This window comes from Vipera berus (assembly GCF_964194415.1).
Source record: "Vipera berus genome assembly, chromosome: 2".
Classification (NCBI taxonomy): Eukaryota; Metazoa; Chordata; class Lepidosauria; order Squamata; family Viperidae; genus Vipera; species Vipera berus.
In genome coordinates, this window is record NC_138203.1 from 36690639 (window position 1) to 36762727 (window position 72089).

Below are 72089 nucleotides of genomic sequence, written 5' to 3' on the forward strand. Positions count from 1 at the left end.
CTTTGGTCAACTAAAGCAGGCATTAGATTCTGTCTATGTTTTGCCCTGATCATTATGGTATAACCTCTGGTGTGTTTGAACAAGTGCATGGCATTTTTGCCCATTTGGAAAAATAACAGTTCCAAGCTTAATCCAGTTGCTGTCCTTTTTCATCTTGTCTCCATGCAGTTCAGGCTGGACCAATTCTCAACCTGTTAATGGATATGTGTTCTCTGTGCCTGTTGCTCATGTAGTGATGGCTGTACTATTGTTTTGCCTTGCTGTTGCCTCCCAGTGCCTGAACAGTTACAGTACTTTCTTGAAATCTCCAAATTTTATTATCATCCTTGTTTCTTCCCTTGATCCTTCCTCCTTACACATCTCCAATCATGGCTGTCTTCTTTCAATTGCTGAACTTTCTCCTTGCCATGTTATTAAAGAAATTCCCATTGCAAATGCTGATATTAAATTTTATAGCAATGGGTTTTCTTACACTCCCTGATGGAAACATGTTTCTAGATATGTAGAATTCTCCTTTGAATGTGTTGAATCTGGTTCTACACCACCTCCTCCTCTCTGTTCAAGTTGATAACATACCTGCTGCAACTCAAGCTTTTCTTTCAGCTTTTGGTTTTAAGAACCAATGTTGTTGTTACATGACAATGACCAAATTTGGCAAAACCATGGGTCTCTCAGTTCTCTGGTTCAGCCAGCTGACTTTATTTCTACGGTACTTTACTTGATGTTCTGCTCTTTGCATTTGATTTCATTAAAATAAAGGATCATTCTTGTTAATTTGGTAATGAATTCTTGCAGTTAACGTGCTGCTTTTTCTTCTTCCGAAATTTCTGTACAGGATGCTCTTTTACTTCCTCAATTTCATTGTCTGCTCAGAAGCTAAACCTAACTTAAAGGACTAGATTAATGCAAGATGCTTTCTTAGCTCCCATGGAGCTCTTTACTTGGTTGGTTCCTCTTTTTTCCCCTCTTTGCCTGCTGAGCCCATTTTAGTGGACATATTGGCAAAAGTATTGGTAGGCAACCAGGATACCTATGAAAGCCACTTTGTGCAAATTTATTTCACACCAAGTAACCAAATGAACTTGTCTGCAGTTAAGTAGTGTTAAGCACCACTCTCCTATCTTCTGTTGTCAAAACTAATCAGTACTGTCTAGCCAGGTCACTGGGTCTTCATGAAGACCCACCAGCAAAAATTACCCCAACTTTGGTGAAAAAGAACCTTCCAAATTCCTTTTCCTATAACCTCAGCAACAAGTTGCCACCCTGGATTCCTGAATCCACCAGACCCATGGCAAGTTAACTTGCAAACACTTTTAAAAGCTTCTATTGCAAACATGACCAGAATAATCACTACCACTTATCAAACAGGCCAAGATATTCCGTGCTGAGTTATAAGAAAGTAGAAGTGGTAGAATACAGGGACAAATAAAGACCCCTTTCCATTATCTCTGAATGACAAGTCACATTTAAGGAAACCCAAGTAATAAATTATATGAATATCAGCATATTCTAGGATGGGGAAGCAGTCTGTATGTTAAGACTGTAAGAGCACAAAATGCATCTGTATGTGCAAACTATGTAGTTTTATATAAGCACAATCATAAACCATTAAGAAATGGACACATTATGCTATTTCTAAGTATTGTAACCATCCAAATATTATCTGCTTCTATGTGAAAATCCAGTGGTTATTATTGAATAAAATGTTCAACTCATTGGATATGGGTTCATTATTCCAGAAATGAATAGAAGGTATGAACTTACTTTGTGTAAACTACACTTTTCTATTTCTTATTTTTATTACATTTACTCATTTCTTCTACTCTGTGAGCTGACCCCAAAGAGGAATAGAGAAAACTTTTGTCTTTGTGCCATCTTATGGTTGTCTAGATTTTTGCAATCAAAAAAGATATTTCAACTATTTCTCCTGTTATATAAAACAGGACTTTTCAACCTTTTCACCCATTGTACCACTTTTAGGATATGGCAACATCCGAGTACCACCAGTTGCCTAGCAAGGTGTCAAAAACTTGATGACTAAAAAAAAAAGTGATTAAGTACAGGTAGTCCTCGACTTACAACAATTCGCTTAGTGACTGTTCGAAATTACAATGGCACTGAAAAAAGTGCCCCCCAAGCCACAGCCGAGCAAGACACCTGCCTGCCTGCCCAGCGGCGCTCTTCTTCCTGTCAGAGGTTTTCATTGTTGTGAGTAGGGGGTGGGGTGGGGGCGTTAGCTTTTTATTCCCCCCGTCTGCTGGGTGGTTGCAGCAGGTTTTGGTCATTTCACATGACCCTGGGACACTGTGACCGTCATAAATATGAATCAGTTGCCAAGCATCTGAATGTAAATCACAAGACCCTGGAGATACTGCAACATTCCAGCTGATTGGCGCTTCTTCTGGGCACAGAAGTGCCAGGATCAGCGGCGAGCTCCAGCTGGAGCATGGCGCTGATCCTGGTGCTTCCGCTGAGCTGACAGCCTCGAAGAAGCACTGATCCTGGCGCTTCCGCTGAGCTCTGACAGCCCTGCAGCTCCAGCCATCTCTCGCTCAGGCTTGTGCCACTGGTTCAGCCCATTCCCCTCCCCTGCTACTTTTCTAGGATGGGCGAGTACCACCTGCCAGGTGCCAATGTACCACAGGTGGCACTGGTTGAAAAGCCCTGATCTAAAACTGTTTTGGATTTTGTTCCTGGTGAAACAAAGGATATGAAAAACTGTTTCATTTGCTTCTCCCAAAATATAATAATAATAATAAATAATAATAATAATAATAATAATAATAATAATAATAATAATAATAATAATAATAATAGTTGGAAGGGACCTTGCTCAGGCAGGAAACCTTATACCATTTCAGGCAAATGGCTGTCCAGTCTCTTCTTAAAAACCTCCAGTGTTGGAGCATTCACCACCTCTGGAGGCAGGTTGTTCCACTGGTTAATTGTTCTGTCAGGAATGTAATTGATCTATGATTTGACAGAATTTCTGGACACAATATTTTCTTTAATTTCTGAAATAAAACATATTTTGCATTTCACATATACCTCTTCTGCCCCACCCTAAAGCAAATGGCTGCCTATAGCTTCATTGGTCCTTCATGTATCCCTGCATCCATGTATACCTTTATGCTAGAGCTTAAATATCTTCCTATCACCAAATGAAAGAAATAAAAACCAACCACCACAGTCCTAACAAATGTAACCCTGAGACTAATAAAAACGATCCAACTTAAGAAAACTAGAATAAAATGTATTTCAAGCATATCTCATCAACCCTAAAATGATTGTTACATTTCTATCTTATTTTTCCTTCAGGAACTAAAGGTATTCCAAGCTCCAATTCCCATGACAACTCTTTGATACAGGTTAATTGTAAAATCATGACTGGCAAAAAAATCTCCGGTGAGCTTCCACGATTGCGATGGATTTGAACTAGGCCTTCTAGGTTATGATCAATGACTAATATACCACTCTGGTATTGTATACAAATCCAGATCCAATATGAAATTTTCCAGACCAACCTAATTATTATAAATATTAAGCCTGACATTTATGTAAAAGGCATGATGTCCAAACTACAAAATTAATCATAATAAAAGTGATGGCCATTTCTTAAGAGCAAACGGTTATTTATTATCTTAACAGCGAAATAAAATTTATGATCTGGGTCTCTCCTTTTTGCCTTTGTACAAGGCTAACAAGGAAACGTTTGCCACTTTGACAACCTTGAAACGAACTCCAGGAATGTCACCAACAGCATGTCCTTTTCGACCAAAGCCAGCAACCAGAACCTCATCGTTCTCCTAAAATTCAATGAACAATGAACAAATAACAGTTAATGTCATTCAATCAAAATTTAATAAACATATACACAACAACTTTTGAGTCTTTGAAGGCTCACTTTGCCAAACGAAATCTATTACTTCTTTTTAAAAGCTGAGAAGCAACACAGAAAAAGAACAGTAAAAAAGAAAACCCTAATTTCCTGAAATGTCTTTTTTTTCTTGAGAAAAATCTGAATACTAGGAAACCAAGTTCATGGTCCAAATTCATCTCCCAATAATTGACCACAATACAAACTTCCTGGACAATGTTTTATTGCAAGGGTCCATCATTCCCCTTCATATACAGGCAGCTAATGTTTTTTCTTCTGCTTGATTTTATCTTTATATGTATATATGTAGGTTGTATTGTAGGTTTGTGTGTGTATAAGAAAAAAGGGAGATTAGTTGATCCTTGTACTTTTATAGGTAGGACATTTTTTAGGTAAGCGCCTCCCTGCAATTTTTGAGAATTTTCTGTGCAAATATTCTCCTGCAAAATGATCGCATCTGAAATATTTTATAAAAAAAACTCAGTCATAATTATTGCAAAAACACATTACTATTCCCTACTGTTTTATAGAGCAAAGATTAATTATTCACCTCAATGAAGTTCAAGCAACCGTCATTGGGAACAAAAGCTGTTATTTTCTTCCCATTCTTGATGAGCTGGACTCGGACACACTTTCTAATAGCAGAATTTGGCTGCTTAGCCTCCACACCACTAAAATGAAAATAATGAATGTATGTTTAATTTTTTTACCACAAGCTACACATATTCTTGGCTAGGATAGAAAAACATTTTATTTAATAAAGGCATATTCCCACCACTTTCCACTAAGGAAAACCATTTTAGACATGGGTCAGATTCAGCTTCTCTTCCATTAGTGGGAACATTTCTTAAAGAGTTCAGAACCAATCCAGCTAGCTTAAAGGGAGACGATCTTTGCAGCTTTCTTTTCTTTATATCTTCCAATGTTCCAGATAGTTCCTCAAATTTTTGGGTCAAATTTTTAAGGAAGGAAAACACACAGAAGTGCAGCAGAAACCGCTATATTTTCCATTCCCTCCATGAGGTTTTCTGACAGATCAAAAGTATTCCCTAACTGAATGAAGATTTTCTATCTTTGTAAAACTGAGCTTAGCTCAAGTCCTCATATTGATGGGCTGCCTACAAAAAAACAAAACAAAACTGAAATTCACTGAGCTAAAAAATAACCAAAATGCCAATAATGAAAACTCACGTCTCACTTATGACACAAACAGCAAATTGCAAATCAGCCATAACAAGTCCATGGAACAAGTAATGCCTAATGTAATTTAAGTATTCAGCAAAAACTAATATCAAATTTCACTTTACTCAGAAGATCAGAAATTAAAGAAAAATTTCCAGTATTTGATGCTATTCGTATTAACAAAATACATTAATACTTTCAAAAATATGCTTCCTAAAATACTGCTATGATTACAAAACTCAAAGAGCAAATATCCCCAACATTTTCCTAAATGCTAGTAACAGGAATGTATTAGAAATGTTACTCAGCCACCCAACTGCACTTAATCCATTTATCAGTTCTGCTAAACAGTACAATACACCTTAAAAGAAACAGGGTGAATCTCTTCAGTCAAAATTAAGATTCAATGAATTCCTAGTGAAACTCACACTTTTTCCAGAACAATTCCTTTGGCATGAGAAGCTCCCCCAAAAGGGTTGGCTTTCAAAGCAGTGCCCAGATGGGCCTTCTTATATTGCTTGTCATGCCACTTCTGTTCACGACGGTGACTGCGCAGCTTCCTGGCTGTGCGAAGTCCACGACACTTGCCTAGAAAATGGTGTGATAAAAGTTATTAGGAATTACAATTAAGTCTGTAAAACTGGCCCTTCATCAACTTCCCCTATTTAAGTAGGATTTCTAAGATTCATTTTTTTTAATCTACTCAAAATTGCACTAATATTTTACAGTATTTTCTGATACTACATCCAGGATGTTTTTTTGCACAAATTTAAGCAACTGATTATACTGAAAATGAGGTACTCTATGCTAAAGCCTTATAAACAAAATTTGGAAGATCCAAAAAGATCTTGACTAACTCGAACAATGGGGCCTACCAACAAAATGTGTTTCAATTTGGAGAAAAGCAAAGTCCTGCACTTAGGCAGGAAAAACCAAAAGCACAAATACAGATTGGGTGAGACCCAGCTTAAAAGCAGTAACTGCGAGAGGGACCTTGGAGTCCTAGTGGATGATCACTTGAATATGAGCCAGCAGTGTGCAGCAGCAACCAAAAAAGCTAATACAATCCTGGGTTGTATAAACAGAGGCATAGAATCAAGAACATGCAAAGTATTAGTATTAGTACTGCTTTATAAAACCCTAGTAAGACCACACCTGGAGTACAATTTTGGTCACCATACCACAAAAAATATGTTAAGAGTTTAGAAAAAATTCAGAGAAGAGCAATTAAGATGATCAAAGGCCTGGAGACTAAAACATATGAAGAACGGCTGCGGGACTTGGGTTTGGCTTGCTTAAAGAAAAGAAATAGGGGAGACATGATAGTAGTTTCAGTATTTGAGGGGCAGAAGGGTTCAGGTTGTTCACCAGAGCACCAGAGGGAAGGACAAGAAACAGTGGTTGGAAACTGATCAAGGAGAGAAGCAAACTGGATTTAAGAAGAAACTTCCTGACAGTGAGATCAATCAACCAGTGGAACAGCTTACCCCCAGAAATCATCACTGGAGATCTTTAAGAAAAGGCTAGACAATCACCTGTCTGAGATGGTGTAGGTTCTCCTACTTAAGCAGGGGGCTGGACTAGAAGACCTCCAAGGTCCCTTCCAGCTCTATTCTATTATTGTTCCAAAGTCTTGTGTTCCCCTCTTTGTGTGTGTGCATACAAATGCACATTATATATATTACGATTTCTAAAGTTCCAATCTGGTTTCCTTTTTCATAGCACATTCCCAGTTTATTTTAATTTTTCCCCTATTTATAATACACCTAGTAACAGGACCCAGATTGTTGGGGGCAATTAAGCTGACTTTGTAATAATGCCGTTTGGGGGGGGGTGTATGAAAGCCCTAATAAGCAGGCATATACATAGAATGAAGGCTACTGCTAAGCTTGTAAGCCGCCCTGAGTCTTCGGAGAAGGGCGGGATATAAATGGAATTAAAAAAAAATAAAAAAAAATGGGAATTAATATCATTACTCATTGCAGAATAAATGGGAACGTAAACATTAGAGAAATCTGAGTTTTGTAAGTAAATCTCATTATGTAAACCAAATATGATGTAAAAAAAATCATTCAGGCACGCTGGCTGGGGAATTCTGGGATATTGTTTTAAATTTTTTCAAATTTTTTCAATACCTAGCAAATAATTTTGATTTTGCAGACCCTAAGAAAGTCTTGGGCAGGGGTCTTCAAACTTGGGTCCTTTTATGACTTGTGGACTTCAACTCCCAGAATTCTTCTTCCAGGCATGCTGGCTGAGGAATTCTGGGAGTGGAAATCCACAAGTCATAAAAGGGCCAAGTTTGACTTGGTATAGACCAGGGATCTTCAAACTTGGCCCTTTTATGACTTGTGGACTTCAACTCCCAGAATTCCTCAGCCAGCATGCCTGGAAGTTTGAAGACCCCTGCCCAAGACTTTCTTAGGGTCTGCAAAATCAAAATTATTTGCTAGGTATTGAAAAAATTTGAAAAAATTTAAAACAATATCACTCTTCACATAATTACATATACATATACATACACATACATACATACATATATATATAATTTGTGTAAATTACTAACAAAGAATTAAAGGAGAACTGAGATGAGATGCATTTCAGTCAGACTAAAGAGTCAGAAATGCATCTCAGTTCTCCTTTAATTCTTTGTTAGTAATTTACACAAATATATGAACTGTCCGGTGTGACTATAGCCTGTTCGATGGCCTTCAAGATAGGCTGAAAACAGGAAATAAAGATTTGCCCCATGTTTAATATGGTAAATATATAAATCAAACAAAACCTTTTTTGGGATTCTCTATAGACTTTTATTCCCAAAATACTCAAGAGTGGTCATGCCGGCTGTAGTCTCATCAACTTTACCACAGATGGCAAACACTGGCTCTAAAATGTATTTTCCATGTCATGCTCTTCAAGCCTGTTCAGTTTGAACTCCCCTATCCCCTAACGAGCACATCTCTGGCAAAGCTTGTCGGGGAAGATGGGATTTGGATTTCAGTGCATCCTTAGAAACTCAAGGTTAGGAAATGTACTCTTCAGTTTCCGAATAGGCAAATCCTGCTGGCCGATTTTTTAAATATACCATCGCTGTTATCTCGTATCAGGGAGCTCTATGAATTAATAACACGAGGAGGGACTAATTTTAGGAACCCACAAGGGGGTCCCTCGTGGCGCTTAAAAAATGGAGTAACGATTGCGCTGAGCGGACGGCGGCGGGGCGTGTGTGCTTTTTTCCCGCCCGCCAAGATCCCTCAGCCACAATGCGGTCCTTTTCACCCCTCCGTTCAGCCATAATGAGAAGCCCAGACCCGGAGCACCTCACCCATCGTGTCGTCCGCGGATCCCGAGGAGGAAAAAGAAAGACCCAGAATGCATCGGCCTCGAGGACCCTCCCGCAACGCACACTTTTCGGGGGGAAAAGCTGTCTAACTGAAAGCCTGCTGCAAGGAGGATAGTTGCGGCGCGGTGCATTGTGCGGAATTTATTTGGCAGCCGCTCCTTTTCTGACAGAGTCTCATTTGCTCAAGCCTAGAAACGGTAGACCTCCAGTTAGGCTGGCTTTCTTTGCGAAGATAGAAATCCAGATACTGCGGGAATGCGTTTTTTTGTGTTTATATCTTTGAGGCGTTTCTAATTTATTACGATCACACGTGAGCGGCCTTGTAATTTTTTCTTCTTCCCGCTCAGCCTCCCGCGCCCACGCTGGCATTCGCCCTTTTTTCCCCCCCTCTTAACAGAAGTGTAAAATAGTGTAAAATCCGGCGAGTCAGGCGGAGGCCACCACATGTACGCGGGGTCTTTGCCACTGTTACGTAAATCCGCCGCAAAGGTTTGTGGGTCTTTTTTGTCGTCTTCGGTTCGAGACGCGGCAGCGCAATGGGTGAGGGGAACCTGGAGCTTTTGTGACGGGCGGTATAAGCGGTCCTTATAAGTCTGGGTGTCTGCATAGGGGGGCCGGCATATATAATTGCAACTGTATTGTCTGCCTCGATGCTGCTGTCTTCGGTCAGATTTTCTTTTTTTAAAGCGCCAATTAGTTTGCGGAAGTCTCCTTCGAGTCCAGTTCGATTTCCCTGCACGCGCCTTTTCAGTCTCCTGGCAGGGCTCGGAGGGAGCTTTCTGTGGCTTTGGGTCGCTTTTTAAAACTTAAAATTTAATTTGCAATCTTGTTTCCCCCCCCCCCCTCGAGGAATCCTATCTTGTTAAGTAGATCTGACTGCAAGTAGCTTCTTTGTCACCACAGTAAATATCACCCAAATACCAAGAGTAGTCGATGGAACCAAGAATAAAAACAGCATGAAAGTTTAACAACAACAACAACAAAAATCAGTAGTAAGGCCTATTGCAGGGGTAGGCAACCTCGGCTCTTTTATGACTCATGGACTTCAACTCCCAGAATTCCTGAGTCAGCTATGCTGCCTCAGGAATTCTGGGAGTTGAAGTCCATGAATCAAAAAAGCCAAGATTGCCTAAAGGTAAAGGTAAAGGTTCCCCCGCACATGTGTGCTAGTCGTTTCTGACTCTAGGGGCCGGTGCTCATCTCCGTTTCAAAGCCGAAGAGCCAGCGCTTGTCCGAGGACGTCTCCGTGGTCATGGGGCCGGCATGACTAGACGCCAAAGGCGTTACCTTCCCACCGGAGTGGTCCCTATTTTTCTACTTGCATTTTTACGTGCTTTCAAACTGCTAGGTTGGCAGAAGAAGGTTGCCTACCCCTGGCCTATTGTAATGAGGTCCTTTGGATGAAATCCAGGGAAAATAATTCTTCTCATCTCTAAACTTCCTTTTCTAGGCAAGTGTCGTGGACTTCGTACAGCCAGGAAGCTGCGCAGTCACCGTCGTGAACAGAAGTGGCATGACAAACAATATAAGAAGGCCCATCTGGGCACTGCTTTGAAAGCCAACCCTTTTGGGGGAGCTTCCCATGCTAAGGGAATTGTCCTGGAAAAAGTGTAAGTGAGATCTCACCATTATTAACTAGAGTGTGGAATTATTTATAATTGAGCTATTGCTGTTAGAGGTGCTTGGGTATTCCCGATTCTCCGTATGAAATGCAGCCTTAGAGAGAGAATTTGTATTGATGGTTGGAATGGGAATGTTCTTGTACCTACAACTTCAAAAAGTCCATAATAAAACTTACAATCTGGAATTCTACCGGTAAGAGGAAGATCTTCAAGGTTGTTGTCTTAGCACAGCTCTGAATGATTTCTCTGTTCCAATTATTAAAATTAGAAATTAGTGTTTGATACAGAATAATAAGCATTTTGGTCTCGGGAACCTTTATATTCTTAAGAATGATTGAGGACTCCCAACAAGCTTTGGTTTATATCAGTTATTTCTGCATTTCATGTATTAGAAATTAAAATGAAATGATTTAAAAATATTTGACTTTGTCAACCTCCTGAAAAGGTCTCGGAGACCTCTCAGGGCCCCCAGACCACACTTTGAGAACTACTAGTTTACCTATAACCAACCTTAATCCGTCTTTTGCATCTTTTTAAATGTTGTTTCTTTTGTTTTTGTTTTATGAAGCATATAACAGCCAGTTATTTGCCTAAGGATACTGTTCTATATGTTTCTATTTACTTATAAACAAGCCCATGGAACTCAGACTTCAGTTTGTCTTGTTAAGTTCCGTGGGTTTTATCTGTGTGCTTATCTGTATTATTACTTACATAATTGTCCAGTTTTTTCTTACAATAGGTAAAATTAATATTCCAGCATTATACACACTTACTTGGAGTAAGATCCATGGAAAATAAAGAGATACAGAGATGCCTGGATTTTGCTGTGTTCTTAACATAAACAGGACTAGCTGTAAATTGTGCCTTAGTTCTGATTGTCATTTGCACACGGGAAGACAACCCCAAATATCATTTGGTTTTATGATCTTAAGATTATGAATTCAGAATATGAAGATTGTATAATTAGATGCTAAGCATTATTATTGTATTTTAGAAATGTATTATAACAGTGTCTGTATTGTTCAATTCATGTTTCAGTGGTGTAGAGGCTAAACAGCCGAATTCTGCCATTAGGAAGTGTGTTCGAGTTCAGCTTATCAAGAATGGCAAGAAGATTACAGCTTTTGTTCCCAATGATGGCTGTTTGAATTTTATTGAGGTAAATGCATTGATGGCTATAATATGGCACCTGATTGAAGGTGGAAAATTATTAATTGAATGAAACTAAATCATTTTTTTCTTAGAACTAAAAATTGTAAAAGTATGATCATGCTTTTGTCATCAAACATTAATTGTTGTCTTGTTTTAAACTAGGAGAATGATGAAGTCCTGGTTGCTGGCTTTGGTCGGAAGGGTCATGCTGTTGGTGACATTCCTGGAGTTCGCTTCAAAGTTGTTAAAGTCGCCAATGTTTCTCTACTAGCCTTGTACAAAGGCAAGAAGGAGAGACCCAGATCATAATTCCTGTGATGCTGTGAATGGATCTAATAAACATTTTTGCTTTAATAAGGTTTCCCTGATGAGTCTTTCATAAAGTGACCCAGAATGTGTGTCTGTAAATTTTTTATGATGCTTTTGACTTTATTCTTACATAATATCCCAGAGTTGCTTTGCTTGTAAGAAAATCCTGCCGAGTTCAGGAGATTTTCATTACTTTGCATCAATGTGGGTACAGCTTCTATTCTAAATAGGGTCCATTTTGAATCAAGAAAATGAAATTTTTAAAAGTTTATTTAGTAATACTGATTGCTAAGAAAAGTATATTTTCTTTGATGTAGTAATGTAACAAGGGACATGCAAGGGTAAACAGAACAAACCATTTATTTAAGTAAATAAAATCGTGTCTATTTTAAACTTATCCATAGCAGTTTCCAGAGGCTTGTATACCCTGTTGGACATCTTTGCATGTGAGCAAAAAAAGTTTTTTTTAAAATATTAGACAAAAGACATAGTTGGAATTAATTAAAGTTAGAATTTAAAGGAAAATTGGTAGCCTTTGACCTCATAAGTGCCATTCTAACTTCAAAATGGTCATAACTGAAAGACTACCCATATAGCCTTGTCTCAATTTTTTTGTTACATTAGATTATTTTATCCCATGTCTATTGTATATTACAAGATGGCAAACGCATCTGATACTCCTTCCTCCTATTTCCCCCACCCAACTACCCTGTGAGGTTGTTGGGGTAAGACTGACTGGCCAAACCTGTAGCCAGGCTATTTTGTCATATCTATACTGTGGTTTCCTGTCTTGTAGATGGATTTTGTACAAGATGTTTTGGGATTCCTGTTTTCCCAAGGACATTCCACAGCTAGACTCAACACAATCAAAGGCTTTTCTATAACCAATAAGGCATATATTGACTTCCTTTTAGTATTCTTTGGCTTTCTCACCCACCTTGCATCAGCAAAAATGTAACTTGTTTCTTGGCCTTTTTTAAAAAGAGGTTGAATATCTTTTCTCATGTAGGGTACAGTCTGTGTTGGAGATCCTATGTATTATTTTGCTAGTATGTGGATATTGTATGATAGTGTCAGGCTCCAAAAACCAGGAAAGGCATGCAGAGTTACATCTAAGTAGTTTCCTTTATTTTTCCTCACTATAGACAGAAATCTTGTCAAACTAAAGTAACTATTTGCATAATTAAAGATGTACTCTGAGTACTAATAGGGAGGAGCTATCTTGACTCCCAACCAAACTATCTAAACTTAGCTGTTTCTTGGTTCTTTGGAATGCAGCCTGTCCCTCCTGGGAATCTGTAAGGTAAAAGGTAAAGGTTCCCCCGCACATGCGTGCTAGTCGTTTCCAACTCTAGGGGCCGGTGCTTATCTCCGTTTCAAAGCCGAAGAGCCAGCGCTTGTCCGAGGACGTCTCTGTGGTCATGTGGCCGGCATGAGTAGACGCCAAAGGTGCACAGAATGCTGTTACCTTCCCACCGTAGTGGTCCCTACTTTTCTACTTGCATTTTTACGTGCTTTCGAACTGCTAGGTTGGCAGAAGCTGGGACGAGTAACGAGTAAATATTTCACCACAACTTTCTTTCTTTCTTTCTTTCTTTCTTTCTTTCTTTCTTTCTTTCTTTCTTTCTTTCTTTCTTTCTTTCTTTCTTTCTTTCTTTCTTTCTTTCTTTCTTTCTTTCCATTGGCATTCTTTAGTATATCACTTTAAGCTGGAACCTCCTTATTTCTGTGTTCTTTTGGAAGACTTGTTTTTCCCAAGTCTTGTTTCCATCTTCAGTGTTATAATGTGATACTGTTTGTTTATTCTAGCAACTCTGAAATTCTTTGTCATGTTCCTTTACTTTTCTAAACTTTAGCTTCTCTTCCCTTTATGCAATTTCCATCATCTGTTCTGAAATCCAGTGTACTTGCTTTCTTGGTCTTTCACAGTCTGTTTTCACATTCATCTTCTATGCTCATGATAGTTTTCTCCTGGAAAATATTTGGGTTTTTACTTCCATTTTAACTTAATTTGGAATTTGCATAAGGCAGCAGTTCTCAATCTGCTTTCTACAGTATAATCCACATGACTTCCTTGGAATTTCAAGGAGGTTATTAAATATGACTGGATTAATGACTTAATGTCAAAAAAATGACATTTTGATAAGTATTTTTCTATTCAATTGGCAATAAAATGCACGTTTTCTAAATACAACATATTTGGGCAAAAGAGAAAGGAAAGGGGAAAGAAAGGAAGGAAGGAAAATGAATTTATAGTTTGGCCCCAATATTGCTAGTATTTCATATCTTACTTAAAGGGTAACTGCCTATCTCAACAGAGATTAAATTATTAAACCATAACCAATGGTTCTGAGGTGATACGAGCCTTCCAAAGCCTCCAAAATATTTTTAAAATATTAAAAAATCTTCAGTTGGATTTGACGTCTGATGGTATCAATTATTTTCCCAGTAGTCATTTAGAAGCATTCTAGAATTATCCAATCGTCATTGTGCCAAAATAATAATGAAGGCAGCCTTTTTATTATTTCAGTGTTGATGGGTGTTATGTGTTCTGTGAAAGCAATATAAATCACCAGAGGGACAATGACAGTATTATGAAATCATTAGACCTATGACAGTGAAAATTTAGATTTCATCATGTCTTATTGTCTTACAAAGGCAAAATGTTTCTTGAGTGCTTCATAATGCAGATAGGTGTAAAAACAACAAATGAAAGACAACATCTGGCACAGTCTTCCCAAATTTCTATGAACAAGGCAGGTTTATTCTCACAGGTCTGGAAACACAAAATTAATAATAGTTTTACTGTATTTTTTTAAAATTCTTTTTAAAAAAGTATTTTCTTTTTAAAAAAGAGTATTTTCTTTTTAAACTGGTTTGTCATCAGGTGCTAATATGCTCTCTTTTTCTCATCTAGGACTTTATTGTGAGACTTACAAATAATTGTTTTGTCAGGTTAAATTTGATTGGTCTCCATAACCATTCACACTGGCAAGCAGAAACTAACTCAGAAACAAATACCATTTTTCAAATGGTATTTTCTGAATCACATCCAAATATATTGATTAATAAGGTAAATTGTTAGATGGCCATATATGAGAAAGAGGGAGGGAGGGAGAGAGAGACTTCTTGATTTTATCATCTTGGCAAGCTCAGATATATTTCATTTTGCTCATAGGCGATGTGCATGGACAGATTATAATGGAAGGGCAGAGAAAGCTTTTGTTTGCTAGACATGGATGCAGATGGATCTTGGAAAGTGAAAGTGAAGCTATTCAAGTCCCAGCTATTCAAGTCCAGGGGTCCCCAACCTTGGCAACTTTAAGACCTGTGGACTTCAACTCCCAGAATTCACCAGCCAGCCATGCAGGTCTTAAAGTTGCCAAGGTTGGGGACCCCTGCGCTAGTCCATGAACAGAATATAAAAATAGCCTGTGCATTGCCCCTTTCCGAAATACCTTGCTATTCAGTTGTTTTGTGTAGGAGATATCCCAATTGTTTGCATTCGTTTTAAAAACCCACTTTTATAAAAAAAAATTCCTCCCAATAATCTCCAAAGTAGAAAAAAATATAGCTAAACAATCCAGTGATCCCACGACTTATATTTTAATTCCATGCATATGGAAGAATGAATGTAATGCTGCTGTTGTGTAACCTTAATTTAGACAGCTTTAGTATTAAAATAGACTTCTGTTAGGAGATATCTTTTGTCTTAGTAGTTGTTTTTCAAGTATTCAACTGTATCTAATCCTTTGATATGAATTTTAAAGCACAAAAGGAAGGTGACTGTACGTTCAGTAGAAAATGTCCAAGACAGCCTCTTATTTTGCATAGAGACTACATGACAGCTCAGATGGTGCTGAGCAGTGCTTCCTATTGGTTGGTTCAGCTGTCTATCTCTGGTTGCTGAAAATACTGGCTCTTGTTTCTTTGCTACACATGAACAGATGTGCTGGGGCTGGAGGGTCTGCTTTATTTCTCAATGGAAAGCAGTGCAATTTTTAGATTTTTATTTCTCCTTTTCTGCATAAGATTTTCAGCATCTATGGACCAAATAGCTGGAAGAATGGAAAGGAGGTTAGTGAATTTATGAGTGTGTGCAAAAAGTGTGGGGGCAGCTGAATGAAAGGTTTATGTTTGTGCTTTGGAGAGGGTAGATTAGTAGATTGATCATTGAGGTATTGATGATTAGGGAGTTATTTGTTTTTTTGATATACGAATCACAGGCAAATAGTTTCAACATTTAAGATGCTGAGATAATTTAGTTAAAAACAGGGCTGTCAACATCAATAGACATTGTCTTGAAACTGTATTATAGATGAGAAAATAAACAGTCCTGTTATGCACAATCTTATACTTAAAACCCAAAAGCTATGAGAAACATTAGTCTCTGTTGCATTTCTCTTTTGCCATGATGGTTTGATTTTCTTTCCTTACGCACTGTTAATAACAGAGATATAAATAAAATAGTGTAGGTGTAAAACATACAGCCGGAAACGGTGCTGATGACACTGAAAAAAAGAAATTTAAGAAAGATGAAATGAAGCTTATAATATGAATTTTGATGCAAATTCAGGTTTACCAGAAAATGTGCAATCTCATTCTTGTTCCCTGTACACAATTTATTTGTGCAATATAAAACAACCTCAAATATTTCCCCAAGGGCTTGAGTTGAGAAAAGTTACAATTATAGAAGGAAAAATAGTTACCCAGAGAGATATGTTTTGTTTCATCATTAAAATGCAGGTCAGATTAAGATGGGGAGGCTCACAGCTGTGCCTTGGGGTAATGGATAGGTGCTTGTATTAATCTGTATCTGTAATTGTATAGATCTGTAGTTTGGTTAAGAGATGAATTAAAGTGTACTAGTTATTTAGTTTAATTACATTGGCTCATAAATGCAAGCAAGGGAAAAAAGCCACATGTGTGATTTGTAATAACATCGAATTTTACTGCATTAAATTTGTTTTCAAAAGTCTCTCAGTGTTTAGGAAAGTCTTTCTAGAGATATATTTAAGTCTCTGGAATGCAGGATTTCTCCAGTTCTGGGCTCATGATGTAATCAGGATCAGAACGAGATGTAAGATAGCGTTTCCTCTTTCTTGTTATTTAATAATCATTGGGGTACGGCATGGATAGTCTTAGAGGTAATAACTGATTTATTGCAAAAGTGATTGGGCAAAGTGATATTTTAGGGAAGAAATTCCCTTGTCTGTGGAAGGGGGTTGGTTAGTAGTAGTTTTTGTGCTGCCCTGTGTGGATCTTGTTAGTTGGTAATTCTGCCTGTGTGTAACAAAGCACCATTGACATAAGGATTAATGGACCTATTGTAGAATTTGAATGGCAAGCAGACAGATTCAGTGTATTATTTTTTTCTCAGAAAACTTGTTATGAATGAAAAATGGAAAAAAAATCTGTTGATATTAAATTCTTCTGTTTTCCCTATGCACAGTGGATACTGATGTCCTTTCCATACCTTTGATATCTATTGCTGCTTTGATCTCCAATGTCTGAGCAAATCTGAATGATTTTATATGGGAAAATACTTTGTAATCTATGATCTTTTTGTGTCCTAAGTTGCATGAAGTCATTTTAGATTAAAATAACATGGATCTGAGTTGTAACATATTTAGCCAACCCCAAGTATCACAAAACTTATGTTAATGTCATGAATGACCTTTACAAAAATTTATAAGTAGCCACATTTCAGGAAAGCAATATTCGGGCATTTTTTTTCTTTTGTTTTAAGCAGTACCGTAATGAAAGATAATAGTTGGTTAAAGTCTCCAATTAAGTCCTGATTTCCAGGTTCAAGAATCGAACACCTGTACACTTAGATTCTAGGTTCTCCCACAATATAATTGTCAGTACTATAAAAGATAGCAGTGATGCTGAACCCCTATATCTGTGATGTGTTCAATATTTTGTGCAGACATTTAGTTTATGCACTTGATCACAGGGGCCACTTGCTTTCCACCAGATGTATATCCATTCCATTAACCTGTTTACCCTTTAATTTGGTGTCTATATAGCGCCACCCTGAGCCTTAGCTAGTATACAATATTCACAGGTACTGACTGCTTGTCCTATTCAATGGCATTTGTGCAGTTTGGCACTTTAGTTCCCTCCTCCAACAGTTCTTGTGACTGACCTATCATAAGATAAGTCTTTGGGACTATTGTAAATGCCCAAAATTTTCAAAGCTTTTGCATATTGTGTGGAAGAGTTATACTTTAGAAGAATTATATCATTTGGACATATCAAGAGTGCAGGTTTTCTGTCGTCAACATAGATTTTAAAAAGTGCAAGAACAAAAAAAGGCCAGAAGGTACCCAGGCCTTTCTCTAGGTATGGTTTCATATGGAATGTCAGCTGTGATTTGTTTAACTTTTAATGAAGTACTTTGAATTCATTATAAAAGTAATTTACCTAGATTACTTTTTCTACCACAAACCCCATTAAAATCAAAAGCTCTCTTCAGGTCAATAAAAATAAATCTGTTTTGGTTTGTTTTTTTTACATTATGTGCAGGTAATCTTTCACTTACGACCACAATAGAGCCCAAAATTTCTGTTACTAAGTGAGACATTTGTTAAGTGAGTTTTGTCCCATTGTATGACTTTTCTTGCCAAAGTTATTAAGTGAATCACTGCAGTTGTTAAGTAATACGGTTGTTAAGAGAATCTAGTTTCCCCATTGACTTTGCTTGACATAAGGTCACAAGAAGTGGTCACATGACCACAGGACATTGCAACTGTCATAAATATGAGTCAATTCCCAAGTGTCTGAATTTTGATCATTATGGGCATGCTGTAATGGTTGTAAGTGTGAAAAATGATCAGAAGTCACTTTTTCCAGTGCTGTTGTAACTTTGAACAGTAAGTTCAGGACTACCTGTATTTAATATATAAAAAAAGATAGCTGCAAACAATTTAGTTAAAGAGTTCAAGGAATGGTTAATAGGAATAGAGGCTGAGAAAATATAATGTAATTTTAATAGGATCATGGAGAAAATTTTTCTGTGTGGTTGCTAAGAGCTGACAATGACTTCATGGCATATACCGTATATACTTGAGTATAAGCCGAATTTTTCAGCCCACTTTTTGGGCTGAAAAATTCCACTTCGGCTTATACTCCAGTCAACAAAAAAACTTACCGAGGACTTGTGCGCGGCCAAGGCTTTGGTGCTTCCGGGATCGCGCGCACCTCTCCCAAGCCACCGCCGTCCGGAGACCTGCCGAAGTTTGGGGAGGTTTGGGGAGGTCCGCGCGCACCTCCCCAAACCTCCCCAAACGTCGGCAGGTCTCCGGACCTCCGCGCCCTGCCTGCCTGCTTCTTTCCACAGCGGAAAGAAGCAGGCAGGCAGGGCGCGGAGGAACGGAGACCCGGCGACGTTTGGGGAGGTTTGGGGAGGCGCCCAAACCTCCCCAAACGTCGGCAGGTCTCCGTTCCTCCGCGCCCTGCCTGCCTGCTTCTTTCCGCTGCGGAAAGAAGCAGGCAGGCAGGGCGCGGAGGAACGGAGACCTGCCGACGTTTGGGGAGGTTTGGGCGCCTCCCCAAACGTTGCCGGGTCTCCGTTCCTCCGCGCCCTGCCTGCCTGCTTCTTTCCTTAGCGGAAAGAAGCAGGCAGGCAGGGCGCGGAGGAACGGAGACCTGCCGACGTTTGGGGAGGTTTGGGCGCCTCCCCAAACCTCCCCAAACGTCGCCGGGTCTCCGTTCCTCCGCGCCCTGCCTGCCTGCTTCTTTCCGCTAAGGAAAGAAGCAGGCAGGCAGGGCGCAGAGGTCCGGAGACCTGCCGACGTTTGGGGAGGTTTGGGGAGGTGCGCGCGCACCTCCCCAAACCTCCCCAAACTTCGGCAGGTCTCCGGACGGCGGCGGCTTGGGAGAGGTGCGCGCGATCCTGGAAGCACCGAAGCAAGTCCTCGGTAAGCTCCAGGCGGTCACTTGCTTCGCGTCTCCTGAGGGAAGGGGGGGCGACTGGAGCGGGCGTGTTTCCTCGCCTGCTGGGCGCCGCGATTTGCCCGGGGAACGCGCGGGCCCCGAATGGCAGCGTGGAGCGAGGAAGCGGACAGCCAGGGCTTCCCCGAGAGCCGCGGCCACACAGGGTATTCCTGTGTATTCAGGCTTGCAAAATGGCGGATCGAGCCTCTGCTGGCGGCAGAGGCTTGCAGAACGGCGGATCGGCTTATACTCGAGTCAACAACTTTTTCCAGTTTTTGGGGGTGAAATTGGGGGTCTCGGCTTATACTCGAGTCGGCTTATACTCAAGTATATACGGTAATCAATCAATCAATTTTAATGGAAGTCATACACTGTTTTAGTTAGAGCTGAACCAGGAGCCTTCTATAGAGTAAATGGAATTAAAAAATAAAGTACTGAAATTATTTAGGATGAAATAGTGGAATACTGGAAATAGTACTTTAGTAATTTGCATGAGAATTATACTAATAGGTTAAAGATTTGAAACAAATGATATAAATGTAAATGTTCAAGAAAAAAACCATGAGAATGTATAAGAAATGCATGTGGTGACATAAAACCTTAAGGTGTTGGACATTAATATATTTTATATGCAGATGAATCTCTGTATTGGCTGCAATTATGAATGATTTGCAGTGAATATTAGATATGATGCATGTCTTAGATATTAGATATGATGCATGTAGAACGTGAATCTGAAATTTAATGTATCACAGAGCAGGTAATTGTTGTTGACAGAGAAAACGGAGTGACAAATTATAAGTTATACAAAAAAATAGCAGAAAACTACAATAAGCAAATGAATTCTAGGTGATAAAATGTTTACTAAAGATGGAGGAATAGATTAAAAAATTAAGACATGAGGCTTCCGGTTTGCACGCACGGCACTTGCGGATGCACGGGAAGAAGCTTCTCCCCGCCGTCCGATCTATCTTCCTTGGAGGACCCTGAAAAGGGTCGAAAGTCACCCTGGTGGGACGACCACCGTGAGGAGGTCCTCCTAATGTTCACGGAAGGGCGGCAGCCCTCCATTTGATCCGGAGTAGCTCCTCTGGCCCAAAGAAGAAGAGATCGGCCATTAAGATGGCCAATCATAAAGCCATTCCCTGCTGAAAGCCAAAAGCACCATCAAGCACAATGAAGCAATCTGGAGGATCTGAGTGAGATCTTACGTTTCTTATTCTCCTAACTAACTTTCCTGTGGGATCTTTTTGAAAATCTCCTCCCGCTCTTTTGAAAGATCGGCAACTGCTTACTTGGGGAACAAAAATTTTAAAGCCCTAAAAGAAACCAAATAACTAAGCTAAAAAATTAAGAAACCTTATTTGTCCTTTTGAAATTCCTGGGCTATTAAAAAGCTTTTATTTCTGCGAGGACCTACTACCCTATTTTCTGCTTAAGCTGTGAAAGATGAGGAAAAGAACAATACTGATTAATTGGATAAAAGCCTCATATCAGTCTGGAAAAAGATTTTACATCTTATTTTATATGCTATTGATGACATCTTGTGGCGAAACCTGGTATAACAACTAAACCTTTTTTTTATTGTGAGAACTGGCTGAAACACAAATTTGTCCTTGACACTATCTTTAAAGATAAGAATTGGGAACACCTGGCACTGAAAACAATCTCTAGGAATAGTGGAGGTGGACACTCACTGATGCTTATTAAAATAGCCTCCACGAAATACCTACCTGTAAACATCAAAGAAATGGAGGATTATATTCCACCACTTAACTATAAACTTGCTGAGCAAACGAAAACGAGACTGCAAGATAAATCTGACAGCTTAAATCTACCAAATGAAACTTTGATTTTAAATGATGAATTGACAACCCAAAAACAAATAGAAGAAGAGGAAATTAACATCAAAATAGGAGACCCTAAAGAACAACAAATACAATCTATTGAGAACCTTGATGCCTAAATCTCGACTTTAACTATAAAACCTACAATTCAAAAAACAATAGAAGCCGAAGAAAGCAACACTTAGACGGAAGATACCAAAGGCTTTCAAATACAGTACGTTGAGAACCTAGCCAACCAAGTAATAACTATAACATCAATCATCCCCTCTTATCTAAGCCAGATGGAATTGGAAGAAGAAGAAGACCAGACTGGACTAATGACAACTATACCATACCAAACATCGAGAATTGATCTATTAAAGCAACAACTTAATGATTACAAAGAGGACACTTTCTTTGCAAAACTGACAATTGGATGGTCTCCCTGGATTCAAACAATGTGTGTTGGAAGAAAGGGAGACACATTTGAGAATCTAAAGACACCGATATGGAAGCCTGATTGGCACAAAAAGAAGGCGAGAGTTAGATTTCAAAGATTGGATTTGTCTTTCTGTTGGGACTTGTAATGATAGAGGTGAAAATTTATTTTAATGGGCTAAGGGGAATCTTTAAAAGATATAAACTGATTCTATACTTAGGTTTTAGATCTTTAAGGGAAAGCAAAATTAGCTATCAGAACATAACTTTGAATTATAGAATTTGGAATGATATAATAAAAACATTATTTTAATAATTTTTGAACTATTAAGATGATAAATAGAATATATTTGTTGTAATGATAGAGATTAAAATTTCTATTAATGGGTTAAGGGGAACTTTTAAAAGATATAAACTGACTTTATATTTAACTTCTAGATTTCTAAGGGAAAGGAAAGTTAGCTATTAGAATTGATTTATATTATAGAATCTGGAAGGATAGAACAAAATATATTTTTTCAATAATTGGTGAACTATTAAGATGATAAACAGTATATACTTGTATAAAATAAGAATGCACTGAAATGAAAAATGTATGTATTTTAGACAGGATAATTACTATATAATGAAATAGGGGAAATATGGGTTACTCAAAAATTAAGTTTTCTTCTATATATTACAGGCTACTTTGAAATATTCTATTGCAATTAGGTAAAATTCAAAAACATGTCATGGATATGTATAAGTGAAAATATATTGAAAATTGTTCTAATTGATTGTGTCACAATTAGAAATGTATTAATTTGATTATGTTATCATAACTAAGGCAATCGGAGAGGGAATTATTGTTGATGTAACTTGAGCTATCTACAAATGATTTTGTTATTTGCCATTGTTTACTTTTAACTACCCAACCACTGTATTGCTTCATAAATACCTGGATGTAAAATTAAAAAGTTAATAAAACTTGTATTGAAAATATTAAGACATGCAAATGAATGTAGAAAGATAGTGGGTAGGATTTGGTCTCTTAACAAGGAATGAATACTTGTTGAAGAAAATAAGAGTGATTATACAGGTGCTTCTGCTCATGTGGAAGAGAGTTGGGCAAGTTGTGAGAAGCAGAAAATGTAGTTGAATTCAATGGAAATGGTGTACTTGGAAGAAATGGGTGTGGTAAAAGAAGAGATAGCATTAAGATTGAATGGGTGATGAATGTAGAATGTGCAAAAATTAGCAATCAATATGAAAGTTTAGATGGTTTAAAAAAATAGAATGAACAACAACTGAATTACAAAATAAATATTTGAAAGAAGAATGATGTAGCTTGAGAGGAAGAAAAAGTCCAACGAAGCCATAACTGGCAGAATTTGATGAAATCCTCAAAAAGCGAATAGCCAGAAGTTAAAACAAGAAAAGGCTAAATAGAAAGAAGTGCTTGGGCACGGTGGAAGCAAGAATAGAAAAATCTGGAAATATCCAAACAACCAACCTAGATGTTCTTATCTTATTAACAGATACTCATAGAGTAACTAAGCACATACAATATTTTGTATATGTAACTTTATTTAATCAGGTATTGCCGAGCTGGTTATATGGACAATGTGCGGCTATATAGATGTTTTAAATAAATACATTCCATAGCTGTTCATAGTTCGATTTTAGTTTGACTGTTGATAGAATTAGAATAGGAATGCCACATATCTTATACCAAGATTATGGAATATAAATCATATTTACATTTATATTTTTTCTTGAAGTTCATAATATGGTATATGAATCATGGCTATTTACACATTTAGATTGATTCTTCCTATTATGGCAAAATTAAGCATTATTCAGAATTTGCAATGGACAAGGAAGGGAAGGATAGAAACCCGGTACAGGTAATCCTTGATTAATGAGCATTCATTCAGCGACCATATGAAGTTTGGAAGGCTTTGGATGGTCCTTGGAATTTGTGACTTTCTCTGCTGGCTTCCCACAAGCAAAGTCAACAGGTAAGCTGGCAGGGAATGCCACAAGTTGCTCAGGTAAGTCTCCCCCACCTGTGCACCCTCCCCATCCCTGCAGGACTTATGCTGTGCCTTGCTGGTCACCTGCACATTCTTGTGCAGCCTCTTTGAGCTTGGCTGTGCCCATGCTATGCCTCGTGCACTTTCCTTGGCCACGTGCACATCCTCATGTTCACTCCCGTAGCAGCCACCCTGAGCCACTGCATTGTGGCATGCCTCCCCACAATCAGTACACTCTTTTGCAACCTCTCAGAGCCTTACTACCAAGGTTTCCTAGCTACTTATACAACCTTCCTGGTCACTTGTGTATCCATGCTCACCCTCTCTCACCTACCAGTCACTTCAAACCCCACCACACTCACACAAAACTTCCCTTGCTATCCACACACCCTTGTGCACCATCTCCAAACCTCACTAGGCCTGCACTATGCCTCCCCACCCAACAGCAGCCACCCCAAGCCCTTCCATGTGCACACTGTGCCTCCTTGGCCATCTGCATGCTCTCTCCCTCCCCCAGCAACAGTCACTTACCTGCCTGCTGGGCTGCTTGGCTCTTGCAATTTCCTCCCACTTTTCCCATTGATTTTGGTTGTTGGAAGCCAGCAGGAAGTTATGAGGTGGTGCTTGCTTAGTGACTCCAGATTATCAATGGCAATAGGTATTTCAGGGATTGCCATTGCTAAGCATTGTGGTCACGCGATGTTGCCTTTATGACTGCATTGCTTAGCAATGGATATTCTGATCCCAACTACTATCATAACTCAAGGACATTCTGTTTAACAAAGATGCACAAATTTCATTTGGTTTAGGACTGCATTAGCTTTTGAACTGCATATGTGAGGAAGGGAATATTTTAAAATATATAAATAGGTGGAGACATACATAATATTGTGGTGTTTAATATTATTTAAAAATTACATTTCATATAAAAATAAAGCAATCTTCTTACCTCAATTGATTTCTGAGTTTAAAATGAATTAAGAGTTAACATAACTCTTCATACATGTAGATACTGTACACATAAAACACATATATAAAGGTCATGGCAAAAGATAGCATGAAAAGAAGAACTCATGAAAATTCCTTTCTGGTAGATAACAGAAATTGAAGAGGATACAGAGCTATTCCATTGCACCTATGATTCTGGTAATAAAAATAAAAATAAGGCTGACAAAAGATTTTAGCTTAATCCAGTCTCCTCTAACCTGCTGGTACTTAAATGTGTTTGGACAGCTATTCATATAATTTGTGTTAAAGCCTTGATTGGTTTCAAATGACTATTATGACTACAAATGTCAGCACAATTTTGGGAAGAGATATTATACATAGGGATCTCAATGTGAAGATGGGCCATATAAATTGTTTCCATATAAAACATGGAATTTGTTATCAGACTCTTTATTGGGTCTGGGGCACAGCAAAGAATATGATTTTTCATAACTGAAATGTATTCTCCTTTTAAGGAATGGATCAAGGATATAAATTTGTTACTCTTTTTTTTGTTTGGAAAAGCCGTTGTATTCTAAAGACGAGAAGATGATGTACTACATTGCTGAATGATTTTGATTTAATAAGCTTAAGGATAAAATTAAATAAAAATTGTTATTTCTAAATATTATTTTTTTCTAGTCATGCTAAGTTTATTTTAATCCCTGCAATATATCTAGGTTTTCTTTCTTCAAACTTTACACTTACTACTTATCTTTTTTCTGTTATGATGCAGTTTTTTTTTTTAATTTCACAACTTTAAAATTTAAGTTAAAATTTTTAAAAAGCCTTGGAGCTAATATATACTTCTAGGGAAGACTGATCAATCCCACAACATGAAATTGTTCTTTTATTATTATTTTTAAAATGGCTATATGGGAACATAAGACTGGAGAATATTTGGCAGCTGCACCACATTTCTAGAACTTCACTTCCTCACTAACAACTTTCTGAAAGTTTAGAGGCCTTCAGTTTGTCATCCCCCTTGCTGTTTCATCCACTTCTGATCTAAATATTTTAAATGTTTTTTCTCTCTGCTTTTGGTATGCTATTTCATGTAATATGTTTTTTTATGGTTCAGCTTAAAGTTCTTAATATTGTGAACCATTTAGCATGGGCTAAGTGATAGACAATATTTTCAATCATTAAAGAAATACCATAGATTCCGGCATATAAGACGACTTTTTAACCCATGAAAATCTTCTCAAAAGTCAGGGGTCGTCTTATAGGCTGGGTGCTGAAACTTTAGGGACAGGGCTGGCTGGAAAACCTGGAGCGGATCTTCCATTTAGTCTGCGCAGGGAAAGCGGGACCAATTGGAGTAGAAGCTGAACTCTGTGATTTTTTACAGGCTGGGGTCTGGGCTTCTTTCCTTCTAAAGTTGAAGAGCAGCTGTAGGCAGGTGGGGAATGCAAGAGCAATTTGAAAGGCAGGTGGGGAATGTGTAGCAGAGCAGCAGCTTAGCTCTAAGGACACATTTGACTCAGGAACTGGGCGGGCTGGCTGGAAAACCTGGGGCGGATCTCCCATTTGGTCTTTTTTTTTAATCCCATTTATATCCCACCCTTCTCCGAAGACTCACGGTGGCTTACAATTTAAAGCACAAATCAATGTGCTTAGCAATAGCCTTCATTCTATGTATATGCCTGCCTATTAGAGCTTTCACCCCCCCCCCAAGCAGCATTATTACAAAGTCAGCTTATTGCTCCCAACAATCTGAGTCCTCATTTTACCTACCTCGGAAGGATGGAAGGCTGACTCAACCTTGAGCCTGGTGGGATGAGAACCTGCACTAATTGCAGGCAGCTGGTGTTACATAAGGCTCTGCGCAGGGAAAGCTTTAGAGTGAATTAGGAAAAGTGAAAAAGTGAATTAGGAAAATAGGAAACGGTTGCTGGAATTGGGTATGTGTAGTTTAACGAAGAGAAGGGTGAGGGGTGACACTATAGCAGTGATCCAATATCTCAGGGGCTGCCACAAAGAAGAGGGAGTCAAGCTATTCTCCAAAGCACCTGAAAGCAGGACAAGAAGCAATGGATGGAAACTAGTCAAGGAGAGAAGCAACCTAGAACTAAGGAGAAACTTCCTGACAGTTAGAACAATTAACCAGTGGAACAACCTGCCTCCAGAAGTGGTGAATGCTCCAACACTGGAAGTTTTTAAGAAGAGACTGGACAGCCATTTGTCTGAAATGGTATAGGGTTTCCTGCCTTAGCATGGGGTTGGACTAGATGACCTCCAAGGTCCCTTCCAACTTCTTCTTCTTCTTCTTCTTCTTCTTCTTCTTCTTCTTCTTCTTCTTCTTCTTCTTCTTCTTCTTCTTCTTCTTCTTCTTCTTCTTCTTCTTCTTCTTCTTCTTCTTCTTCTTCTTCTTCTTCTTCTTCTTCTTATTATTATTATTATTATTATTATTATTATCATTATTATCATTATTATCATTATTATTATTATTATTATTATTATTATTATTATTATTATGTTTAATCCACTTGCACTGTTTTATGTTTACATGTTTGATGACAAACAGCCTTATGTTTATAAGTGACAGTTTTCCTACTAAGTACCTGCATGTCATAAGCATTTGAATTAAAATTACCATATTAAAATCAAATCTGATGTTTTTAAATTTTTATTTGGTGTGTGTTGGAAGAGGGGTAGTCTTATACGGCGAGTATAGCCCAAACCCTATAATTTAACTGGAAATGTAGGGGGTCATCTTATACGCCCAGTCGTCTTATACGCCGGAAAATACGGTATTGTAGAGAGCCTACCTAAAAAAATGAGTGCCTGTGAGCCAGAGAGCTTTCCTTTTTTTACCTTAACATTTCCTTCCCATGAAGTTTCAGTAGCAGTCTTTCATCCCTCTTCATTTGCTGACATCTGAGTTGGCAAATGTGATTTAAAAAAAACAGATCACTCTTTGTCACAACAGGCAGTTGGGGGCTTATATGTTTGTACCATCAGATGCTTCATTATATTAAATGGATTTACGTGCTTTGGGGCTCCAAATGTTTTTATGTATTATAAAAAAAGTGTTTATGTATGAATAGGGAGCAAAGCTACACTGAAGTACTCCATCCATAGTATTCTGTCAGTCTATGTTGTGGGTAAGGGCTTTCATGTGTACATCTGGACACATAAAATCCTGGTAGGCAATGATGCTATTTCTGTAAATGCTGGGGAAGAATGGAGAAGGTGTTATTTTGCATGTACAATACTAGGAGGAGTTTTTCAATGTGACCATAGTCTCTGCTTTACTGCTACGTGTATTAATTTTATTTCTATAAGGTCTGAATGCTTCGATGAGCAAACTAAAGTTGCTTTGTGGCGCATTTACTACCTGCTTTCCAAGAGTAGAAAGATTGTTATTTTTTCTGTTTGTAAGCTTTTCAAAGGCTTGGAAATTACTATTGCCATTAGGGTTTTAGCAGAGTTATGAATATTTCACTTGCAGGCATATTTAGTGCTGGGTGCATTTTCCTGCTAAGAGAAGAATATTATTAGTTTGGCATGAAACTTGGTTTCATTGTCTGGTGGCTTTTTGGAAAGCATCAGAACTGAAATCAGCAATTTTTAACAGTTATTTTTGGGGTGCAGTATACTTTGTTGGGACAATACTGTATAAATAAATATGTTCACCTAATTTGTAAGTGTTTAGTAATTTCTATGTAAGTTAAGGTTTGAATTAATAAATAGTTACTTGTTGCCTAGCAAAAACAATGTGTGGACAGGAGAAGCACAATGATCTTCTGAATTTCAAAACCCTCAGTGATATCTAGGGTTTGCGTTGAGATATTTTAATAAATTTTCAAACCCATGGTGATAACTATGGGTATGTTTTGGATACTCTAGTAAAATGCATACATTTTGTCCACTTAAATTTATTGGCCATCCAACTCCAGTGGACCTTGGGCTGTGTAATATTCCTAGAAAGCTGGTGTGTGGCTTTTCTTCAGATCTCTAATGTGCCCTTTAATTGATAAGCCGATTAAATACTAAATACTGACTAAAAAGATTAGCATACAACAGATTTAATGTTGAGTGCAGTGACTGGCACAACACTCAAAGTGACAGGCGGCCATCAGCCCAAACTGGCTGCCTCCCTTGACCCAGGCTGCTTTTCTAGCTGGGAATATAGCATCTGCCAGCTGTTCATTAAACAGCTTTTGCTCTTGCTAACTATATAAGGCTTGCATGAGAGACCTACCAGTTTACTTAATCTAATTTTCTGGGTTTGTGTGGCAAAATGAACCCCATTCAGATTGGGTTTGCACTATCCACTAGAAGGTAGTTGGATGACATGTGATGCAATCTATCAAAAAAAGTAAGGTAAAGGTAAAGGTTTCCTTGTCCAGTTGTGTCTGACTCTAGGGCACAGTGCTCATCTCTGTTTCTTGGCTGAGGGAGCTAGCATTGTCCGAAGACATTTTCCATGGTCCTGTGGCCAGCATAGCTATACGCCAAAGGTCTAGGGAACATTGTTACTTTCTCACAAAAGTGGTGCCTATTAATCTACTTGTATGTACATGCTTTTGAGCTGCAGGTGGGCAGTTTGAATAAAAATGTATCCTGTCCATTTTCTCATTCGCCATGGACAAGAAAGGAGTAGGGAACAGGGAGCTTCAGAGACTGAATCACTCAATCTCCTAGGTAAGGAAGTTGGTAGAACTACAAAATTCAAACAGTACTTATTGTGCTGCAGCAGGCTGAGCTGTTCCCAAATCACTGCATATATTTTTGTTACCTGGCCTTGAAACATGAAATATGGTGACATTTTCTCTTTTCATTTGACCTCCCTTGTCGCCAGGTATACTGAACTGGGAAAGAGTTTTGCAGCAGTTTTATTTAAATGAAATAACTAGTCTCTCAGGTATCTATCAGACTGTTCCCTAGCAAAAGTCTATTTTAACCTATTGCCAGCAACTTTCTCCACACTGTCAGAGTCCCACTTTTTAGCATGAGACCATGAAATGCATTTGTTCATGAGTTGCATTTGGCCCTCACTTGATTGGCGTTTAGGAAATCTTCAGCGGCATCTCTTAAATAGGTATTTTAATCTTGATTTTTATTCATGGATTTAATGTTTTATTTCCTGGTTTTATTTTTAAATTTTTATCATATTTACCTGAATACTTACCAGAATGGATAAATATCAAATAAATAAAATGAACCCACTTAACATACCCTGTTGATTTACCAATAGTTGTGTCACATGAAGCCTCATTCTAAATTCAGCATGGGGAATGTTTTTCCTGAAAGGATGTTTAAACTTTTAAATAGATACATTATTTCCTAGATTATATTGCAGTTTGAAAGTACTAAATATTATATTACTGCAGTTTAAGTAAGATATATAATTTTTTTAAAAAATATTGCTCATGTACTACTTTCATGTCTGCTTTTTTGCAGTTTGTTTGTATTCTCTGATCAAGATCTACTCCAGAGAAATGGTAAGGCCTTAATTATCTCCCTCAAATTGTCACTTCCTGAAAAAAATACAGGTCCAAAAAATTTACAGAGGAGTTTCAGGTCTCTATAGGTCACCAACAAATAGTTTAATTAATTCAAACATTTTTAACCTTTTGTTCCACCAGAAATATTCCTACAGTTGCTTAGGAGTGATTAATCGCAAAGTTGTCTGTGTTCAGGGATATAAACTAAATACACCACCAATGGAAAAATGGATGAGCAGGGAAGCCATATCAAGCAATAGTTCTTAGAATCATTAACTGAAAACAGTTCAAAGAACTGGATCCCATCAGATCTTATATTTCCATAAATTTAATGGAACGAGTTTGCTTTTTACTTTTCTTCTGCTGCAATAGTTACACCTAATTAGTCTGTAAGGGAGTTATGAATGAACAGCAAGAGGTGTAGCCACCATGACATTATAGAGCTTTCCTCCTGCTCTACCCTCATCAACTTCAAGATACTTATTCCCTTTCTCTTTTTCTCGACTGGGATGCTGAAACAGAAGATACATAACCAAAGGGCATGAAATGCTATTTCCTTGAAATGCAGGTAGTCCTTGTCTTGCAACCATTCATTTAGCAACCATTTGAAATTACAACAGCACTTTAAAAAGTAACAACTGGTCCTCATATTGATGACCATTGAAGCAGCCCCACAGTCATCTGATCAAAATTTGAGTGCTTGGTAACTGGTATGTATTTATGATGGTTACAATATCCTGGGGTCATGTGATCACCATTACACCACCTTTTTTGTTGGCCTCTGACATCAAAGTCATTAGGGGAAGCTGAATTTGCTTAAGGATAGTAAAATTCACTTAAGAAGTAGAGTGAGTTGCTTAACACTTGTTGCAAACTTCATAAACTTGAGCATGATTTATTTAACAACCACCTCATTAGCAATGGAAATTCTAGTAGCAATTGTGATCATAAGTTGAGGACTACCTATAGTAGAAAAGATAGACAAGAAGAGAGGATGCCTTGGGTTTATAAACATTATTCCACAATACAATTGATTTAGCAGGTTCTTAGAGAAGATTCCTGAGTATTAAGAATTGTTCTTAATAATGAAAGGCAGTCGAAGATTGTACCTCTCTTGTTCTAAAGATCTATCAATGACATAAAGATGAATTTTTAAATAAATAATCTTTTTTAAAAGATTCGTCCAAATTATTCACCATGTTGGCTGAGGATGCTGTGTTAAACTTCATCTGTTGATAAGTTGTCTGCCCCATATAAAAACATTTTTATATCAGTTTTAATAAAAAGGAGCTCAAATTTAAAAATAGTAATTAAAATTGTTTATTGCTAGGATGAGTTTTATTTGGAATGTATTGTATGTTGTTTCTTTTGTAGGTCGGCGGTATGATGGCAGTGTGAAACCCAAAGTTAATTTACAGCATGTAGCAATAACACAGGTATGGAGACACCAGGAAACTGGATAGTAAGTTTTTCATGACAATATTTTCCTTCTGAATCATGTATCATATTTATGCTCCTTGACCAAATTATTTTCAGTGTTATACAGTATATTGTGCCTGGGTTGTAAATCCATATGCATATTGTAATGTAGCGGCGGGTTAAGGACCACGCGAGACAGCTGGTACTTCAGCGAAGAGTTGTTTATTCAGAGGAGAATCGGACAGCTGACAGTGGGTTAGAGTCGCCCTTTTATACACAAGCTGTCAACCCTTTGACCAATCCCTGCGGTGCATTCTCCCGCCGCAGAACTCTGACCAACCGGCTGTCGGCAGCCCTTGACAGCTCCGAGCTGTCAACCAGCTGCCGCGCATGCGCAATCAGCTGGCAGCAGCCTTGACAGCTGAGAGCTGTTAACAAGCTGCCGCGTGTGCGCTTCAAACTGTCAGAGAGCTGTCAGTAGTTTTACCTCAGAACTAATGTTGTTCCCAAACCTTTAACAATCGCAACACAGCACAACACAACACAACACACATGTTTTCCAAAAAAAAGAAAAGAAAAAACATTGATGATAGCAGATAAATTCATGATATGAGTTGGTTTTGCAATATTTGTCTTTCCAGAACAATTTTTACCCTGGTACAAACTCCACTGATTGCCGAAGCAGTGGCATATATCAAAAATTAAAATAAATAAGGTAAAGAAAAGAAAAAAAAGAAAAGAAAAAGACTCAGCTTTCCATATTGAAAGTATAACTGAGAAATATTCATGATGGTTTTCTGCAAGAAACTCTGAATGACACATTTATTGGCTCTTAGGAATATCTGGTACATATTTCAGAAACCCTGTAAATGTTGTTCTGTTCTGAATATCAATAGTTCACAATTTTTCACAGAAAGTATTCTAGAATTCTATTACATTTTTTTGTTTCTTTTAGTAGCTACAGGTTGTCTTCATCTTAGGACCACACCAAATTCTGTTGCTAAGCGAGACATTTATTAATTTGTCCTATTTTACAATTTTTTTTGCCATGTTGTTAAATAAATCTGGCTTCCCCACTGATTTTGCTTGTCAGATGGTCACAAAACAGGATCATATAATCCCAGGTCACTGCAACCATCATAAATATGAGTCAGTTGCCAAGTGTCTGAGTTTTGATCATGTGATTATGGGGATGCTGCAATGGTCGTAAGAGTGAAAAATGGTCATGTCATTTTTTTCAGTGCTGTTGAGGACTACCTGTACTTATCAAATAATTCTCCCCCCCCCCCGGCCTCCCTGTTATTTTCTGCTATTTTGTAATGGCATGAGTTGTCTGCTGGCACAAGTGTGCACAGGACTCTCTGGCACAGTTGTGCCAGCAGGATGCTTCTATAACCTCCATTTACCAACTCTCCTTTTAAAACCTCCCACATTCCTGCTCAGTGTGCTATACATTCCAATTTATTTCCAAGAGAAATTCTCTTCCTACGCTGGTTTAATCCGTGTGGAACAAAATTGCCCAAACTCTTCAACAACAATAATGTGGTACATCCTCTGACTTTTCTCAGTAGCCTAGTCAAATATGCTGTGCTAAAATTTAATCCCTCTCAGAATGAGTGGACTGACACAGAAAGAAATTCAAACCTTTTAATATGTATATCAGAAGTACGAAATTATTATTTATTTTTTTTATTGAAATGTTTTACAGTACATTTTATCTTTAACCATCCCCCCTCCCCCCACCCCTACCTAACCCTCCCTATCCCTCCCCCCATTCCCCCCTCCCCCCCCCGACTTCCCAGAGCTAAGTACAAGGTATAAAAACAAAGAACAATCATAAACATCCATATGCTAACAACAATAAACTATTAATTCTATCGCCCTCTAGCTCATATAAAATGACTACAAGCAATATTAATATTACATATAAAAAGAAAAAGAAAAGAAAAAAGAAAGGAAAACTTATTCAAATGCTAAATGAAACTTTTTAGTCCCATATTTGTTCTGGATATAATCAATCCACTTTTTCCACTCCATAATATAACATTCTTGCGAATGATCCTTCAAGTAAGCCGAAATCTTTGCCATTTCCGCCAGGTCAGAAACCTTTAGAGTCCATTCTTCTATAGTCGGCAGTTCCTCCTTTTTCCAATATTGACCTATTAAGAGTCTTGCTGCTGTAATTAAGTTCAACATCAACTTAGTGTCCACCACAGTTGCATCTGTAATTATGCCCAACAAAAACAATTGCGGACAAAACTTTATCCTTTGCTTAAAGATCTTCTGCATATTCCACCAAATTTTTATCCAAAAAGCCTTAACCTTTTTACAGGTCCACCATATATGAAAATACGTTGCATCTTCGCCACCACACCTCCAACATTTTGGCTGATAGTTCGGATACATACTTGCAAGCTTTTTAGGATCTAAATGCCATCTATAAAACATTTTATAAAAGTTCTCTCTTAGGTTTTGGGCTTGCGTGAATTTTACGTTCCTCACCCAGATCTTTTCCCACGTGTCCATTGTAATAACTTCTTGAATATTCTGGGCCCATTTTATCATACAATCTTTAACAAGTTCTGTTTCTGAGTCAATTTCTATCAATGCAAGATATATCCGTTTGATATGTGCTGGACCCTGATTTCTAATTTGCTTTATCAAATTTTCATCAGTCATTGCAAAACCAATTTTCTGATCTTCTTTCCACCTGGCCCGTAACTGAGTATATTGAAACCAAGTTTGAACAATCTTCTCATCTCGCAAGAGGTTGTACGGCTTCAAACACCAGACATTTCTTTCCAAGCTTAAAATCTCTTTATACGTAGTCACATCATGTTTGAAGCCAACATTTATGTTTTCTATTGCGTGTTTTGGAATTGCCCACAACGGCATCTTGTAATCTAGCTTATGTCTATACTTCTTCCAAACTCTCAACAATGCCTGTCTTAAAATATGCACTTTAAACACATTATCTACCTTCTTATCATACAACAAATATGCATGCCAGCCAAATAACAAGTCATGGCCCTCAAGATTTAATAATCTCTCTTGTGTCAAATTAATCCAATCACTTATTCCTGATAATGCAGCAGCTTCATAATATAATTTAAGATTAGGCATTTTAAGACCACCTCTTTCACGAGTATCCTGCATAATCTTAAGTTTAACTCGTGGCCTTTTCCCTGCCCAAACAAATTTATTGATACCCCGTTGCCATTCTTCCAAATTAGAATCTTTTTTAAGGACCGGTATCATTTGAAATAAAAATAAAAATTTAGGCAGGACATTCATTTTCACTGCTGCAATTCTTCCCAGCAAAGACAATTGCAGTTTTTCCCAGCTCTCCAATTCTTTTTGAATTTTTCCCCATAACTTTTCATAGTTATTTTTATATAACTTTGTATTAGAGGGTGACAAAAACACCCCCAAATATTTGACCCTTTTAACAATCTCAAATCCAGTTAATCCTTCTAAAAGGGCCTTTTGCGATACTGTCATATTTTTGGCCAAAATTTTAGTTTTTTGTGCATTAACCTTAAATACAGAAACCTTCCCATATTGCATTATTATCTCCATCAGGTCCACAACAGAGTTTTCTGGCTGGGTCACCGTAACAACCAGATCGTCTGCAAACGCTCTCAGTCTATAATCCTGATCTCTAATTTGAATACCCTTAATTCTTTCCGAATTCCGTATTTTTACCAATAATATCTCCAATGTTAAAACAAATAATAAAGGTGATAACGGACACCCTTGTCTTGTGCCCTTCTCAATATTACATTCTTCAGTCAAACTATTGTTAACTATTATTCGGGCAGTTTGTTTTTGATATAATGCCCTAATTGGTTGCAAAAATTTATCCCCAAAATTCATTTTATCTAAAACTTTCATCAAAAATTGCCAATTTAATTGATCAAAAGCTTTTTCAGCATCTAGAAAAATTAGCGCCGCAGGGATCTGGTTGTTCCTTTCCAAAAACTCCACCACATCAACTATATGCCTCACATTATTTTTCATTTGTCTACCACTAATAAACCCGGTTTGATCCCCATGAATCACCTGTTGCAGAACCCTCATCAATCTATTAGCTAACACCTTGGCAAATATCTTGTAATCTGTATTTAAATGTGATATCGGTCTATAGTTTTTTCTTGAGTAGCATCTTGATCTTCCTTCGGAATCAAAGAAATAAAAGCAGTTCTCCAAGACGGAGGCACCTTTCCCCCCCTCTGAATTGTCTGAAACAGTTCCTTTAACGGCTTTATCAGCTCCAATTGTAGATTTTTGTAATAAACCGCAGTCAGACCATCCGTACCTGGCGCTTTATCCACCTTCAGTTCCTTAATTGCTATAAGAATTTCTTCTTCTGTTATCAATTGATTAATCTCCTCCTTTTGTTCTTGCGTAAGAACCGGGATGCTAGCATTCTTCAAATATACATCAATGTCTTTTTCATTAATCTTCTCCTTAGCATATAGTTTAGAATAAAAATCCACAAAGGCTTCCTTAATAAGATCCTGTTGAAACACAACCTTTCCCTTATATTCAATTTTATCTATATTAGAAGCCCTTTGCTTTTTCCTTAACCTGTAGGCTAGCCATCTACCTGGCTTATTAGCATTGCAAAAAGTATTATGCCTAGCAAACCGTAAATTGGTTGCCACTTGATCAGCCATCAACTTATCAAATTGTCCTCTTAATAGGTTAATAACCTCCTTAATCTTCACATCCAATGGGTTCAAACTTAGGGCCTTTTCTTTTTCCCTAATTTCATTCTCCAGTTCTTTCCTTCTAACTTCCAAGGTACGTCTGTATTTATTATTCATATATATCAACACCCCTCTCATGTAGGCCTTGCTAGCATCCCAAACCATGTCCATAGAGGTATCCTTATTCATATTAATTTCAGAAGTACGAAATTATTAAGGGTGAAAGACAAAGAGAGAAAGGAGAATTGAACAGTTAATTTATTCAGTTCCTTCACTCAGGAAAATATACATAGAACAAAAGCAGATAGAAATAGGACATAGTTTAACAAAATAAGAAAAGCAAACAAATTTCTAACAACTCAGATGATTTCTTCTGCTCTTCCTGAGAGAGAGGAAGGTAGAACAAAAAAGGATCTTTCTATTCTTTTTTTAAAGCCATCTTGAAAGTGTTGAATTTCTTGGTTTCTGGTTGGTGCTTCAGATTTGATTTTCTAGGACTTTCATGGTCTTTGCCAATTTCCTACACTGACAGAATTTAGGTTTCATTGACAGAACACATTTGTGTTTTCTTTCATCACTTTCATGTCTGAGCCTCTGAGATGGGATTTCTTTCACATCTGTTTATCTCCTGAAATTTCCAGAATCTCAATTTTAAAATTGGTACCCTATATAATGTTACAAAGATGTAATTTTGTTTAGATTTTGATGAAAAATATTCACAAATTCAGTCTGAATTATCTGATATAATAAAGTTCCTGCTGATAAGAAGCTGTATAAATATTTCCAGCTATTATTAACATAAATCAATATGTCTTCTTGTATCTAGATGGATAAAAATATGAGTTCATATCGCAAGCTGTTCATCTAGAGATATTTATATTTTAGCACATTAATTGCACAGTGTTTCACTAATGCAGCATTTCACTAATAGCACTTATGCCATTTTACTCTAGCAGTACTAATTTAAATGATTTATCTATTAAAACTGTTCAATGAGTTTTGTTTCTACTATGATTAGACATTTATTACAAAAGCTATTTTTAGAAACTCTGCTTTTTACTTATGCATTGGGGATGAACAGAAATTATAACTTCTTATGGTGTTTTATAAGCAGGGCTTCTCTTCCTGTTACACAGAATTATGATAGCCACCTTTAAGCAGAATATTGCTAGTTGTTTAATTTATTATTATTATAGCCAGAACTGAGATTTTTGTGCAATGTTCTAGTTCTGATTTTGATTATCCGATTTTGGATGGGCTCCATCTCAAAGCAAAGCATTTTGGACTAGTCTCGATGGCAAGTTATTTATGGAGTTGACTCTATGTTGCTCTGGGGTCTAGTAATTCAAAATTAAGCATTAGTAGTATGTTAAGGAAGAACACTAATTGTTATTTCTTACTTGGTTGCATGCAGATTGGCAATTACAATGTAAGCACTAAAGAGAATTTGGAGAAAGAATCTATGATTCACACCCACTACAGTCCACTGAATATCACCATTAATGGAAGCCCCTGTATTCTATTCTGGGCCAGAAGGATCATGATTAAGTTTCAGAACTACACTCAGCTGGATCTAACAGACAAAACATTTGGTGTTCATGCATCAGTGGATGTTGCTGATTCAAACTGCAGTGAAGAAAATGCAATGTAAGATTTATGGAGATTCTCAGTCATTCAGGTCCTGCTTGTCCCAAAGTTGCTTTTTCCAGCAGGTGACTGGACTTTCTTGATTCTTTTTGTTTAAAAATGTTTCATTTCACATCCAAGAAGCTTCTTCGATTCTAACAGAAGAACTGAAGAAGCTTCTTTGATGAGAAGCAAAATGTTTTCAAACTAAAAACCAGTTGCCTTTTGGAAAAAGGACCTTTGGGCCAATGTAAAATTGTGGAGATTTCCTAGGTCTGGAATAAAATTCAAACAAATGTATTTTTTTTAAAAAAACAAAAACAAAATAATGCAGTGTCCTTGTGGTAGCACTGAACTAATTTAATGACTTTGAATGTTCCCAAGTATTCTACTTGCTGGAGCAATACAACTGATGAATGCTTGCTATAGTATGTTTGTCAGCGAGGTAAATATCCTAGGTTGTCTGTGTTGTAATGTTCATATAAGCCAAAAATGAAAGAAATAGATTGTGGAATAGATTGAGAAGAAAAAGTTTTGTGATGTATAGAAACTAAGGACTAGACTTATGTAGCAAGATATATTTATAGAAACCTATGCTAAAATTAATTGGATAATCTTCAAGGTATCATAATATCCTGTGTCTGTGACAAATGCAGTTTATTTTAAGCCCAATTATTGTCTGTTTATGAAGTGCAACTGCAACCATGAAATATAGCTGTAATTCAGTTTTACTATGAATGGAATATAGTTATTACTAGGTACCCACACTAATGTTACTCTGAGGTCCTGTGAACCTCTAAATAAGCATCCTTGGATACAGTTGCTCACTTTTCTTCAAGCATTTATTGTACTGTAGAAGCATGGCACAAGCAAAGTGCCACTCTAGTACATTATAGGGCCACATTTTTTGCACCAGGTTAAGATTTGGACCACCAATGTCTGCAAGAGGTATCAAGACTGCATGTTGTGTCATTACCAAGCTCTGCCCTTTTTGTGTGTTGCGATGGTACCATGCAACTATCTTAAATAACTTTGATAAATTTATATTTAACTACATTGTCTTCTCTTCTTCTTTCTCTTTCACCTCTGAATAGTTCTTGATTTAATTGTCCTTTTCCATCTAGGCTTTCACTTAATTTTGGTGATATTGACAATTTGAAAGGATTTGTTATCAGGTATGTTTTCAAATATTAATCTCCACAGAATTATTACATTAAAACTACTGTTAGCCTATCTCCATTATGATAATATTAAAATGTGAAAATATGTCGCTGTTGCAATAAATACAAACTCTTCCACAATACAACAGAGACACGAATCTGTAAGAATTAAATATCCATTCATTTCAGTAAAAAAAAATCTATTCCTCAATTGAAATTACCAGGACTTAACTGGTTAACTTTGGATGGCAAATATCCATAGGCACAGTTGGATGTTATCAAAATTTAAGCGAATAATTGCAGATATAGTTAGCATAACTCACCTTGTGTATTTTAGAGATGACTTATTAGGAGCAAATATTTTTTTTAACCTCCACTGTGCTTTTATTTAATCTGATTTATGTTGTCTTAATGTTTTAATGAAAATGTATTTTTATGATATTTGATAGTTCTGTTTCCTCATTTAGTTTGAAATATTATGTATGCTATGTTGGGCTTTTAGTTTTCAAAATTACAAATTGCTCTAGGAAATTTTGCTTACAAAGGTGGTATATGTGTTTTACATATTTATATATGTAAATTAGTGCACTACATGAACATCCAGTAAGATTTATCCTCTTATTTTTCTAGTCTTTAATTTAGACAGTGCTTTTAAAGTATCAGATGCACAGAATGTCAAGGCTGTTGAATTATTTATCTAGAAATGTATTTTTGATAAGTTTTAAAAAGAATATTTGCAAACAGCAACAACCAATTCCTTCCTTCTTTTCCATTATCTTGATTTTCTTGCCATTTAAAGGGGACTATTTTTAGTGTTTAATAGTGAAAATGAAGAATTGAAAAGCATACATTCTGCATAAACTAGGAGATCCCATGCAATAATAATATGAAGTTGGTATATCTTTATTAGATTTATTTACAAATATAAACAAAAGATGGCAAGATTTACTGCAATTATTTTTCTGATTTTCCCTGGCAGATTCATTCTGACAAACAATTATTACAAGCTCTCCATTCAAAATTGGTTTACCTTACACAGAATCCAGCTTATTTACAATCAGTCTGTACAAGCAACATTCAATGCAACACGAATACATGCACCAGCAATCTATTCTTATCACTGTGAACATGTCAGCAACTTGCAGAGATATGATGCACTGCTAACACCCAGTTCTGCAAATGATGCAGCCAAGCAGTGGGAAATTACTTTTATTGACTTTCAGGTAATGTGTGGGAAAGCCAACCAAGGGCTTTAAGCAAATACTTAGACGGCTAGATCTTATTACAGGTGGGGATGAGACAGCATATAGGGCGGAGGTACAAAAACTATCCATATGGTGTAGTAACAACAACTTGCACCTAAACATCGGCAAGACGAAAGAGATGGTGTTAGACTTCCGGAGAAAAAAGGAGGAACCTGCCCCACTTTACATCGGGGAGGACTGTGTGGAGAGAGTTTCCTCCTTTAAATTTCTGGGAGTCTACCTCTGTGAAGATCTGACCTGGAAAGTTAACACAACTCAGGTGGCTAGAAAGGCCCAACAGAGGCTTCACTTTCTTAGGGTCTTGCGGAAGAACAGGGTAGAACAACAGCTAATGACCCTCTTTTACCGGTCTACTATAGAGAGCGTCCTCTCGTATGGTATTGTGGTTTGGTATGCTGGTCTGACAGCCGCGGATAGGAAAGTATTACAGAGGGTAGTGAGCACAGCACAAGACATTGTGGGCTGTTCCCTGACACCACTGGATGGCATCACCAGGGCTCGTTGCCTTGGAAGAGTGAGGAAGATTCTCAGGGATGACTCATACCCTGGACGGTATCTCTTTACTCTCCTACCATCCGGTAGGAGATATAGGAATATAGCCAGCTGTACCAACAGGCTGAAAAATAGCTTTTATCCGTGGGCTGTTAGGCTTTTAAATGGGACATAATCTAATGCAGAATTGACTTGGGAGGCCGGTGTGTGGTGTAGTTGGTTCACATGGTGTGGTAGGATGGAGGGTTTGTTGTCACTGTGTGTTGGGGGGAGAGAGCACAGGGGGAGGCTCAGCTAATCTCAATGTACACATGTTGTACTTTGACAATAAAGGTTTATTATTATTATTATTATTAATGTGGTAAGAACCCTTTAAATGTAGATTACGTGATTTTTTTAGAAATAGGTAAAGAAGTAAACTTTGAATAAGTCCATATTGTCTGCTTCCTCTAACAATCACTAACCACAAATAAACCATGAAGTACAACCCCTCTGGCTCTGGGGCAAGCTCTCATTGGTTTTCTCTTCTCTGTGGGCCCATACCCTGTCAGAGCATGCCCAGTCCTATCACGTGCGACAACCCAGGAGCAGACACATCAAACTGGTTTGTAACAAATGGTGGTTTATCTATGATATCTACAATTCTATGCAAGTATCACTAGGAGCAATATACATACATGTGCTATGAGCAAATAAAACAGGAAAGGGAGAAGAAAAGAAGACACTCTAGCAGACCCTTCCCTTTTTTACACAGGCTCTTAAAGAGACAAAAGCCAAAGACTCATTCCCATCATTGCATCAGCTGGTCAGCTCTTAAATCATCACCTTGACAGTTTTTATGTGCATTGCACAGAACGTTTGTCTCTGTTTTAATAAGGTATTGGGTTTACCTTCTTGATCCTGGAATTACAATCTTTTGTAGTGTCTTCACTAGTCTTATTTAGCCAAATTCCATTCAGATGTGTTAGTAGTACTGTATCCCAACTCATTTGGGAAGTCGGTCAAGGCTTAACGTCTGCAATCTCACACATATATCTATCCTAGTTTATTTTAAAAATCCTCAGTGTCACACAAGAAGCTTCATAGGAATAGATGCTGATTTCAATTTCAATTTTCGGCAACTGATATTGGGGAAAATAATCTTGATCAACAGTAGTGATCAAAGAATAGTGTGCCCTTGAATTGAAATGGGGTGTTGTCTTAATTTAGAATATTTTATTTTCTTCACAGATTCAAGGATTTAACATTGAAGATGGACAGTTTGCTTATGCAAAAGATTGTGCTGCCCTCTTCCCACCAGCCATTCTAATGGGTCTAGTGATGTCTCTGATACTGCTTCTTGTTTTAGCTTATGCTCTTCACATGTTGGTGCACTTAAAATCCATTGACAGACATTATGAATGCAAAGCATCTTCTGCTTATTATCCACAGATGAAAGATATTGATACAGCAGACGAAAAAGAGCCCCTGAGAATCAATGGGCACGAAACCTATGAACTTAGAAGCCAACAATATTCTAAAATCTATATCTAACCATTATTCTGGTTGGCTGTTCTCATCCCATTGTTAGACAGCAAAGTGCTTCAAGGAACCTTTACAATGCTACTAAAACAGAATGTTGCAACTTTAATTTCAATCAAACAATTTCAAGTTCTGGTGATTTTGTGGAGATAAAAGTAGAAGTGCTACACTGAAGTGCTTCATTACTCATCAAATCCAAAAACAAATCACATGAGTGAGTTTGTTAAGTTTGTCAATATCTAATACAAAAGCAACGTTTTAAAAGGAGATGTTTCAAGGTCAGGAATGTTTTTAGAATGATAATATTGACTGTGTGATTAATTAATTGCCTGGAACGTATCTAAGAAGGTGGAATTTGCTGCTGTTCTAAAGCTGCCAAAATTTTCTTCCCAGTGAAAATAAAATATAACAGCCAAAGATGCATAGTAAAAAAGGGCCAGTTCTTCAGATGTGGCCTAGCAACAACATCATGTTCCTTCTGCCATAACCCTCAAGATTCTTAAAGAAGGGTTCCCCCATTCTGCAATATCCAAATGATTTCTATTTTGGTGTAGCAAAGAACATTTTAACTGCTATTGAGCTGAAAAGTGACTATGTGCATTCTAATCATTGTGTCTGGTTGCAGTGTGAAATGCAAATGCCAACCAAACAGCAACCATCTATGGCTCCTGAAGATATTATGTGAATTTTGTCAGTTATATCTCAGTGTTATACAGATTTGCTGTGGATAGCTTATCTTGTGATGCTTTTGTGCCTTGGCACTGAACATTGTTCACTTTGGTTGTATTTCACTGAAATTATAAACAGTTTTTGATGTTACATTCTTCTAATATTGAGCTAATTTTTATGACATGATTTCTCTGATAAATGATCAAAAAATACCAGACTGTTGGCATTAATTTCAAAACATGTCATTCAGAATAAGATAAAAGAAAAGGAATCTCAGTGGGAAGGAAAAATTTAGTGTAGCAAACATTGCCTCTGCAAAAGTATGAGTGTTGTCTTCAGTTTTAATTCCCAAAGCCTTGAGAATCATATTTAATAATGACATTTTTGAAGAAACCAAACAATTGTTCAAAGGCAGAAAGCCTCTGGTCTCTTGTAACCGTATAAAAAGAATCTATTGTAAAAACCTTTTGAATTCTACCCTAGAGGTACCCTCTATTCTATAAATACACCTCCAACATAATGTATGTCAGACAGCAATTAGAATGTTTTAGCCCATGGATTAAGAAGTTGTTTTGAAGCCACACCATTGTAACCTCTGCATAGGTGGTCAATACTCTTACAAAACTGAAAATTGTATTCAAGAGTAGATACAATTTTGAAATCATGTAAATGTTAAATTTTAAGAAACATTATCTGGAATCATGATAAGCCAATAGCTTAAACAAGCTAACCTGAAGCAGTGACATACTTTTAATTGCCTTGTAGCATTTTGTATCCAGAATTTGGATAGTATCATAGAAGGCAGAGCTGGATTTTGTCTAACACTTTTAACATCATCCACGTCTTGGGAAGGGGAATGTGGAAAGTATTCAGCCATTTGGCTACATTCTGTTTCCCAGCATTTTGTTGTCATCTACATAGTAATGAACATTTTTACCAAGTTTTAGATCCTAGCGGTTAATAGTTCTTTTTTGTATATAAAGGGAGAAAGAAAGAATCCTGAACAATTCTAATCTCATCTCTGTTGTTTTATATTTAAAAAAATAAATAGTATTGATCCCACAAAGCAGATTACATATTAAAATTACATTACAGTATCCAAAAGTTCACTTTTCATAAAAATAGAGTATGTGAAACAAATAGAAGAAAGCCATAGATTTTAATTAATTTAATTAAAACCACAGTATACCCAAAGTAATAAAATAGTCACTACACAATATGCTAAAAGTCTACAATATTGTAAAAGTCTACAATATATAAAATATATTGTATTATAAATATATTTGATAGGTTTGGGAAATATCAGGATCAGATAGCAGCAATGCAGCCTCTCTGCTCTATACATGCAGGGATTCTTTTACTTCTGTTCCTCTTAGTTACTTTTCAATCTTGCCTAGGAAAAGGGCCAGCCAAGTTGACAGTGGCTGTTTTACTAGGTTTTCTATTTCCCCCCTTTTTTTCTTGAGTTACCCAAGAGAAACAAGCAGGAAATTGTTCCCACTGCATTCAAGAATTTGCCCCTGTGTAAAGGGGTAGAATAGAGCTTCCTGTGGCCTATTTCTTTTCCAGTCCTGCTCAGGTCACTGCTTCTTCCCTTGAAGAGAAGTAAACAGCAGCAACAGGAATTGTTGGATGAGATCAGGGGCTCTGGAAATTGACCCCTATTTAATAGATGCCAACAAGAGCAGTTCTTCATGTAGGTCCTATATCAATATATCAATAAATTGCTCTCCATATGCATCCCAAAAGGGATGATAAGACATTCCAGAGATTCCAGCCTGCCCATGATTTACTTTCCATAAAAGGAGACAGTAGAAGTCAAAGGAGTATTTGCAACATGTGCAAAAACATGCTGAAAGTTTACCAAAATGGGACATTCAGTTACCAGAATGGAGTATTATTAGGGTAAGAATTGTTCTTTCTCGGCCCTCTGTGTCTTCCTCAAACTCACTTCCATCACAGATCATCTTTCTGCTACATTATTGCCTAACATTAATCATGGTTAAGAAATGGCTGCATTCACAGAGCATGTTAAGCTTCAGAAAAGCAAAACATAGTTTTTCTAATGAACAGTATGAACCCAGTCACTGGGTGAGGCATTCATGCTAATCATAATATAGCCTTTTTGATTTTGGTTATGCTATTGGGTGGACCCAATTATTATGGCATGTAAATCTTGGCTTTTACTTTAGAATAAATTACAATTTCTTCAGTAAACCATGATTAAAATATTTTCTAATTCTGCATGAGATATAACTCACCTTATAGAGATAAGAGGGATCAAGTAATCTTCATCAATTTCTAAGTACCCAATAGATGTAACTTAGGAAGATGCCACCAAATGAAAAACAATGCTTATCTGACCATGTGCATGAGGAAAAATAAAATAAAAATGTACAATTGTCAATGATCCAGGCTTTTCAAATAAATGACTGTATTTTGTAACCAAATAATAATTATTATTAATAAGTGGTTTAAAATCTGTGTATCTGAATGCTACGTGTTCAGAGCAGAGAAAATGCTTTCTGCTTGTAGATTTGCAGAAACCAGTCACGCTTTTCACCATCTGCTGAATTTCCACAAATTTCCTGCAGCTTAGCAACTAAAAATTAAAAAATAAGATCAGTTTGGCACTGGACAGCTAATTTGGTATCTCATTCATGCAAATGGTAGAACATGCTTGAAAAGATTTTCATCTGTCATAAAACTGGGTGCTTGAGGAGCAAATATTTCAAGCTTTAAATCTGCACAGAATATAACATAATGCTTATATAAGAATTTGTGTTGAAATAATTAGAATGACATGTTGAATTATTTATATGGTACAGAATATGATTCATTCATTTATTTATTTTTTGCATTATTGGTAGGTTTCTGCAGAAACAAGTTCAAGGCAAAAATTTGGCCATTCTTCCGGAAAGCATAAACTCAAATGCAGGAACGCAGAGAATAACAAAATATTGCTCCATGGACTTTGGCACAAAATGTTATCTTCACAATACAAGAGAGCCCCCTAGCGCCTGTTTGCTAATATTTGCTATTATGAAGATAACCTCTCTATCCTAAAAGCCTTTAATTTTTTTAAAAAGAATGCAGTATGAGAACAAAACCCTGATTAGCCTTAGAAATTAACACTTTATTATGATAGCAGGCAGTGCTTTTTTTGTAAAACAAAAAGGTGCTGGAACTCACACATGTCATACAACCCGCCTTGCCTACCCTACAAGGTTCCATCCAAAAAAGGTGCCGGAACTCTGTTCTGAGCGTTCTATGAGACAAAAAGCCCTGATAGCAGGAATGGAAACAAGGCAGTGATATTGTTAACCCAATTTAATAAGTGTTTGTCCATGGGAAAGATGGTGGGACTTTTCCAGCACACATAGCATGTGTGTGAATTATCGCTCTGATTCTTTACATTCTTGCAGTAACAGAGTGTATTAGTTATAATCTCTTAATTAGAGTTTTCATAATCAATAAAAAGTGGAAATTAAAATGCCGTATATTACTACACTAAGTCACTTAGGCTGCCTATGTTGATTTCAGGAAAAAAAACACACCACTGCCTGGTTGGGCCTGGTTAATACCAGCTTAGATCACTAGAAAATCCTAGAAACCAAATCTCTCTCCGTCTATCTCTCTTTTTCTGCTATGTTGCCTCTGCGTGTACATCCACAAACAATACTTCTGCTAGGACAGCTGATAAAGGAAAACAGCAGTGGAACCAGACCCCTGGGTTGGCACCTGGAGAAATCTTCACAGCAGCTGCATTGAATCTTCTGGATGCCATGTTGCCCTCTGGATGCCATGTTGCCCTCTGCTTTGAGGAGAAGGGTCTTTGTTCATTCCTACATACTTTGCAGAAGGATCTTTCAAATGTTTTGTACAACTCTAATGCTCATTACTTTAGCCTATTTAAAGTGTGTCAGCAATGTTCTCCGGTTTAATCAATGCGGTAAGCCCTGTGCCAATTATGCAGTACTTAAGACTAATTGCTATGTAACATTATTATATGAAAAACAGGTACATGTTATATTGTTTGAATTTATTTTAAATTTGATTTGAAAAAAATGGCGAAAATAAACGTAGCTGGGGACAATCTAACCAAACTTGTGCTTGTGTGTGCGTGTGTGTGTGCACATACATACACACAAACATACACACACACAACACACAATATTTTCCCCTTTAAAGGAAAAATTAAGCGTGTGTTCAATCCTATGTAGTTAAAACCAAAGGATTTACAGAAAGAAAAAAGCAACTGAGGTTGGATTATCCCTAATGGCTCTAATTCACTCAGTCTGCTGCCGTTCCTTGTCTAGTGACAAAGTAGTAGTTCTCTGGTTACACAGAGCAGCCATCTTTGCTGATAGATTGACAAGTTAACTATTTTTTTGAGGAGGACCCTTAAAGGAAATATTTCACACTCTGTATTTAGCTTTTCTCAGTCAACCAGGTTTTCCTCCTTCTCCTTTCCCCAGTGATGTGTTCACCTGGTAAAAAAAATAAAAATAAATTCTCCCCATTGCTTGGTTAGCTTTCTCCAGGAAAGAAGAAATAGCAAAGTTGGGCAAACGAACAGCAGCAGCAGCAGCAGAGACGAGGAGGATTCTTTACAATGGGTTTATTGCTGATCTAGGGACGTCACAAACAATCAAATCTTGATCCTAAAGACAGGGCTTGATAAAGGCAAGCAGTGACCTATATAATAATATTTTTTGCTGCTGCATTCCTGTACTGAATAAAGTATGGTACAATTTTGTCTTGTTATGTATTCTAAAATATGGCAACATATAGTAAGTTGGTTCCTTGTTATAGTACAAGAGAAGATTGGTATTCCTAGCTTGCTTAGCTAAAAAGACGTGGGATTAGGTAGTGCCTGACTGGGATATTCTATGGGAATGTTATGTGAGTTTCGTTGTGGAAAAAAGACTGTCTCTAAAAGTCCTAAATAAGGCTGTAAAAGAATTGGTAACCCATATTTCCAATATGATGGAGTTTATTGTTAAAAATAACCACATATCTTTGAAATCTGTCCATTTGATTATAAATTGTATTACTGTATCCCAGTTTAAATACTTCAGGCAATATCTTGCTGTCTTCCGCTGACTTAGCCACGCTCTGTAGGCTAAAACAGACAATTTTGTTCAAGTCAATTAAGATTAAGATTGTAAGCAAGTGGAATTTAGTATAGCCAAGCTGGATACACACTTTTCCAGCAAAGGCCAGATACAAAAGATAGGAATTGAAAGAAAAGGGGAAGAAAAGCAAGCTAGCAGTAGTTTTATCTGGGACAAATCCAGTGAACTATCCAGAAGGGAAGTTTGATTTGATAGATTCAGGGCATTTTTTTCTCATAGAACACCCAGAAAGGAGTTCCAGCACCTTTTTTGGATGGAACCTTGTAGGGTAGGCAAGGTGGGTTATATGACGTATGTGAGTTCTGGCACCTTCCCCCCCCACAAAAAAAAGCACTGGCTAGATTCATTTCTTTTCTCTGACCATTGTTTACCAGCCAACACTTTACTGGTCTCACTGTGCCTCTGATTTAGAAAAAGATAATTTATCGGCTTCTCCTGTCTGGCACAACCTCTTTAATTAGCTCCTTGTAGATTTATAGCTTGTTTCTCTGTACTGTTTCTCTCTGTGTGATACTCCAATGTGAGAACTTTCCATGTATTGATTTCTTCCATGGAATTCTAAGGTGCTATTTCATGCCCCTTTTCAATGATCTTTGAGCAGCATGAAAGACTTGCTTCAGCCTTTGATCTATTGAAGCAAGGCAGTTGTGTTTGTAAGGTTCATTTTTTCCTTCTTTTAAACAAAAGGAGCTTATATTAAGAAGTATGAACACTCCTGGTAATTCTTCTCTTATAGCTTCTTTTCACTGGATAAACTTTTCTTCCTGCACTGTTGCGATTTCCTATTCTTTCAGGAGATACGACCAATAAGACAGAACAGCTATCACAAGCCTCAGGCATCCATCTTCAAAAGGAAGCCAGATGACGAATACCTCAAAGTACCCTAACCTCATCTAAAAGTAGCACATTGATGGAGATGCTTCATAAACAAAATATATTTTCTAATTATGTAATCTGGTGTTATGTACCCAAGACACACACAAGAATTTTCTTTCACATAGCCTGCAAAGAAGCTAAAAAGATAACTAGAATGGATACACCTGAGAAAGGGTTAGATAAAAAGACGTTTTTACACTACAGAGCAGTAGAAATTATTTTATTGCACAATAAAAGGTATATGTCTCTTGACCATTTTGTAAGTAGGGAAAAATACATGCATAAAATTCAATACTCCATTCATGGGACCCTCTGCAAAATTCTCCTTTTAAATATTTTTAAAGGATCTATTTCTTCAGACTGAATGGGAACAGTTAGAAAATGAAATGCATCCTGTCTTTGGGGTCCTTGATTTCAGTGGTGGGCTCCAATGTTATCTGGGCCACTACACAGATATTGTCTTAGAAAAAAAAGGACGAATCTGAAAAAAAGCAAATCTGAAAGAAGTTCATTAGGATAAAAAAACAATTACTTATGTTTATAACTTTGCATTACAAAGGAAAAGTCAAGAGCAAAACCAAGAAAATAAGTAATTGAATTAAATAAATCTAAAGGGCAGCTTTCTGAAATAAAGGATGTATGGTCACTATACACTACATGCATATGAGAATGGAGCATTATTATGGTTTGTTACACAGCCAAATGTTTACACTGGATTTGGCATTTTTATCCACCTATATCCAGTCCTTCCCAAGGACCTGGGATAGGGAGATGTTCTTTGATGGTGTTAAAGGTATCGTTGCAGGATGTAAACTGTTCCAAGTAATGCTGTCTTTTGCAATTGACTGATGGTGATTTTGTCAATGCTGGTATTCAGCTGGTGCTTCAGATGTTCTTATGATTGGAAACTATTGGTACTATCTTTGGCAGAGTTATTCTACTTTTATTTGCAGGTCTTTGTATTATTATTATTATTATTGTTGTTGTTGTTGTTAGTGTTAGTATTAGTATTATTAATCATCATCATCACTCAGTCAGCCAGATATTCAGACTGGATTTGGCATTTTTGTCTACCTATTGAGTCCTTACCAAGGACCTGGGATAGGCAAATGTGGATTGTTATGTATTTACATGTTTATTAACAATTAACATTAATAATATACAGGGCTGAGGTAAAGCTGCGGCAGCTTTTGACAGCTGTCAAAAGCTGCCGGAACAACTACGCAGGCGCCCACCGTCTTACAGCTCTCGGCTGTCAAAATCACCTGGCAACAGCACGCGCTACCGATGACAGCTCCGAGCTGTCAAAACCAGCCGGCTCTGATTGGCGAAGCAGATGGCGCGGGAAACCGGCTCAGCCCTGATTGGACAAACGTTGACAGCTGCTAGTATAAATAAGAGCGTTGTTCTTCTGTTGTTTGCCTGGTTCCTAATAAAGTTAAGTTTGCTTAACTTTGCTGTCTCGCCTGCTCTTTCAAAGCATGGATGTTTGATGGTATTACACATATCGTCACAGGATGGAAGCAGTTCCTAGTAAGGCTGCCTTTTGCCATTGACTAATGGCAAATTTGTCAATGCCAATGGTGTTCAAGTGGTGCTCCAGTTGTTTTGGGATTGCACCCAAGGCACCTATTACACTTGCTCACCTTTGTCACAGTCTTTCTATTTCTATTTGTAGGTCTTTGTATTTTGTTATCTTCTCCAGTCTTTTCTCATCTATTCTGCTGTCTCCAGACACTGCCATGTCCACTATCCAGACTTTTTTGTCTTTCTTATCGACAATTGTTAAGTACGGGGTGTTATGTTGCAGCTGCTTGTCTGTTTGAATTCTGAGCAGTTTAATTTTATCATTTTCTATGACTTCTTCTATTTTATGATCCCACCAGTTCTTACTTTACAGGCAAATGATATTTCTTGCAGATCTTCCAATGCACCATTGTTGCTACTTTGTCATGCAGCTACTTGTAGTCAGTTTGTGCAATCTTCTTGCAGCAGCTTACTAGGTGGTCCACTGTTTCTTCAGATTCTTTGCATAGATGACACTTACTGTCTGTTGCTGTCTTCTCAATTTTGGCTTTGTATGCATTTGTTCTTAAGGCTTGGTCTTGTGCAGCCAGAATTAGTCCCTTGGTCTCTTTCTTCAATTTTCCTGCTCTTAGCCATTGCCAGGTCTTGTTATTATCTACTTTCCCGGCTATTTTTTTTAATGTACTGGCCATGTAGTGCTTTGTCTTCCCATGCCTCTATTCTGTTCTTCATTTGGTCTTTCTTGTAGGCCAGTTTGGTCTCTCCAGTAGTCACTAAGCCTTCCTGATATACTAATATCAGTGCATCTTCATCGCTGTCCTTCATATATTCTTCCAAAGCCATTTTTTCTTCTTCAACCATCTGAAGTACTTGCAGCATTCCACGCCCACCTATTTGCTTGGTACACAGAGTCTGTCAATGTCACTGCGTGGATGAAGGGCATGATTCATTGTCATTATTTTTCTGGTCTTCCTATCCATTGCTTTTAGTTCTGCTTGAGTCCAGTCCACTTTTCCAGCTGTGTATCTAATGACTGGAATTGCCCAGGTGTTGATTGCCTTCATGGTATTTCCTCCATTGAGTTTGAACTTTAAGATCTTCTTCACTCTCTTGATGTATTCACCTCTAATCTTTTTCTTGACTTCAGTGTGCTTGATGTTGTCAGCTTGAGGGATACCCAAGTATTTGTAGTAATCTTCCTCATCCAGACTTAATGTTATTTTCGTGGGGCATCTTGATTCCTCCAGTTTTCACTATTTTTCCTTGTTTGAGAGTAAGTGTGGCACATTTGTCCAAGCCAAACTCCATTGCAATATCTTGGCTATATATACGGACAGTGTTCAGCAGCAATTCTATTTCAGATGATGTTTTTCCATACAGCTTCAGATCATCCATGTAAAGGAGGTGGGATAGTCTGGCAGATGTTTTTGATGTTTGATGTTTTGGGGGGAGTAAGCAGAAAGTAGAGTTTGACATTGCTTTATTTATTATTTAAAGATATGTCTGAGGGCTCTCATCTAAATTTCTTTTGCATTTAATTTTTTTAGTTCATTGATCTTTGTAAACTGTAAGGGCTTCATACACTACAACCCAGAATCCTGTTAAATTTTGCAGAGCAGTGGGTAATGTCATGTCGCTACATGTTAAGATGCACTGCCTGAATATGTTGTCACCTTCATGGAGGAAGAAAATCCGCAGATATTCTGGTCAAAAAACAGATGTGATCTGAAAGCAGTATGACTTTATTTCTGTAGCATAGGCCTCTAAAACTTGTGCATTCCTGTTCACCACAGACAAGACTTTCAAGGAATAACTGATCAGCCTGGAGATAAAGCCAGCTAACAATAGATAGCTATTTTCTGTTCCCACAGGTGCTTAAATGATCTGCCTACACACACACTTTTGAGGTCAGGAGGATGTGACTTCTCACTGAAAACTACAAACACAAGGACAGTGTACCACTTCAGGTAAAAATAATAGTTTTGTTGGCTAAAGGCCATGTTACATTTTTCCAAGCACATAATGCATCTGATTTTTGTAACTGAAGTATTACCATAATTATTTAAGGCAGAAAGAATGAACAAAAACTTCCTCAACTAAGCAATTCAGCTGCACTTAGATTCTTCCTGTATTTTTGTGGGACACCGAGAGGTGGAAAGGAGTCAAATGTTGAAGCCTAGCTATAATTAGGGTTTTAGTTTCTATTTCTGCTCTAAGTGCATTAGAGAAAATGCTGCATGTTGGACTGAACTCAACAGGAAGAAGGGCCAAATAACAAGATGAATCCTGTAAAATTCTGACAAGACAAACGTCTGTGTGATTCATTAAAACCATCTACATTTACAAATATTGAAATCATAAAGGGTATAAAAACAACAAATTAAATGACAGCATCTAGAGTAACTAAAGTATGGTCTTTAATTGATATTAAACGTTAGTAAGACTAAAATTGAACAGGGGAAGCATTCCATAACTGTGGTGCTTGTATTGAGAATGCCTTGTTTTGGGTTGCTGCATAGTGAATGTCTGGCAACTGAATTAAATCCAACAGGGACAGCTTGCTTGATATTACTTGCTGAGCTGGACCATGAGGGGTAAAGTGATCCATCAGATGGTGAAGTAATAATAATAATAATAATAATAATAATAATAATAATAATAATAATAATAATAATAATAATAATAATAATAATAATAATAATAATAATAAGTTGGAAGGGACCTTGGAGGTCATCTAGTCCAACCCCCTGCTCAGGCAGGAAACCCTATACCATTTCAGGCAAATGGCTGTCCAGTCTCTTCTTAAAAACTTCCAGTGTTGGAGCATTCACCACTTCTGGAGGCAGGTTGTTCCACTGGTTAATTGTTCTAACTGTCAGGAAGTTTCTCCTTAGTTCTAGGTTGCTTCTCTCCTTGACTAGTTTCCATCCATTGCTTCTTGTCCTGCTTTCAGGTGCTTTGGAGAATAGCTTGACTCCCTCTTCTTTGTGGCAGCTCCTGAGATACTGGAACACTGGTATCATGTCACCCCTCACTCTTCTCTTCGTTAAACTACACATACCCAATTCCAGCAACCGTTCCCTATATGTTTTAGCCTCCAGTCCCCCAATCATCTTTGTTGCTCTTCTCTGTACCCTTTCTAGAGTCTCGACATCTTTTTTACATCATAGTGACCAAAACTGGATGCAGTATTCCAGGTGTGGCCTTACCAAGGCATTGTAAAGTGGTATTAGTACTTCACGTGATCTTGATTGTATCCCTCTGTTAATGCAGCCTAGCACTGTGTTGGCTTTTTTGGCAGCTGCAGCACACTACTGGCTCATATTGAAGTGATTATCTACTAGGACTCCGAGATCCCTCTCACAGTTACTACTATTATTGAGTAAGGTACCACCTATACTATACCTGTGCATTTGATTTTTCCTGCCTAAATGTAGAACCTTACTTTTTTCACCAATGAATTTCATTTTGTTAGATAGCGCCCAGTGTTTGAGTCTGTCCAGATCCTCCTGTATTTTAAGCCTATCTTCTGGAGTATTGGCTATTCCTGCCAGCTTGGTGTCGTCTGCAAATTTGATGAGTTCCCCATCTATCCCCTCATCCAAATCGTTAATGAAGATATTGAAGAGCACTGGGCCCAGAACAGAGCCCTGGAGCACCCCACTACACACTTCCTTCCATGTAGATGCAGTTCCATTGAGGACCACATGGTGAGTACGTCCTGTCAGCCAGCTACAAATCCATCTGGTGGTGATGCTATCTAGCCCACATTTTTCTATCTTATCAAGTAGTAGGTTGTGATCTACTTTATCAAATGCCTTACTGAAGTCCAAGCCTTGGTGGAGCAGTGGGCTAATGCCTCCTTAAGTAATCCCAGCTGCCTGCAATTAGTGCAGGTTCGCATCCCACCAGGCTCAAGGTTGACTCAGCCTTCCATCCTTCCGAGGTAGGTAAAATGAGGACCCAGATTGTTGGGGGCAATAAGCTGACTTTGTAATAATGCCGCTTGGGGGGGGGCGAAAGCCCCAATAAGCAGGCATATACATAGAATGAAGGCTATTGCTAAGCACATTGATTTTTGCTTAGATTGTAAGCCGCCCTGAGTCTTCGGAGAAGGGCGGGATATAAATGGGATAAAAAAAAATCTACAGCATTCCTCTGGTCCACTAATTTTGTCACTTGGTCAAAGAATGTAATAAGATTTGTCTGGCATGATCTGTTTTTGACAAACCCATGTTGACTTTTAGTGATGACTTTGTTTGCATCAAGGTGTTCGCTGATTTGTTGTTTGATTATCTTTTCCAGAATCTTCCCAGGTATTGAGGTCAGGCTGATAGGTCTGTAGTTTCCTGGATCTATTTTTTTCCCTTTTTTGAAGATGGGAACTACATCAGCTCTCTTCCAGTCCTCTGGTAGTTCCCTAGTGCTCCAGGATCTTTGAAAAATATAGTTCAGTGGTTCTGAGATCACGTCTGCCAGTTCCTTGAGAACTTTGGGGTGTAATCCATCTGATCCTGGTGATTTGAACTCGTCTAGGCTGGACAGGTGTTCACTTACCATTTTTTTGGCTATCTTAACTTGCGTTTCTATTCTGTTTTTTATGGCACTGGTTTGGGTAGGTTGGACTGTTTTTTCCCTTTGTGTAAAGACAGATGCAAAAAACGAGTTAAATAGTTCTGCTTTCTCCCTATTGCTTGTCACCAAGCAAGTAATTCAAGTAATTCAAACTTCCCGTAGTGCTATAAACATCTTGAATTTGACCTGGTAGCATCCATTCAAAACAGGGGTAGTGGGTTATCCCTTCAAATGTCCACTTGTCTCACTTGTGAAGAATGAATTGAAATAATCTAACTTTAAGGTTAATGTTTGGTGAGTCACTATGATCAATCTGACCCTTTCTTGGAGCGAAGAGACTCACCAAGCTACAAGATCTCATGAGCAATTTGGGGAGAGATAAGAGGAAACAAATGATGACCCATGCTTTGTGATGTTGTAACACAAATTCTGACACAAACTCATCCTCTCAAAATCTCATGATGGTCCTCTACTAAGTATCCTTTCAGTGAACCCTCTTATTTGAAAAAGAGCAAATAGAGGGTATCAGGAAAAGAAAAGAAAAGAAAGCATCCCCCCACTCACTTTTGATTCTGGTTGCACGTCTCACTTGCTTTAGCACACCCCCCCATCACCTATCACATATAAAAATATTTGTTTTTAAAGAAAGGGATGCAACAAGAAACATTTTAATTTGAAGAGCTAAATTTCAATTCCAGTGCCTAGTTTTAAATTTCTTAGCAGTTAAAAAAAACGTTAGTGGGAATGTTAAGAGCACCAGCCTGGCTACTTTGTGTCACAGATCTAATTTTATGAACATAGATTTTGTTTTTGTGTTTGCTTTTAGTAGCATAAGAAAACCAAAGGGACATAACTCAGGAGACAACTGAAAAATGTTGACTGACGATGCCAAAAAAGAATAGTTCCATGAAAAGAAGAAAATTTGATCATATCTAAAGCATCATCAGAAAACCTTGCGCTCCTGAAAGTCTATATCATTCCATTTATTCACTATCAAAAGATAAAAGGCAGAGCTTATCCAGAGAAGGTCCAGGCTTGCTTTTCGGGAAGTCTATGTCAGATCCAATACCTGAGGCATCATCTTTTGCCTGAACTTGTTTCCTTTCACAGGCATGTTTCCGCTTAAAATAGAGTATTTTAACTGTCTTGGCTGAAGAATTTGGAATCCGCCCATTCCCTCTGCGTCCAAATCCATATTTCTATTTCAATCACTGATTGTTTAATGCATGCTTTATTTGTCTAAGAAATACCAGTTAAACAATTCTGAAGAATTGCTATGTATTACTTTGGTGGCATCTAGCTATTGCAGTCTTGATCTTTAGGAAGTAACCAGCCTTATTGCATTCCTGCTATTTTCTCTACAAAAATAATTTTAGGCTTATCAATCATTTCAGTTAGGAAAATACCATAACATGAAGCTTATAGGAATAAGACATGTCCTTAGAATAGATGTATTATAGATGCAAGGGAGAATATCATACTAAAAGGGTTTGCCTGGCATATTTTTATTTATTCATCTAATTGTCTTCCAATGGACACCATACAGGGAGTCAGGAAAGATATGGATTATTTAATGGGCTACCTTTCAAAGTAGGATAGGCTTTTATTTGATTTAGCTGAAACGTAAATATAATTGCAAATAGGTTCTGTTAATTACATACAATTCATACAACTATGTCCCTTGTCTGTAATAACATTTTCCTTTGTCACAATTTTTTTTAATTTGGAGGTTATTTGGGCCTAATTCATTAGAAATATATGCACACACAGACGACTGTGCTATGGAAAAAGATGGGGAAATATGCCTGATATGAAGAATGTGCTAAGATTTAATGCAAATGGTTAGCCCTATTTTGGTTGTATATTTTTGCATGGATAAGCAGTGAGCAGCTCCTTCCCTCTCTAAGTCATGTGGATGAGCTCATTGGAAAGACAGTGTCCACAACTATTGCATAGTTCTCTGTGGTGGGGAGTCAGCTGCCCTTGATTCAGGCTAAGGGAAAATCTACTGAAGACAATGGGAATCTCTTTGGACACATTAGCTCATCAATGACCTCATCAGCATGACTAAGACAGGGGAAGAACTACTTACCACTTGTTGGATTAGGCTTTTAATCTATTTATTGTGATTCCTCAATGAGAAAAAAAAATAGCAAAAAAGGGGGGGAAGGAAAAGTACAGGTAGTCCTAAATTTATGACCACAATTGAGACCAAAATTTTTGTTGCTCAGTGAAGCATTTGTAAAGTGAATTTTGTCCCCTTGTATGACTTTTTGTCTCATAGTTGTTAAGTGAATCACTGCAGTTGTTAAGTTAGTATCACGGTTGTTAAGTGAATCTGGCTTTCCCATTGGCTTTTCTTGTCAGAAGATTGCAAAAGGGGATCACAGGAACTGGGGCACTGCAATGGTCATAAATATGAGTCGGTTGCCAAGCATCCAAATCTTGATCATTTTCCCTTTTTCTTGCCCTAGCTGGTTGTGTTTCTGCCTTTTCAATGTGAGATGTAATGGGAGAACTGGATACATGTTTATATCTTTATTTCTGGAAAGTGACTCAGAAGACACACAGGAGAAATAAATGAATGGTCATTAGCAACATATGTACATGAGAGGAATAGGGAATCTGAAATGATGGAAGCTTGAGAGATAGGGTCTTGTGCATCTTCCCCTCCTCCCCAAAATCTGGCACTTAACTAATACACTTTTTTCCTCAGCTGACCCATGCTGGAGTTCTCCAGATTGATAGGTTTTATTTGCATTGATAATGTTTCCTTCTGCTTATCATACCCTTTTTCTAAAATGGTAAGTCTATAGCTCCTGGCTTCCTTCTTTCTTGACATTTAATCTTGAGGGAAGCCTGCTTCTCCCTTTCTTAAGTGTTTGCCACTTGGAATAAGGGTATATGCTACACATTTTAGTTGTTGTCATGCTATGGTAAAACTCCCTTCTTTCATTTGTATTGTCAGGGCTGTTTTCACCTTTGATAAGCTGTATCCATCAACCCTTTTATAGCTCAGCTATGATGGGAAAATCCACTTAACAGACTCCATTACCTTTTTTGTCTATAAGTACATTCCTGTGTAATGACTCTGATGCTGAATTGCTCCTATTGACTTTAATTGAGCTATCAATAAATAATTTGAGGCTGATAAAGTGGTTTTAGCAATGCAATATTGGCATTTCAGTCATATGCTTTTATCAGTATAACTCCTTACATATTTAACAGCATTAGAATTGGCTTTTACCTATTTGTTGCTCATAAACTTTCCCATCTAAACCTAGAATAAGGTAAAGGTAAATAAGTTAGATAAGTAAAGTAGGATAGAAAATCTGCTTTGTTATGTATTATAAAAATACAATTCTTTTATAAAATTGGTTGTGATCAAAGAAACATTTAATATATGAAGCAGATTATATGGCATCATTCAGATGTAATAATTATAGTGTAATGCTGAGAGTGAATGTTATACCCACACATTCCCTTCTTCTGTAGCTCACGTGCTTAAATAAAATGCTTTTAGGGTTTACTAAGCCACAGTTTTTCATATATTTGAATTGTAAACTGTGGCATAAATTGAATTTATGAACCAGGATAACAATTTACGATGTATTTCAATTGATTCGATGACTCTGTTTACAGTTCAAATTTTTGCAGATGAAGCGGCCATGTAGCATAATTAAACGAAATATAAGTTTCCTTAATAATAATGCAAGCATAATATGGCCATGAAATTAATCAAGCAACTAATGTATGCAATTTCTACTGCTAAGGTAATTATATATTTTGGCTTCCATTGCCAATGTATAATATATACTAATTAATCTTTCACTGTTTATCTAGCCTGAATACATCTAACTGAAAGAACATAATACTGTGTTTGTTCTTAATTGTAGATACTATGTTGATGGACCACCCAAAGATGAATTCTGCAATTGTTTGCAAAATTTAAGCTGTAGGCTACAAAGATTTATCTTGTCACAATGTCTGAGTGAAGTAAAAACAACAAAAATACCACCGCCACAATAAGTAAACCAAACCAAACAAGCAAACAAACAAAAAAGTATAAAGCTCTCTGCAACATGTGGTAGTTGTTAGATAGATTATGTCTATCTTCCAGTAAAACCTTGTTGAGTGTAAGCCCATTCCACTCACTAGGAATTGGAAGTTGATTGTTCTACAATAATCCCCATTGATTTAATTAAAATTGGAACATGAGTTGAATTGAGAACTAGATATTAACAACTGTCAGTTTTCAATAATTTCTTCTGTCAAATGCATGTTTATTTACACAAACTATCCAGTCTATGTATACATAGTATACATGTATAAAGTTTATGTAAACTGTAATGGGGTTAAAGGATCATGTATCTATGGTATATATCACTTTTATTGCAATTTCCTGCTGTCTTCTTAGGATGACGTTATGTAAACCTGTGAGTATGGGGCAGTGAAAACATCCATAAAAAGACAAAGAGACTGTCATTTAAGTTGGAAAAGATTATCACTAAGGAGCAATTTCCCCTGTTCCTTCCATGTTTATGACACATCCCTTCTTCTAGGCTATTTACAGTAGCTTGTTGACAAGGCACATATGCTTATTTGGAGCAAAAAGGATCCTTACACCAGTCTGTCTGTATCTTACTGCTGCAGAGAACACAGGCAATCAGTAGAGGGCATTGCCTGCCTTTCGTTTTAATTAATAACACGAAGCAGGAATGCTTCTAACTAGCACATGGATCAACATTTAGAGGGTCAGTGTGAGACCTCTGGTTTTTAAACAATGTCTCGGAATTTGAATGGAATCAATTTGTAGATTATGTGAATAATGGTGAGAACTGTGAGGCAATATGGTCTTTTCCCTGAAATAGAAGCACTGAAGCAATAATCCAGACTCATGTCATGCACTTCCATGTTGTGTACACCATGACAATAGTGCTGCACAGAGACTCTTGATTAGCTGGGAGTCTAAATCGTATAAATTAAATAGCATTTGCTCTTGTAAGCTGCTTTATGCAGCTATTGTTACTAGCTGCCACAAGCAGAACAGGCAAAATTCTAAGACCCAAAATGAAGTTCTTGTCCAAGTCTTCTATTGGGATCAAAATAGCACTTTTTAAAATCAGTGTTCTTAACTTTCTCATGAATGCTTGGAAACAATATACATGACTATTTCTATAAAATTCAACTAGTATTGAGACAAGATGGATCAAGAATGTGAAATCCCACAGTAACTTAAATATTTAAAATCCTGTGCCACACTGAGCTAAGCTTATATTATCTCATTGGAGCCTTGTTTGAATTATTATGGGGTAGATAAGAACTATTTACAGACAGTCATCACTTAACAATTCTAACTTGGGCCAGCAACTTCTTTGGTTAGTGAAGCAGTTGTTAAGTGACACCATAGCTTGCAGTTTCTTGCCTCCTTTCTCACTGATTTTACTTGTCAGAAGGCTGACTGGAAGATTGCAAATGACAATTGCATGATCATGGAATGCTGTGACTGTCATAAATCTGAGATGGTTGCCAAGCACGCAAATGGCGATCACTGGGTCATGGGGATGCTGTAATAATTGTAAGTGTGAAGTCACTTTTTCAGCTGCATAATAACTTTGAACAGTTGCTAAACAAATGGTCATTAAGTGAGGACTACTTTTATTCTTCTTTTCCTAGTTTAGGAGCAGAGAGATATATGAAGGAAGCAGTTTAACATGTCAGAGAAAGAATCATAGAGTCATAGGCAGTGGTGGGATTCAAATATGTGAATAACCGGTTCTCTGTGTGGATGCTGCTTCTGTAAGTCCATTCTGGGCCTGGGCAACAAAAAATTAGCTACCCGTTCTGCCAAAGTGGTGCAAACTAGCTGAATCCCACCACTGGTCATAGGGTTGGAACCTTGGTGGCCTTCTAGCCCAGGGGTCCTCAACCTTGGCAACTTTAAGACTTGTGGACTTCAACTCCCAGAATTCCTCAGCCAGCTGGCTGAGGAATTTTGGGAGTTGAAGTCCACAAGTCTTAAAGTTGCCAAGGTTGAGGATCCCTGTTCTAGCCTACCTCTTGCTTGAGCAGGAGAACTTATACAATTCTGAACAAATGTCATCCAATCATTTCAGGAAAACCTCCAGCGATGGAGCACCCACAACTTCTGAGGCAAGCCATTCCACTGATTAATTGTTCTCACTGTCAGGAAATGTCTCCTTAGTTCCAGGATTTCTGTTTAATTAACCTGTTACTTCTTGCCCTGCCCTCAGGTGCTTTGAAGAACAAATCAATCCCCACTTCTCTGTGGCAACCCCTCATGTACTAGAAGATAGCTATCATGTCACCTCTGTTCCTTCTCTTTGCTAGAATATGCATGCCTAGTTCTTTTAACTGTTCCATCATACAGTTTAGCCTCCAGACCCCTTGTCACCTTTGTTGCATTTCACTGTACAGGTAGTCTTCAACTTGCAACTGTTTGTTTAGTGACCATTTGAAGTTAAAATGGGCACTGAAAAAAGTAACTTATGACCATTTTTCACACTTACGACCTTGCAGCATCCCCACAGTCATGTGACTTGGATTGCTTTTAGAAAATATGAACATTGACAAAATATTCCTCTATCTCTTACCAAAGGCCACACAGCATGTATTCACACATATATTATTCTAATATATTACAATATTCTAGATTCTTGGGAAAAACTTTATGCCAGCTAAAGTACTGGCAGCTTTGTTTTCACATAGTTGTGTATATACTATAATAATAATTTATTAAATTTATATGCCACCCAACTCACAGCAACGTTGGGAGAAGTACCAAAAATGGCATTTCTTTGTACTTAAAAACTTAACTCAACTTTATTGCTTAGCTTTCCTGCTTTCGCTGTGAACTGCACCCCTCTGTGTGAAATTATTTGCTTAGGGGTGCCATGTAACTGGTAGCTATGTTTTAGGAACAACTTAGTCAGGTGTTGGGCTGATGGGAGTCCTTTGCAGGTGATAAAATGAGCCTGTTTTGAGAACAGGTCTATCACAGTCCAGATAACAATATTTCCTCTACTGTCAGGTAGGTCTACTATAAAGTCCATAGCTATTTCTTCCCATGGATGAGAAGAGTTGGCCACCGTTTGTAGTAATCCAGGGGTTTTCCCTGGGATTCTTTTCATGGTGGCACATACAGTACAGCTCCTGACATAGTTTTCCATGTCTCGTTTTAGTCCCAGCCACCAAAATTGCTGGCGAATGAGATGTAGAGTTTTTAGATATCCAAAGTGTCCAGCCTATTTGACATCATGGCTGTGTTTGAGAGCGTTAAGACGGAGAGCTTCAGGCAAGTACAATTTTCCCCCCTTGCAAGCCAGACCGTCCCTGCATGTTAGAGACGTCTGATTGTCTTTGAACCATTGATTGGTGAGGAGTTCTCATTTTATTTTCTTTACTCTAGGGTCATCAGGATTAGGGGTCATATGAAGCATGAGTTGGGCAGCAGTTTGTAGACTGGAGATAATTGCCTCATTAACTTCTTCGCATTTGCTTTTGTAGTGGGGCAATCTCGATAGTGCATCAGCTAGGAAGTTATTTCTTCCTGGAATGTACTTTCGAGTAAAATTAAAATGGTTAAAGTACTGTGCCCATAGCACTTGCTTTGGGGACAATTTGTGGGGAGTTTTTAGTGCCTCTAAATTTTTGTGATCTGTCCATACTTCAAAAGGCACCTTGCTCCCTTCTAGATAGTGTTGCAAGTTTAATATCCCTCACCTAATTGCAAAGGCTTCCTTCTCCCAGACTGTCCATCTTCTCTCGCTTTCAGTGAATTTCTTAGAGTTGTAAGCACAAGGTTGCAGGATCCCACTTTTATTCTTTTGCAGTAATACAGCTCCAAACTGCCATGTCGCTGGCTTCAGCTTGAATTACAAAGGGCTCTCCGGGGCAGGGGTGCTTTAGAACCGGTTCAGCAGCAAATAGTCTTTTTAAGTTCTCAAAAGCTGTTTGACAACTCATAGTCCATGCTAGTGGTTGGCCAGGTGGTGGTTTTCTCCCTCCCTTACCTGTTTTGAGTAGTTCTGTAAGGGGTAGAGCAATTTCGGCAAAAGAGGGAATGAATTGATGGTAGAAGTTGGCAAATCCTAGGAAGCTCTGGAGATATTTGCGAGTCTTTGGGGGCTGCCATTCAATTATAGCTTTCACTTTGCTGGGTCCATTTCAATGCCCTCATTGGAAATTCTATAGCCAAGATAATCTAATCAGGTTTGGTGAAATTCACATTTCGACAATTTGACATAAAGTTTGGCGTTCAATAGTTTCTTTAACACTTCTCTGACCAGTCTTATGTGGTCAGTCATATTCGTACTGTATATCAGGATGTCATTAAGATACACTAGAACCCCTTTGTATAAATGATCATGTAGGACCTCATTAATCAACTGCATAAATACAGCTGGGGCTCCCTGCAGTCCAAATGGCATGACTTTGAACTGGTAGCTTCCCAAGGGACAGTTGAAGGCCATTTTCCAGTCAACCCCCTCCTTTATTCTCACTTAGTAATATGCTTCTCTCAGGTCTAATTTAGTGAAGACACTCCCCTTCGCCAGGTGGGTTAGTAAGTCTTTCAGGAGGGGGAGACGGTATTTATTTTCCACACTCACAGTGTTAAGACCCTTATAGTCAAAGCAGAGATGAAGAGACCCATTTTTTTTTCTTTGAACAACACAGGGGCTTCCACAGTAGACTTGGCCTGTTCGATGAATCCCCTCGCTAGGTTTGTATCCACATATCGCTGCATCTCCTCCATTTCAAGGGGGGACATAGCGTACATTCTTGGTCGTGGAAGTTTGGGCCCTGGCAACAGTTCAATGGAACAATCATTGGGCCAGTGAGGAGGCAAGGTATTGCATTCTTTCTCACTAAATGCCTCTGCTAGGTCCCGGTATTCACTGGGGATGAGTGGCTTGCCTGGTGATTGTAAGGCAGCCATGTGTGCTCACTCATTGGGTGGGCTAAAATCCCCTGTAACATCTGTTGAATCAATGGGGGGATCAGGCCCTATAGGTAGTCTCACAGTTCTCATTGTTTTCTTCCACCAGATAAATGGCTTCCATTTGTCTAGCCAGGCTAGTCCTAGGATCACAGTCTCAGTCATTTTTGGAGCCACCAGGAAGTGAATAAACTCCCAGTGCTCTCCTATTTTTAGGCGTAAGGGCTCCATTAATTGAGTGACTAAAGTCCCTCCCATTAGGGAGCCATCGGCTTGCTCAAACCTCATAGGTTTGGAGAGTGGTTTAGCCCATATGCCCAGTCTCAGAGCATATGAGAGTTTAATGATGCATTGGGAGCAGCCAGTATCTACTTTCAAGTCTACTTGTGCCCCTGATTTAGGGATTATGAGTTTAGCAGGCAATGAAAAAGGTGGGATGTGTCGACTCACCATCAGGTCGTTCTCCCCTTCATCATCGCTGTCAAAGCCGGGTAGAGAGGGGGCAAGTCCAGTTGGTGGGCCAGAGTCCTGGGTGGGGGATGTAACCTGGGCAATGGGCTCATGGGTAGCCCAGTTGGACTTTTCTCTTGGTGGCTGCTGTGCAGGTCTCCTCCTCGTTGCTGGTTCCGGTCTACTCTGCTGTTGTGGGTAGGGGACTGGACAGTTCACTGCTCGATGTCCCTGCTGTCTGCATCAAAAGCACTTGATTGGCAGGCCTGTAGGTGGCCTAGGTCTTTCAGCCGTAGCAGTAGTTGGAGATTTTCGGGGTGGTGGTGGTGGTAGCCGTTTGGGTTCTGGCTTTGGTGCAGCTTCAGGTGGGAGAGGCTTCTTATAGCAAGTGAGCTGAACATCTAATTTCACTGCTGCCTGGTACCATTCTTGCAGCTGGTCAGGTACAGCTCGGTAGATGCATGCCTGAGAAAGGTGGTCATCCAACCCTTCTGTAAAATGATGAATTATGGATTGCTCAGGCCATCTCTCTATCTGACTGGCAATCTTGGGAAAATCCTGCACGTACTCCAGGGCAGGCCGGCCAGCTTGTTTTATCTTGTGGATTTGTTCTTTTGCTTTGAGGGCAATGGATGGGTCCTCAAATCTTTCTCTCAGCCCTAGGAGGAAAAGGTGGGGGTCCTCCAATTCAGGGGCTTGCTCATTATATAAATTGTTTAACTATTTGGATGCTTCTCCCTCTAGGCTAGATGCAATCACATCGACCATAGCACCTGGGTCCGGGTAGAGATAGGCCCAGCGATTCAAGTGAGAGCATACTTGGTTGAGGAAAAAAATCAGTTTCTTTGGGTTCCCATTGAAGGTTGCTCTGAAAGGTGGGCTCATCATTGGTTGCTGGGCCCCCCATTGCTGCTGGCCCCATCCTGGTTGTTGGTTCAATGTCTGCTGGGGCCCCCCTGCTGCTGGCCCCATCCTTGTTGTTGATTCAATGGCTGCCAGGGCCCCCACTGCTGCTGTTGGACCCCCAGTTGCTGGCTACTCCATTGGTGCTGCTGTATGCCTAGGGGTTGCATGTTTGGGCTCTGCTGCTGCTCCCCTTGCTGTCATCTACTCTGTATTTGGACTGCAGGGAATTGTAGCACCCTCTGCTGCTGATCTACTAGGAGATGTGTTAGCCTCAAGTGCTGTGGCACCTCCCTCAATTGCGGGCCCCTCAGTGGTTGCTTGGTGCTCGGGGGTGGTGACCAGCCTCCATGGAGTTGTCGTCCTTCAACTAGCTGTTGCTCTCCAGGCTTCTGCATCACCCCAAGCTGTTGCAAGGCCTCTATTAGTTTATTTAGGCCCAGAAGTTGTTGCCCCTCCTTCTGTGGGAGTTGCCATACTCCCCACTGCTGCGGGGGTCATAGGTTCTCTTCCTCTGTGGGACTGGAGGCCCTAGCAGGGAACTCCAGGGGTTGGAGGTCTATTAGCTCTGTGAAAGGGGGGCTGGGGGACTCTCTCGGCAGAAGCTGTTTTGCGCTCCTCACTTCTAGCTCTTCAAACGTTCCTGCTACATAGTCAATTGATTGGCTATGGGCTGAAGACAGATATTTCCACTCACCTGAGTATTCAATCTCAGATAGCCTGGCAGCTCCCCACCGTTCTGGGGAATGCGATGTGCAGGAGTCGTCTCTTGTCACTCCACCTCCTCTGCCTTTGAAGCCCTTGGGGGTGGCAAGGCTGCTTCAGGGTGTCTGGAGTCTCCATTGGGCTTAATCCACTCTGACGGCCAGACCAATTCTCCTGGTTGTTTGGGTCTAGCTCCCAGCTGGGAGGATTGCTGAAACTCTTTTCCAGCTCCTTCGTTGGCCCTTCCCCCCATGGGGTGGCTGCTGGTGCTGAGGAGCTGGCTTCAGGCAATTTTCCCTCCTCCATGATGGGATCTTCCCCAACTCTTTGTCAGCTTGTCTCCCAAACTTGGAGACAGCGACAGGAGGTCGGGACCCCCTAGTTAGTTTGTAAAGTTGGTGGATTCCAGCTAGATGTCACGTTTCCGACGGATGAGCTCTTCAAAGGACTCTGAGGCATTGTTTACCTTAAAAGTCTTTTATTAGAGCCCTATAACATTGGCAATGCCTGCTGGAAGCTGGAATATGAATTCCCCTCCCCTTAGCACAATAATATTAAGCACGATTCTCCTCCTTTCATTGCTGTCATTAATCGCATTCTCCAATTAATTTGAAGGGTTAGAAAACCCGCCAAATTCTTATCTTCTCTTATTTCAAGACAGCCTTGAGATACATTCTTCCTCCCCCCCCAGCATCAACTGATTCTAACTCTAAAAGTAACACGTTTTAAATATGAAATAGCTGCTTCTTCATCTTTTGTCAAAGCAAGAACATCCGATGTTAGCAGCGTTACTAATCTAATTAAGCATAAGTTATTTCATACAAACTATACAAAGCTTCAGCCTTAGCCTATTTATTTAGAAGCATTCATAAAATTCATTTTTCACTCTTATTCTCTTTTCCAGATTCATACACAAAGCACAGTCTACGTCCATTAGTTGTGCATTAACATGATTGCAATATGTGTTGCTAGGATCATTTAAAAGGTAGAATTAGGCCATATGTTAATCTGTGACAATTTCTGTATAAAAGGATTCTATAAAAAGGTAAAGGTTCCCCCGCACATGCGTGCTAGTCGTTTCCGACTCTAGGGGCCGGTGCTCATCTCCGTTTCATAGCCGAAGAGCCAGCGCTTGTCCGAGGACGTCTCCGTGGTCATGTGGCCGGCATGACTAGACGCCAAAGGCGCACGGAACATACATCTAACAATAATAGCTTGGTAGTTTGCTCATGAACTCATCAATGGACATCAAATATGCCAAGGATATTTGTTGTTGCTGTTGACAAAAGAGTATAATCTTTTTTATAGCAGGATTGGAATGTATTTACTGCAGCATTGGAACAATATATTAATCTGGTTCCTTGAATAACAGGCTTCAGTATATTTACTTTTGAGGTTGCTATTAATGCCGAAGCAAGAAGTATTTTTAAAGAATGGAGGATGGCTATCTTTTCTTAAGAGAAGTTCACAATTACTGCTGAGGCAGACCAAAGACACATAAAAAATAGCACATTTCTGCCAACAACATGCTGATATTGGCTGTTTAATCTTTTTTTTTAATAAACTGATATTATTCTGTGAAGACACTGTACTTTAAAAGCCTCCCATTCTGGTTGCTGAATTGGGCTGCCTTGGATATTATGGTATACATTAAAAATGCATTTGTATGAAGCAAAGCAAGAAATTATTTTGATAGAACATTAAGCTAAATGTACAGAAAAATACATATTTAGCAAAGAGGAACATGTTACCCTCTTCATTTGGCACTCTTAAAATTAGGATTGACAGCAGAATAAAAGCTTTGGAGGAACTATTACTACTTATGAGAAGAACAAAGGAAGGAAGTAATCAAGCTTACTAATGGCCAGACCAATCCATAGAACTGGGAATGGATTAGGGAGATAACATTATTATGTATTCAAAGCCCCTTTTTTGCCCCCCTCCCTAACCCAGAAGAGCAAAGGTGTGTAGTATAATGTCATGAAGTTTGCCTTTGGGCAGCAACTTTGGGGCAATAATAATACCATCATAGTTTTTGTTCACACAGTCTAGTGGTAGCCAGCAGGAAAGTTAGGGCTTTACGAAATATTTAGATAACTTTTTGCAGGAGGTGAGGATAGCAGCACTGGGGTGGATGGCGGAAGCAGAATTATGGAGTCAGCATCACAATATAATGATGCAAGTCTTGCCTCTTTTGTGTGTTCATTGTGCCATTGCATACATTGCAGATTATTTTGAATTCCAGTTTCTATAATTTCTTCCACAGGCCCTGGTGAAAAATAATACAGATTGCATTCTAGCAACATTTGGGCTGCTAATCTTGGGAAAATATATTCTGTACAAATTGTATACATTTTGATGGGGAATATGGATGATCTTCCTAGAGAGCTAGTGGACACTTTGGGCTAGCAAAGTCTTTTTTATGTTCATACAGTATGTTTCATCATGTAGATAATTTGATTTAAAACACACACAGAGATGCACAAACAAAATCTGCCTTTTTGTAGAGCTATTTTATTATTGGAGATCAGATACATTTTTCTGGAATCACCTTCTCATTAGCAGTTATAATGTGCCTCCATTTAAGACTGGCCTTGACTGGATAAATGATTAAGAATATGCTTCTTCCAAGCCTGGAGAATTTAGCTTTCATATACGTAGAACTGCATGTTCACTACAGCAGATGAGATTGCAGATCCCCTTCTCTTCTTTTCTGAGAGGGACATACAATGGGACACACAGGATAAGAAGAATCTTGCTGACTCATAGCAGGGCGTTTCTAATGCAGCATTCCAAGTTACAATGACCAATCAGATGTACCTGCAAACCTCATAGACAAGACTTAAGGGAAATAGTCCTCTTTAAACAATGATAGATGCACTGTTTGCATCTAAACATGCAAAAAAGCTCTGCTACTTGAGATTCTGGAAGGAATATTTGGTTTACAAGCCCTAGGACAGGGGTCAGCAACCTGAAACAGTGAAAGAGCCACTCGGAACCGGTTCCCTCACAAAAGGAAAAACTGGGAGCGCATGCACAGAACAGGGTTTGACTAAAGAGTGGAGCCAAGGCGAGATATGCACCTACCCTGCATATTTGAATTGATTGGTTGAACTTTTTTAGTCCCACTTTTTTTTTTTGGATTACACATGGCAGAGGACTGGGAGCCGCAGGAGACGGCTGAAAGAGCCGCATGCGGCTCCGGAGCCGCGGGTTGCAGACCTGTGCCCTAGGATAAAATATGAAATATTGTTTATTACCTTTAAAATTCTCTATAGATTGAATCAGGTGACTTGATGAAATTTCTGTCTTCATCCACTTATCTAATCCCTCTTTTAGAACTATTTAAATTGTTGGCCATCTAATGGCAATGAATTTTCCATTGAGTTATGCATCTTGCTAAGTCCTGAATCTTTATGAAGTTTTGTGTGAGAGAAGAAATTTTTTCCATGTCATGTAAAATCAAATGCAGTCTTTTCTATCATATTCTCCTTTACACATTTCATCTTTAGGCTAAACAGTTCCAAATGCTTTTCTCTTTTTCTGAATCTGAGCACATGTTCACTCTGGCAGCTTTCCCCAGTTTGATGCCTTCAGATGTCTTGGGATTACAGCATTGAGAGTTTCCAGTCAATATAGCCAGTGAGAACTTTAAAAATCATACATGTCTGGAGCTACTGTATTATAGAATGCTACGTAAGGTTTTGTGGATAAGCTATAAGTGTATTTCATAGATACATTTGCTGTATTACAATAATATTTAAAGTGGCAGAGGATTCATTTGTTGCTGAAAATAAATTGTATGACAATAGCCCTTCCATTGCAACATTGCAATTTTTTTCAGCTGATTTAAGATACTTTGTTGTAGACCACTTGTCTTCTCTTAGTTGTTAAAAACTGAGTGAGTTTGGACCAGTTACTCTTGCTCTGCCCTAGGCTGGGAAATAGGAAAAACATCCTGGAAGAAGGTAAAAACATAGAAAGAAAGAAAGAAAGAAAGAAAGAAAGAAAGAAAGAAAGAAAGAAAGAAAGAAAGAAAGAAAGAAAGGAAGGAAGGAAGGAAGGAAGGAAGGAAGGAAGGAAGGAAGGAAGGAAGGAAGGAAGGAAAGAAAGAAAGAAAGAAAGAAAGAAAGAAAAGAAAGAAAGAAAGAAAGAAAGAAAGAAAGAAAGAAAGAAAGAAAGAAAGAAAGAAAGGTACTTGGATGAGATCTTCAATAGAAAAAAGTGGCTAGCAAGCAAACTAAGTGCTTTCTTATAGTACATTTTTATTATATGGAGACTAAACACACAACTGGAAAAGGCAGCCAGGTCTAACTATTCCCCTTGGGAAATAATCATAGCTTTTCTTATGTGGGAAGAATGAGTCTGACTCTGCTTTAAGGGTTGAGTGAATCAAATAAAGTTAATTTTCCTTTTTTTGTTTTTATCATGAGCATGTAAAATTGAGTTTGAGGGAACCATAATCATAAAGCTACAAAGAGGCATGAAGTGATCTGTAATTTATGTAAGAGAGACCAAGAGCTCACAAATGAACAAGACCAATTGGCCTGTCATTCTGCAGGAAGATGGAGATGTATGAATGTCTCTGCTTTTTGTTGATTAAAGCATGTGCAATTTTTGTGTATCAGATCACTGCTGAAATAACTGATGCTTATTTTAGGACTATTCTTGGATTCAGGAAGTATTCAAGTGGTAGGGGCTAGACTTGAAATATTAATAGAAAACATTAATTTATGAAATCAGGAAAAGCATGGATGGGGGATGAAGAAGAATCATAAAAGTTTTAGCCTGAGGGGTTTTTCCCCCAAATAATTTGCTGCTCCATGTTTCATGGGAATTTTTTTTGGCATGCTTATTTCTCTTCTGGATCTGGAACAAAGTGCTTCTTGTTTACAGTATATATCTTTTTGTAACTGCAGATTGTTAAAGCCATAAAGACAGTAGGCACCACATTTCTCCAAGTGTAGTCAAAATTATATATGTTTGTGTGTCTGTCTGTGTGTGTAAATTAAAAATAGAAAGTGTAGGAATGAAACACTTTTTAAGAATATGTATATTGCTAATGATCCATGCCATTATGAAGACATGAGAATGACAGCTCCAAATACCATAAGTATGGTAATAAGCATATCTATATATCATAAAACAAGGGACGCGGTGGCTCAATGGGTTAGGACGCTGAGCCTGTCGATCAGAAGGTCGGCAGTTTGGCGGGTCAAATCCCGAGTGCCGCGTGACAGAGTGAACGCCTGTTACTTGTCCCAGCTTCTGCCAACCTAGCAGTTCAAAAGCACGTAAAAATGCAAGTAGAAAAATAGGGACCACTACGGTGGGAAGGTAACAGCGTTCCGTGCGCCTTTGGCGTCTAGTCATGCCGGCCACATGACCACGGAGACGTCCTTGGACAAGCGCTGGCTCTTTGGCTTTGAAACGGAGATGAGCACCGGCCCCTAGAGTCAGAAACGACTAGCACGCATGTGCGGGGGAACCTTTACCTTTTTACCTTTATATATCATAAACAAGGTGTCTTCTGAGAGTTAATTGTTTAGGCTGAATGTATTCTGCAAGTTACATTACTTCCACTTTCCTTAATTGCAATCCTAGAGTTAAGAAAATATTTTTTAAAATTATTGAAGAAAGAAGAGCTTTGAAACATATTAGTGCCATAGAAATTATATTATTTGCAGGTATGTGAAAAATTCAATAAATTCATATATTATTGCTGACTATGTAGGTTCCCCATAAATAAAATTGCGCAGTCAAAATTGGAAATAGCCAAAAATATTGCACTGAAGCAACCCGTGGACCTCAAACACAAAGTAGCAAGTTTTATGTATATTCATTTGAGTGAGCTAAACTGATAATTTAATTTAATTTAATTTTAATTTATTATCATTTCTATACCGCCCTTCTCCCGAAGGACTCAGGGCGGTGTACAGGGCAAGAA

General features: G+C 38.2%; 3 protein-coding genes across 4 annotated transcripts; 2 read left to right on the plus strand and 1 right to left on the minus strand.

Annotated features, from left to right (window-relative positions):
- Positions 1-3611: 3611 nt before the first annotated feature.
- On the minus strand, positions 3612-8467 carry LOC308664107 (small ribosomal subunit protein uS12). Its single transcript, XM_081321110.1, has 4 exons — positions 8385-8467; positions 5488-5647; positions 4428-4548; positions 3612-3806 (listed from the first exon to the last, which is right to left on the minus strand). Exons 1-4 carry the CDS (start codon positions 8386-8388, stop codon positions 3660-3662), a joined length of 432 nt encoding a protein of 143 aa, XP_081177236.1. The 5' UTR covers positions 8389-8467; the 3' UTR covers positions 3612-3659.
- Positions 8468-8893: 426 nt separating this feature from the next.
- LOC308661041 (small ribosomal subunit protein uS12) lies at positions 8894-11537 on the plus strand. Its single transcript, XM_081315746.1, has 4 exons — positions 8894-8942; positions 9853-10012; positions 11063-11183; positions 11339-11537. Exons 1-4 carry the CDS (start codon positions 8939-8941, stop codon positions 11483-11485), a joined length of 432 nt encoding a protein of 143 aa, XP_081171872.1. The 5' UTR covers positions 8894-8938; the 3' UTR covers positions 11486-11537.
- A 3930-nt stretch (positions 11538-15467) lies between these two features.
- LOC308661575 (V-type proton ATPase subunit S1-like protein) lies at positions 15468-43332 on the plus strand (the record flags this gene model as incomplete). 2 transcript variants are annotated; one of them, XM_081316574.1, is made up of 7 exons in its annotated part: positions 15468-15562; positions 30102-30142; positions 31520-31581; positions 37691-37923; positions 39027-39077; positions 40042-40285; positions 42050-43332. In XM_081316574.1, the coding sequence occupies 7 exons, from the start codon at positions 15468-15470 to the stop codon at positions 42350-42352; spliced, it is 1029 nt and encodes a 342-aa protein (XP_081172700.1). In that variant the 3' UTR covers positions 42353-43332. The 2 variants fall into 2 exon arrangements, with proteins under 2 accessions (XP_081172700.1, XP_081172701.1); XM_081316575.1 differs by lacking the exons at positions 15468-15562; positions 30102-30142 and having other exon boundaries at positions 31522-31607.
- Between the last annotated feature and the right edge of the window lie 28757 nt (positions 43333-72089).

What these genes read in the sequence shown, in the direction of transcription:
- LOC308664107 (XM_081321110.1), bottom strand. An exon ending in GGAATTGTTCTGGAAAAAGT is followed by an intron (nt 4,549 to 5,487) that starts GTGAGTTTCACT and finishes TTTTCATTTTAG; the next exon opens with TGGTGTGGAGGCTAAGCAGC. An exon ending in GTTGCTTGAACTTCATTGAG is followed by an intron (nt 3,807 to 4,427) that starts GTGAATAATTAA and finishes ATTGAATTTTAG; the next exon opens with GAGAACGATGAGGTTCTGGT.
- LOC308661041 (XM_081315746.1), top strand. An exon ending in GGAATTGTCCTGGAAAAAGT is followed by an intron (nt 10,013 to 11,062) that starts GTAAGTGAGATC and finishes TTCATGTTTCAG; the next exon opens with TGGTGTAGAGGCTAAACAGC. An exon ending in GCTGTTTGAATTTTATTGAG is followed by an intron (nt 11,184 to 11,338) that starts GTAAATGCATTG and finishes GTTTTAAACTAG; the next exon opens with GAGAATGATGAAGTCCTGGT.